Below are 68,953 nucleotides of genomic sequence, written 5' to 3'. Positions count from 1 at the left end.
GTATCAAATGGTGAAATGTAGATTTGTCTCGAAATATTTGGAAAAAATGGCAGTTTTTTGCTAATTTGAATCTTCCTAGAAAATGTCTTAAATATAAAGCTTTCTTCAGTATGCCTTCGAAACGAACACTTGTTTGTACAGAGATTGCTACAATATTTAGGACTGACCTTTTTTCTATACCAACAATGGTCTAGAAATATTTCTAGAATAATCGAGAAAATATGGGTTTTTGTACTTTTCAGGCAATATGGAAAAAAAAATCAATGTTATACCGTTAGTCTGGAATTTTTTGCTGTAGATAATCTTTTTTTGCAAATTTGCGAGTTCATTTGCATTCGCAAAAATAATTTTCTTAAAATTAACTTACAAATAAGAAAGTGTTATTAAAGCAGTTATTATTCGCAGAATTTTGGTACGTAAAAATCAATAAGCACCATTTTTAACCTGAATTCGCAAATAAAATCGACGTAAAAATTTCCAGATTTACAGAAGACGTTGTGTGACTGACAAATAATTCAAATCTATTTAGTAAAATGCACACTTTCTGTACATGGGGCTCTCTTTTCTATTTATAGTACATCTACTTATATGTAGCAACTTCTCAGCAGAAAAAAAAAATTACAAAGGATTAAAGGAGCTTCATTGATAACATATTTACGAAATATACTGCAGCTGTATTCAACATGATCAATATGTTATGAGTACAATAAAGTTTACTTAGTAATATAACCATGTGACTGATAAGTATAAACTATACACTTAACAAAACTTCTAAGTGTTCACCCTAATAAATGTAATTATATAAAAAATACATTAGAGAATGGATTGAAATTTTCAATATTTTGTAACCAATGTATCTCCTTAACAATCGATTAAAGAAAATCGAATATCACCGAAGAAAATCAATGTAGCGTGACGAAGTTTAAAAACAAGAAAACGGCTCGTCACAGCCGTGTTTTGTGAAATCGGGTAATTTTTTTTTATCATTGTCAATCTTCAACGAGTGTTTGAATGAAAAAACATAAAACATGGGCAGAATGTCCATTGAGGAAAGAACAAGAGCCGTTGGATTGCTGGTATCAGGTTCGTCCGTACGACAGGTTATACTAATTTTTATTCTGATGGGTTTTTTAGCTCGATTTCATCCGAAAATTTATTAACCAGTATCAAATGTCATTTTTTACCCATTTTTACTGCAGGTTGCGCGTCATTTTCATCATCAACTTACAGCAATTCGCAACCTTTGGGCCAAATTCAACCAAAGCGGAAGTGTTCAGGATCTTCGTTGAAGACCAAGATCTCGCGTCACAACAAGGTTCCAGGATCGTTACATGGTTGTCAACCACTTAAGAGACAGATTTAAGCCTGCAACTTTAACTGCAAGACAAACAAATGGTACCCATGGACGACCAATATCATCCCAGACAGTGCGAAACCGTATCAAAGAGGTACACTTACGTGCAAAACGTCCAAGAAGGGTATTAGTATTAACCCGACGGCATCAAATTGCACGTCTTGCATGGGCGAGAAGACACCCCAGACTTACAAGAGCTGACTGGGCAAATGTAGGCCTTTCAACTAGTTTTTCAAGTTGCACATATGGTAAAAAACACTGTATAGATAGATTTATAGGTACATAAAATTATCAAAAAAGATAATAACTTGTGCATACTTTTAATTACCTCATTAAAAAGTTTAATCATTTATACTTGACTTTTCCGATGTTGTGTTTTAGGACAGGTAACTCGGGTGTGAAAAATGACCAACTTAGTGCCGATTTGTGAGTAATCGTTTATAGGAATGACATATAGGCTGCTTCAGCATTGGTATTGTTATATACACAAAAGGGTTCCTTACATTGTTTTGCTCAAAATAAAGAGAATGCCTTCTCTCTACCTGAAATACATGTAACAGGGTCAAATGAATAGGGAACAGACTATATTCAATAGTTTAACTCTCTTAGACGATTATTATGAAGAAGAAAATTTAATGTCATGTTTTTTGTGTTCGCGCTTTTTCGCTTCCTATTTAAATAAATATATATTTACAAGTAAATGCAACAATTGATCATCTTATTTGTGTTACTAAGCACGAAGGGGAACGACCGAGTATAAATATTTAAATAGGGTAGAACTAAGAAGGAGGGTAGATTTCACTTTTTATTTTAATTAAAATTTTAATTATTTGCAGTAATCCGGTATCCGCAACTATAAAGTAAATAAGTTTAACATTGGTGCTAAATTTTAAAACCACTAGATTCTACTCTAAGCAAAGAAACACCTGAGAAATGCTAAAAACTGCCTTGCGTATAAACCGTTAGATACCCCGCGTCTGCTCTAATCAAGTTTCGGCAGTGAGTTATCGTTCATAACACCGACCCCTAGCGGCAGTTGAAAGGCCTAGCAAATGTTGTATTTGTGGATGAAACCAAAATAAAGCTACGAAAGGCTGATGGCAGGAATAGAGTGTACCGCCGGTCTAGTTTTGTCCCTCATGTTGCAAGAAACAGAGGCATGGTTTTGGCACAGGATAATGCCCCCTATCATAGCGCTAGAACAACGCAACAATTTCTGGCAATGAACAACATCCGTGTAATGCCATGGCCTGCAAAATCCCCGGATCTAAATCCGATAGAACATATTTGGGACTTGATCAAAAGAAATGTGAAAGCTCTCCCTCCTCCGCGCAACATCAACGAATTAGAAAGATCCGTACATCAGGTTTGGCAGCAGATACGTCAGCCAACTATTCAGAGATACATTGTATCAATGAGAAAGCGATGTCCTGCTGTGATCAGGGCGAGAGGTGGTCATACTCCATATTGATTGATTTCTGTGAATTTCCATTCAGAGGGTATACCATTTTCTTGACTCATTGCTGAGGAGTATGAAGACTAATTTACATGAAGTTTATGTATCACTACAATGAAATAAGTACCATTAACTATGAATTAAAGAAATTACTTAGTGTTTTTATTTGTTCATTAAAACTAAGAAAACCTTGGGTGAACACTTAGAAGTTTGGTTCAGTGTATATGTATTATCGATATCAGTAGTTACCGTTAACTAACAAGCATAAGAACAATGATGATATTCAGTTCTACTTATATTTGAAATATGCGAAATCAATGAGGACTACAAGTTCTATTTATAGAAATAAAGAACAAGGTACATTTTCAATACAAAACATTTAAAGCTCTATATTTTTCTAATATATGAAAGTAATATAGGAAATCAAAATTCACTCTTTCTGAATCATAGGAATTCATGCAGTAAAAATACTCAAATCGTTGTTTTATATGACCTCCTAAATGCTAATTGTCACGTCATTAACTTCCGTATTTTCCCACATTTTCTTAAAAGTTGCAGAGGACATCAATTTTCAGTGGAATGTTTTCTTTCAGAAGACATACTCTGCCACTCTCGCCCAGAGAGATTTTTAGATAACAGATATGTAATTTTTCATAGCAGTTTACATATCAATCGAAAAATTAAAGAGGGCGACGATGGCTAAAGGTAAATCATCACAGATATGAGTCATTTTGAGGTTTTTTGCATTAAACTTTTAAAAAGTGACCAAAAAATGACTTCATTTATCCTGAACGACCTCCTTTCTTGTCATATTATTTAATGATCTATCATATTCATCTACTCAACGATTGTTAAAGCCAATTTCACAACTTTTTAAGAACATTAAATTTTTAGGGCACAATAAAGCTCAAATAGTACCTTCTTATAAAAGAGATCAGAGGGCATCAGCTGTCATGAGAGTAACCCTGTAACAGATCGTTGAAATGGCATTTTAACAATGTCTTGTTTTCAGAGATTATATTCCCTAGTATTTCCTCTTGTTTAAAAAGCAAATCCCTCTGTTTGGTACATGTATTAAAAAAATCCTTAAATACTCTGTGACAATTTTGACAAAAAATGACAAAAGGTTTTTCAAATATGGGGACTTACAAAAAAAAATGCAGAGCACAGAAACTGCCATATAGAATACGTTCTTCGAGTCTTCGTCTAAAAAAATTAAATGTAAAAAAAAACTTGTAGATGAAAATACAGTTATATTGACAAAGACTAAAAATAGGACAACCAGGAATTATTTTACAGAACAATTGAAAAGATATTTTAAGTTTTCGTATAAATGGCCTAAAAATCTATATTTAGCCACATGATACTAAAAATAGGAACCCCCTCAACTTTTGCCCACACTAGCTAGTTGTGGCCAGCTACTGTCATAAACATCTCAAATTTTACAATATACTTCCTAATTATGCAGCTATGACATCTAAAAAGCACCAGAAAGGTGCAATGATGTATATTTTCCTGATTATTTCAGGAGTCTATTTTTAGACCATTGTTGCTTTAAAAAGAAACAAGAGTTCATCCTCAATGTTGTAGCAATTATTGTACAAACAACTGTTCATTCTGTTGGCATATTGTAGAAAGCATTATATTTATATAGACATTTTGTACGAATATTCAGAGTAGCATATAACTTTAGTTTTCCCTAATATTAAAAGTACTTCATATCTATAATACGCCACATGATGCTAAAAATAGAAATGGGAAACCCCCTTAACCATTGTCCCTACCTACTAAATGTTGTCATTAACATCCCAAATGTTACAATATACTTCCTAAGTTATCAACAATGACATCTATAAAGTGCTTAAAAAGGTAGAGTAATATACATCTTCTCCATTATTCAAATAATCTATTTTTAGTCCATTGTTAGTATGAAATGAAACAAGAGTTCATCCTCAATATTGTGCAAATTATTGTACAAAGACATGTTCATTCTGAAAACATATTGTAGAAAGCTTTATATTTGTTAGGACTTCTTATATGAAGTTTCCAATAAGAATGCCATTTTTCCTCATATTCAGAGACTTTTCTATGTTTAGCCACCTGATACTAAAAATAGGAAAAGGAGAATTCCCCTCAGCCATTATTCATACCAGCTAGTGGTATCAAGATCTTGTCATTAACATCTCAAATTCTACAAAATATTAACTAATTATGCAGCAACTACATTTATAAAGACCTGAAAGGGTGCAAAAAGCTAAATTTTCTCAAAATATTCAAGTATTCTATTCTTAAACATTGTTGTCATAAAAAACACATGAGTCTAGCCTCAATATTGTAGCAATTTTTGTGCAAACAAATGTTCATTCTGAAAGCATATTGTAGAAAGCTTTATATTTGTTAGGACTTTTTATATGAAGCTTCCAATTAGAACAAAAATGTTTTTTTTCCTAAAATTCAGAGACATATCTATATATAGCCACCTGATACTATAAATAGAAATGGGAATTCCCCAAATCAATTATCCATACCTGCTAGTGGTATCCAGATCCTCTTAATTACATTTAAAATTTTACAAAATATTTCCCATTTATGCAGCAACTATATCTTAAAATTGCCTGAAAAGGTGCAATAATTTACATTTTTTTTTAATATTTCAATTTTTAGATCATTGTTGCCATTAAATGAATCAAGAGTCCATCCTCAATTTTAAAGCAATTTTGAACAAAAACATGTACATTCTGAAAGCATATTATAGAAAGCTTTATATTTGTTAGGACTTTTTTATATGAAGCTTCCAATTAGAACAAAAATGCCATTTTACCTAATATTCAGTGGCTATATTTATACTGAAAGGAAAAAGAAACACAGGGTAGCATAATTATCGATAAAAATTTGACCACATGACCGAAAATTACGAAAATTGGTCAAAAGGGAAATTTCGTTACTGTGCATCAGAATCAGTATTCAGAATAACACAACCGTAAAATTTATGACGTCACGAAGGGAAAACGCTAAAACCCCCAAAACAGGTGTAATTTGATAACAACGAGTTTGTCAACAAATCTTGTTGCATTATTTGATGCATATGAAGTATGCACATCGTTTTTCAATATTAAGAGACATCATGAATTTATTGTAATCTTGGCACAGTTTACGGAAGTTCAATGGGGTCTACTTTTCGAATTGCCTAATTTATGAAAAAGGCAACAACGGTTTACTAAGCAGTCTCTTGTAAATTTTCCCCAATAAAACGTTTTAGCTGTAGTAAGAGTAGGTCTGGAGTGGTTTTCAATCAACCGTGACGATGACGGTAACGCAAAACAGAGTCATGTTTCGAGCGGGTTATTCGTCCTGCCATCTCTTAAATCGCCAACTTACTACAGGGGACGCTCACTCCTCCATGGCACCTGATCCCACCTGTGATGTTTCGGAGGTCCGTGTTTGCTCTGCTCTTGTTTTGTATATTTGTTTAATGGATTTTTTCCGTTATTTCCTGATTATGACAACGAGCACACGGCGGGTGTGACCGGTCAGCAGGGGATGCTCACTCCTCCATGGCACCTGATCCCACCTCTCATGTTTCGGAGGTCCGTGATTGCTCTGCTCTTATTTTGTATATTTGTTTAATGGATGTGAATACTGTTCGTTATTTCCATATCCTTACCACAAAAACAGCCATTTATAGAGTAAATGATTATAATTATTACATTCATACGAAATTTGAAAGAAAACAATTTTGCAATTTGGCGGTTTTTTGAGCCAGTTAACTTAAGGTTGTATTCTTTTCACTGGCGCATGCGCGCGCCGTTTGACTTATTTTTTGCGTGGTAACCTATGCCTAATATAGCCAGGATTTGAAAGATAAACACTCTGATGAAATCCCAGGCAAAGGAGAAATAAGACTCTGACAAATGCGCGAGATAGACATTGAAGATAATGAGAGTTTCGATTTTCACTTTTGGGGGGTATCGTCATTTGAGCTTGAATAACTTATGAATAATTAGGCAAAATCAAATGAGAATTTGGTTATATCTTTTTGAAAGATGATTTTCAAAGGTAGATAGGAAAATTAAAAAGTATTTTAAGAAAAACAAATTTAATTCACCTCAAAAGTTTACCCTGCGTTTCTTTTTCCTTTCAGTATATATAGCCACCTGGTACTAAAAATAGAAGTGGGAATTCCCCTCAACCAGCTAGTGGTGTCCATCTCCTGTCATTAGAATCTCTATTTTTACAACATACGTAATAATTATGCAGTAATGACAATTAAAACTTTGCTTAAATTTGATTTTTCACACTTTTCAAAAAAATATATCTATTTATAATTACTTGTTACTAAAAATAGGAGCAAAAGCCCAATTATGTTTTTCATGAAATGACACTACTTTTTCCTAAGTATAATAACTCACATAAGATTTGGGAAATTTCCGCGGACAATTTTTCTTATTTAGCCTAAAAAATCTCAAAAAATATCCCCATTTCTCAAATTTTTAGACACCTTGTCAGATTGCATGACCCTTTTCTTACAGGAAGAATATTTCTAGAATGAACGATTATATGCTCTTTGTACCGAAAAAGGTCATGTTATCATACGATCTAATGATTTTTGTTTGAGTGTATTAAATACCGATGAATATTCATTTACATTTCCTCAATTTTCATGTTTGTTTTTTTTTATTTTACCACTTTCACATGTACATAAAAAATAATTTTCATCATTTGGTTCACAATAACATCGGGTCTATACACAATATAGAGTTATGTTTATAAAACATGTAGAATGTGAAAGGTGTTTTGAAATAAAAAAGACAAAGAAAAGGGGGAGGGATCAGCAAGAAAAAAAATCTTTCTTCTGTTACAAATAATACAAAAAAAAAAAAATAAAAAAATACTCAAATAAATTATAGAATGTACATGTATATATAAGCTTGTATATGTAGCTCTGTTACTTACAATGTATCACAAATATTTTTCAATGCCTTTCACATTCTTCATATAATTTTCATGTTTTTATTTAGTCAAAATGGGTCAAAAATGGCCGAACTCAATGGATCCGTCTCCATGGCAACCAAGTGCACATATGGAACTTCCGACACCATATTTACTAGTTTTGTAGGTATGGTAAAAATTTCATCAAAATCCCAGACATGTCGTTTCCAAGCCCTACCCCTATAATAAATTCGTTGGTGCTTACAGAGAATGCTGGTTAAAAACTCATGGTTGTCCAGGGCTTTTAATTTTACTCTGAATAAATTACTTGTAAAAAAAGTATACCAATAAAATAACAAATTATAGCACATTATTTTTTTTTATCGTTATTGTTTTAGCAGGTCGTTCAGTTTGGAAAAGAGTTCTACACTGCATTACTCAAAATTGTAGGTATGCTTGCTGCTCAGCCCTTGACGTAAAAATCCATTTTTTCTTTGTTAGCTGATTTCCCTACCGCGCTTCATTTTTTATGATCTTCTTTTTTCTGATCAAAATTCTATCAAATTAAACTGAATTATTCTCGCTCTTATTATGGAACCATGAGAGTAAGAACATTGGTGTTGCATATTTCCAATATCTGATTTTGTGACTGCTCCAGGTACCCGTACTATTGACGTATTTATACACCACTGTAGAGAAAATTTTTAAAAAGTGATATATGATATGTCTCTCAATTGGCCCCTTAAAATGGATATCTTAATTTTACTTTATACTTCTCACTTAAATATTGACAGTAGTGAAGGAAAAACTTCAAGAGTACTGTACAACTATATATTCAAGAAGTGGTGTAAATCAGATGTGGATACTTAAAAATTCCAAAGAACTTATGGACAATTTGAAATCACAAGACTTTACAAAAATCAACAGCATAAAAACTTGCGACTTTTCACCTTTATACACAACAATTCCCCACGACAAATTAAAATCCAGGCTTTTTGATCTCATTGACAGCTGCTTCTTCAACAAAAATGGAACTCGTAAATTTACTTACCTCGTCATTGGTTATTTGAAAAATTATTTTGTTAAAACAGATTCTGATTGCACACATAAGTACTCTGAAGTTGACATCAAGAAGATGCTTGAGTTTCTGATTGACAATATCTATGTGGTTTTTGGAGACCAGGTATTCCAACAGTCTATTGGAATTCCCATGGGAACAAATTGCGCTCCGTTATAAGCAGACTTAGTATTTTATTCATATGAAGCAGAATTTATGCAAAATCTTTTACGTGAAAAGAAGAAAACACTTGCTGTGGCCTTCAACTCGACATTTAGGTATATCGACGACGGATTGTCAATTAATAATGATAGTTTCCATTCTTACGTCGACACGATATATCCTGGTGAGCTTGAGATAAAAGATACTACAGAGGCCAACACTTCTACTTCATATTAGGATATTTTACTTGAAAAAGACACTAAGGGTATCTAACAACCAAGCTATATGATAAACGTGATGACTTTAACTTCTCTATCGTCAACTTCCCTTACTTTTGCAGCAATATACCTTCATCACCTGCATACGGAGTATTTATATCTCAATTGATTCGATACGCAAGAGCATGCTCTACATATGAACAATTTCTTAAACAAGGTAAATTATTGACAAGCAAGTTGATGAAACAAGAATATCAACAGTCTCGTTTAAAGTCATCATTTCGTAAATTCTATGGTCGATACAATGACCTTGTCAGCAAATACAATTTATCATTGAATGAAATGCTGACTGACGTTTTTCATACCAATTGTTAGTCCATTATTTATACACTGAATTGACCACGGATTTTTTCCGTTATTTCCTGATTATGACAACGAGCACACGGCGGGTGGGACCGGTCGGCAGGGGATGCTCACTCCTCAATGGCACCTAATCCCACCTCTCATATTTTGGAGGTCCGTATTTGCTCTGCTCTTATTTTGTATATTTGTTTAATGGACGTTGAGATTGAATACTGTTCGTTATTTCCATATCCTATCCACAAGTTTGTTCAAATACGGCTTGTTCAGTTAGTAATTACCCCGGCAATGACATGTAAGATAATTGTTATGATATTTATCGAAGTTTCAAAACGTTACGGCTATGGTGTTTTCCTAGCATTTCAACATTCATAGATGTACCTATAAATTTACACTTGGTACAAGTCCAATAAATAATTTTCAAAGTCAATTTTGGACCTGCATAATTTACTACAAGAACAAAAATGACAGGAATTGAGAATGATTATAGCGGTATATAATTACTAACTGTACTTTCCATGAGGTCAAAAGGGAAAATTATTTGTTCAATAGTATGAGGCGTTTGAGCTCTTATTCATCTGATAACGTATACTACAATGGTTTGAGGAATGACGTTTAATTCACTTTTGAGATGAGAATGTCCATTTCAACTCTATTTCTGACATTTATTTAATATTGGATGTCCTTGTATTATTCGACTGTCGGTCCATTCTACTGATAGTTGAAAAGTCGACTATTTGTTGATATCCCTAATCAATTGCAAAATAATTACTTTAAATGAGTCGGCTGAAATTCTTGTTTCATCAACTTGTTTGTCAAAACATTACCCTGTTCTATGAGTTGTTTCTTATTAAAATATGCTCTTACGTATCGAATAAACTGAGGGACATAAGCCCCTTACGCTTGTGTCAATGGTATATTACTACATGAGTAAAAGTGTTGACGATTAAAAAGTTGAAAAAAATGGCGTTTATCTTAAAACAACTTGTTTATTATGTTACCATTAACATTTTTTAAATAAAATATCCAAAAATGAAGCAGATGTGTTAGCTTCCGCAATATATGTCATTTCAGGCTCACAGGGACATATTGAATCAACATACTATTGGAAGTTAATACTTTTAATCGATAGCACGTATTCGATATATATAAATGTCGAGTCGAAGACCATAACAAGTGCATTTTTCTTCTCAAGTGTACTAGCCATGTATATTTAAAAGAAAATGCTGCACATGAAGACAAAAAGGTCGATATAAAAAGAGAAAAAAATATTGCTGGCTTTCAACATTTTTCCACATCATCTTCTCTTACATTGGCACGATTGTTTGGTGTTTACTAGCTTATGTCGTAAGTGTAAAACCAATAACCCTGACAGCTAAGAAGAAATAAATGTTTCCTTATAATAACCCGTTCATATAGAAGACATCTTCCTACACAAGAATTGACAGTAAAATGGTATGATCTTGGATTGGCAGAACCTACGAGTTGTACATAAACCGAAAACTATCTTGTCTATATCTTCAAGGTCTAACATGACCTGCCAATGACCGCTAGCCAAGTGTAAAAACCTAGCAGGTTGTTTCTAAAATTCATCCATTCTTAATAAAGGATATTGGGTCTTAATTGGACACATCAATAAATTTGCAGCTTTAAACAATATGTTAAATAATGAATCGACTGCTTCCACAGTTTTTGGTTACCAAAATGATTTTTACACTACAAGCAATGGATAAGGGTTTATTATAATTGAGCGTTGTTAAAACTGTAATTGAATCAGCTGAATATCTAATTCAAATGATGAATTATTGGTCTTTCCTTTGCAGTGCACATATTTAGATAAGTTTAAACGCTGCTTCCAGTTGTTCAGGGGCATGGTTCTAGACGCATGAATCCTAAAATAGTTGCATTTTCTAGTGAATTTTTTTAACATGTACGTATATTTATATATTGACTGAAAATAATGTAAGAAATGTATATTTTTATAAATAATAAGCAGGTGGTTAATGAAGTGACCTGGATAATCACCTCTTTGGTTTTCAGTTCTTTACGTATCAAAATTGTACATTGATACCGTATTTAAATTTAAATCATGTACATGTAACATTGTACTTACTGAAAATACCACGAACAACATTTCTGTTAAAAAAAAATCACTCGACATATTATCAATTGGTAAATAAAAAAATAACTATAGAATGATGCTTTAAGAAAAAATAAACCCTTTTTCACGCCTTTTCCCCTTTACAAAGATAAATCCTACCACATTAGAGTTCCAAATGACAATGAAGAATAAACGATCTGTGAACATTTATGCAAGCTGAACGCTGAAAAAGCAAACGGTGAACGCTCCATGAACGGTGGACGCCAGCGCATGGTGAACTCTAAACGCAAAAATTTAAACGAACGCTTAACGAATAGTGCGCGAATTGAATAATGGAAAATACAAATGTTTCAGGGATTGTTTTGTTTACTATCGTTTTCTAGGGATATCATAAATTAACATAATTCCACATTTGTGTCTTAAAAAAAGATATTTTATCCTTTTCGTAGGTTTTTGTTACATTATGATTTCCTAAGTGTTATTTTACATCAGTTATTATGATTTGTTTTTATTACAAGACAATGTTCAGAACCAATTTACAATGACTTTACTCAGCACTGTTAAGGCTTACTATGAGAAAAGGCGTCAGATAACGGACTAGTTTAAAGTCCTTCAAAATACGGGAAACCTAAAAAAAAAAAGCAGAGCAATCTCAATTTGTTTTCACCGAATGTTTACTTTATAAAGAAAATATTGGTGAAAGAGCAAAGTCCACGAATCATCAAAAAATGCCTCTGGCAAAATATTAATGCAATTTTTATGATTGTATGTATAGACTTTAAGCTTTTCATAACCATTTTTCTTTTTTCAATATCTATTATACTTTTTTAAAACGAGGTATTGCAAAATGGCAATGTTTTACTAGAAAAATGCAATAGGAACGTCATTTTTGTAATGTAACGTCACGTCAATTAGCGATAGAATGACCTTGCTATTACAATGCACAGATATATAGGAATATAGGACTTTTAAAATGCAATAATTAGAACCAATTTTATGTTTATTTTATCAACTTCATAATTAATAAAGATGATAATTCTGAATAAGGATATGGAAATAACGAACAGTATTCAATCTCAACGTCCATTAAACAAATATACAAAACAAGAGCAGAGCAAACACGGACCTCCGAAACATCAGAGGTGGGATCAGGTGCCATGGAGGAGTGAGCATCCCCTGCCGACCGGTCACACCCGCCGTGTGCTCATTGTCATAATCAGGAAATAACGGAAAAAATCCGTAGTCAATTCAGTGTATAAATAATGGACTAACAATTGGTATGAAAAACGTCAGTCAGCATTTCATTCAATGATAAATTGTATTTGCTGACAAGGCCATTGTATCGACCATAGAATTTACGAAATGATGACTTTAAACGAGACTGTTGATATGAATAGAATTAGAAAAAATATTTTGTTTAACTAACGCGCTTCATGAAATATGCTGGCGTGAAGCGTCGTAGTTCATAACCTCATGAATCTTCAAAATTTTAATTCCTTTCTTAAATATTATTGATTTATTGAAATGCGTTTGTTGTTCCGTTACCCTGCCTATGCTTATTACTTAAACAACAAAATGCTTTCTTTGTTTGTTGATACTGGAATGAACGGAAGCAGCTGTTGCAGAAAAAATACATAACCCGTTTACGCGGGTTATGTAATTTTTTTCTGCAATAGCTGCGACCGTTCATTCCAGTATCAACACACAAAGAAAGCATTTTATTGTTTATATTTATATTTGTTTAAATAATCAATTAAAGTAGGATTAAAAAGATTAATTATTATATCAATGATGCGAACGTCCTTAAATGTTTCATTAATGGAACAGCCACTGATTAAGAAATCTGTACAGGCGACATGCCTACTGTAGTTTATACAGTGATGAACGTTAACGCAATATGGCTTCTTAAGAAATAAAGGAGAAAATATTCAGTGGATGTAAATATATGTAAGTAACCAAACTAAGCAACTGCTAAATTTATAGTTATGTTGGTCAAAATTGTATATGCTATAGCATCTGGCTTAAAACCATTGATTAAATTCAATCACTGGAAAGTTGTTGCATAATGCACTGGTAACAAATATGGCCCATAGGCCTCTTGATTGTTCTTCAATGCCCGAATAAAAACAAAACGTACTTAGATTTGGTAAATGTTAAAATTGTTACATTAATTATATTTTACGTGAAGTATAAGTAATATTTCATATTTTTAATGAATAACATTCGACATAGCAGTAAAAAATTTACTTCCTTCAAAAAAGAACAAAGATCTAGATTTTTCTGGTCGCATGTTTATTGCAATGGCAACCGTAGAAATGGGAACGAAGTAACACAGATGCATTTAAAACATATGGTATTTTGACAGTTTTGACAATAAACAGTTAACTTTTGAATAAATCCGATGTTTTACGCGTTTTACCACCTATGATTATGAATTTATTTTTTTCCCACTGAATAACAAGTTGTCCGCTATCAGATGGGTAATTACATGATTTCCAGTTGTACCTCGTTTTAAATTTGTGTTTGCCAACACAATAAAATAGCTCACTTATGACTAAAACATGGAGAAAATGTTTTTAATGCACTGAAAAGTCGCACAAAAAAAACCACGGTACCTAAAGTGTAAAAATGTCGTCAATAGGAAATCGGCAGAAATACATGTAGGATGAAATGAAATGGTGTGTGCCATCGAATGATATCCATATATCGTCTTCGTAAGGAATATTACATGCTAAAAAAAATTTATAGTTTGTTTGTTGTTTGTTGTTTTTTTTTTTCATGAGAAGGTCAACGACGCTTTCCGCGCGAGAGTGGGCGGGTCCTAATCAACCAATTTAAACGCTTGTTTTACAAAATGAAATCCGTGATTCAAATTGTTTAATTTGTCAGATCCAACAGTAGCATCATACAACGCAACGCTATTTCGGCCGGAGTGTATACTTTGAAGCGAGATTTGCGATAAAAATCTATAGAACTAAATACCAGTCAGGCACGTAGCATCGTTTTTGAAAGGGGAGGGGGCTACAGAAAATTTAAATTTACCAAAACTCGAAAATCCTATTTCGAGGGGGGGGGGTGGGGGGGGGGGTAGTGGCCAACTTTTTTCAAGGCAAAGTTCCTTTCACTTACAATTTTCTCCTATATTTTCTTCCTATGTATATACTGTGGTAAAAAGTGGGGGGGGGGGGGGGCAACCATGTTTTTTAATAGAAATTTTCTATAGTACAGGTAATGTTGGGGAAAAAAAGTGGGGCGGCATGCCCCCCTTTGTATACTACGTGCCTGCAGTACATTACTTGAAAAGGAGTATATGTACACAATAGTTGAAAGGACCTTTTTCTATACATTTTTATAACTTGGCGAGCACTCGCCAATATTAGGCCTCAGATTTTAAAAAAAATTCACAGCCAAGCGAGAAATATCCGCGAGATTCGAGCACACCTCAATCTCACAGATATTTTTTCTCATCTTCACGAACCAGCCAATCGCTTGGTCATGTTTAATCCAGTAAAATAATTTCTGTATGGAGAACGGTATTTGTAGTGTGTTGTTAATACAGTGTTTTCGATTGACTTACATGTAATAATTTTATTTTTTTTTATTATGCATTTTTAGCTTATCGTTTATCACTTTCCATTTCATTTTCACATTATGATTTCCATGCGTATGTAACTCTTATAAATAGGTGTCGAAATTAAAAGTGAAATAAAAGTACAGACATTAACATTTTACTACTTGTAATATTACAGGGAAAGATGGATTTTATCAGAAAAAGACAGCATTTATAAGAGGAAAGTGTAAAATGGTCTCATTTTTTCTTGAAATAGAAAACACATTTATGGTCGTAGTAAACAATTTCAGAAAAGAAAAGGGGAGGGGGGTATACAAAGGACGAACATAAAAAAAGTTCTATCTTTTAAAAATATTTTTTTAAAGAAAATTTTAAGTATATTTTAGACAAGTCCTGTAGTTCACAAAAATGCTCATATCATTGTATGTAATGAACGTATAATTTATGTCAAAGCATGACCCACCCCCGGGACCTCTTCTTATCGAATAGTTAGAATACTTATCTTCGTAGAAGCGCATCCAGCGATTTTCAGATATTAAATGCAGAGGAAGACATTGTCCACCTACTCCACCTTACCCCCACCCTAAGTCATAACAATGCAGGGGCAATTTTGAATGTTGATTTACATGAAAAAAATTAAATTCAGCTCTTGTTTCTGAAAACAAAATTGAAACCACTTCTTTATAATACTTTTGAAGAAAGCTAAAAATTATTTTTCACGTTATGCAAGCGCATAAAAATTATATACGCGGGTTTTATGTAGTGGAATGAAATCAATGTTTCTTATGTTTTGAAATAAAAAAAAATGATTAATATATATTGCTGCTACATGTGATACTTATACAAATATATGTATTGTATGCATCGACGTGCGGATTTGTTAAAGCAAACATGTGCATTTTATGTAAACACACACACGAGTTAGAGACGTTGAATCCAGTTTACAGAGTTATCAAATTTTTTAATAATAGATAATTTCCCGTTTCAATTTAATGAATTTAACAAAGCAATAGAAAACTAGATGTATATCCTTTAAAAAAAGGGAATTTTTCCCATTTCTCCCTGCCACTGATTCCCAATGACTGCACCTATTATGACGTCACAAATGACGTACACCGAGTAACGTCATGTACAACTGTGAAATCATAAGTTTGTTTTCCTTTGATTTCAGAAATGTAATTTTTAAATTCTTTGCCACATTTATTGCCTTCAATGAACAATTGACTCCTTTTTTCTATCACCATGTGTGTTATCTATTTATTTGATGTCCTATGACCTACCAATGAATCACTGACTCTCACTCTAATCCAAAAAAATTACCGATTCTTGATAACACAGTTTAGATTTAACTCTAATTTCCTATATTCGTCACAGTTATAAACAAAGATAATAATTGACAAGAAAGTTTATATTTGCGATAGTCACACATATAGTAAGTTGAAAGTTGTACTTGTCTGTAAATCAATCTAATTTTGGAAAAAGAACTGTCGATAAATCGGCACTTTTAACGTATCCATATGTTTTTAGACTGAAGCCATCATATTTATTGATTCCAGTAGTCAGACGTGTCTATAGGTGCCTCAGTTGACATTTTCTTACTTGTGTGATATGAGTGTCCATCCACTTACATAATCAATAATATTTACCTTTCTAATTGATCCTTTAAAGACAAAGACAAATATGGTGGTTCATGATCATAGCATTTTTACACGCGTTGACATTTTATTTTATTTTTTTTTTTCACCATGAGCACACTCGTTACCGAAAAATATTTTCATTGGAAATTATTTGTCGAACAATAATTATTTTTATTCTGTTTCAATATTTTGCGGTAACGACTGTGCTCTGTGTGAAATTCATGATTTTTTGTGTAAAATTTGAGCAATTTTCCGGAAAATCTCGAACCATGCTGCGTTTTAGAATTTAGTTTGACATTGTAATATCCGGTTTTGACGAAATTGTTGCATATGTGAAATCTATCGATGTTCTAGGTTGATAATAACCCAAAACATTTTTTCTAATGCCCTTTTCAAAATTAACATATTTGCTAGGCCAAATACGGCATTTTGCGGATTGAATTCTTTCCATTTCAGCTCTCGTTTCATAAGTATTTGGCTATTTAAAAGCGTTCAAAATAGGGACAGTAGTCATGGTTGTTTGAATGTCCCTTTTGTTGAAGGGGACAGTGTCATACTAAGTACGCTGTCAAAATTCTTTAAAAAACAAAACTGATATATTCCTTGTGATATATTTGCAGTGTATCAAAGTGCTAATTGAAAAAAAGGATGTGCGAGAAATTGGTGTTCCTACCATGCTTTGCAAACATAGAATTGTTAATACTAAGGTAGAACATTTGGTCAGTTGGAGAGGATATATACATTATCAAGAATTGGCAGTGGACAATGAAGAAAAAAGGTTTTATCAAGAAAAGAACAAGGATGAGTTCACATATCCTTCTTTTGCTTGTTTATATTTTTCAGTAGAAGAGAAAATTTATCTTGAAAGAAGTTTGGCCTAGAAGATGAGAATCTCAGAGGGGAAAAATTAAGAACAAATTGAAATAAGATACAGTAGCATTAGAATTGAAAAAAATTATAAAAGAATCAAATTTGTCATCCTCTTTGTACTTTTTTCACAAATCAGCACAAAAAGTTGTAGGCATGATACATTAAATTTGGGATTGACTAACAGATAATCTTTGTAAAAAATCTGACAGATGAAAAGTAAATGTTTAATAAATGAATTTTTAAAAACTTACAGTATCTGTAAATTTGGCATTCCATTAAAGGTGTTGTCTGAAATGGTGGTTATCTTGTTGGAATATAGGTATCTGAAATTATATTTTGTCAAAAATTCATTCAAGTATCTATTCTACAAACAATCGCTTTACTCTTATTTTGATCTAACTCAATCTAACGATATTTTTTAAATATCATAATTGGTTATAAGGTTATAGTATACAATTATGGATTCTTTTGGTGTTGAATATGGATTGTTATTGACCTTGTCAGCAAATACAATTTATCATTGAATGAAATGCTGACTGACGTTTTTCATACCAATTGTTAGTCCATTATTTATACACTGAATTGACTACGGATTTTTCCGTTATTTCCTGATTATGACAATGAGCACACGGCGGGTGTGACCGGTCAGCAGGGGATGCTCCCTCCTCCATGGCACCTGATCCCACCTCTGATGTTTCGGAGGTCCGTGTTTGCTCTGCTCTTATTTTGTATATTTGTTTAATGGACGTTGAGATTGAATACTGTTCGTTATTTCCATATCCTTATTCATCAGAAAAATATTCATATTGACCGAAGCCGAGGTCAATATGGTTATTTTTCTGGTGAATAACAAACCATATTTAACACCAAAAGAGTCCATAATTGTTATATTATATAGTCGGGATTTGGATAGTTAAGACATTGAAGGCTGTATGACGACACCATTTTCATTTGCGATCTTCTGTTCTTAAAAATGAAAAAAAATCTCCAGATTACATTTGTAACTTCCGTGTTTTCCTTTCCGAGTTCTGCTATGTGTAATACTTCCAAATATTATAAAATAATCCTGCAATATGTTTGAATAATTATTTTCCTGCATAAATACGTAGCTCGCTGCGGCTGTTGCAACCATTGTTTACAATGTCGTTCGACGTTTTGATTGTGACGTCACAATGTAACTGCACGTGCATTGACACTCCGGTGAATACGGCCTAAAATCCGGTGAATATGTAGTATTATGAACTGTTTGCGTTTGTATACATTATATAGGGACTATAAATAGGCTATATAATAAATAATATTATGTAATTATTATTTCATCATACTTAAAAAAAATATTGAACGATTTTCGTCGAAATATATATTTTTATGATATTCAAAATTTCAACTATAAATTATGGATCATAAAGCAAAAAGTATACGTCAAATAAATACGGGCAAGCAAGCACTTTCATACCAATTTTGTGTACAAAAGTAAGTGCAAAACCTCCTAATATAAAAATTATTAAGAATTTTTTTTATTTCTCGTTATTCTTATCAAGTGACGAAGTGTTGTAAAAATTTTTAACTTTAACACCATCAACTAGTCCCCAAGCATGGTTTTAAACATATTAATGATTGTTATAAATCAAACATTATGAACATTCTTGGCTGCAAACTATCACCAATGAAACGAATCTCTATTTTTCAAATAGAAGAAAGGGGGTTCAAATTCTTAATTTACATTCCTGGTCTCTTGTTGCAGTTAGATCATGCCGTACTATTGTATTTAATTGATAATTAGGTTATAGGTGTTCATGCCAAAGTTGTGATTAAATTGTATTATTACTAAATAAATTTTATGCATACTTTTACGTATTGTATTCTGTAGGCGAGCATAACCAATCAGATACAACAAGTTTTGCAGGCATATGAGAGCCATGTGCGTGTTTTTAATTTTGTACAGGCAAATTTGTGTTTAACTTGACAATACCTATGACTGAATATACGTATGCCAATACGTATGAGTGACTAATAATGGACAAATAAATTACAATGTACTTATTTTTTGGCATGGTTTTAAAAACCCTTTCACTATATGAAGTAAGAATTCCTCATTCCAAAATTTTCTTCCTTTATGGAATCACATTGATTTCAATACGTAACTTCAGATTGATCCAATCGATATTTATTATTTTAAATATTATTATTAGTATTACTTTATTAATTTATAAAGCACAAAATCACATTGTTTCTATGCGCTGTACAATTGCGAAATTTAATAACAATATATCAATGAAACCTTTAAATTTGATATGGGAAGTAAGGAAGGATATGGAAATAACGAACAGTATTCAATCTCAACGTCCATTAAACAAATATACAAAATAAGTGCAGAGCAAACACGGACCTCCGAAACATCAGAGGTGGGATCAGGTGCCATGGAGGAGTGAGCATCCCTATTATTGATAAAACAATTATTGATAAAACAAAGAAGGACCTTATATAAAACACGGTAGTGAGATGAAATTGGTTATCGTAAAGAAGTGAAAATAAAAACTTATATGTACACAGGATAGTACTTCTGAAGTTGAGTTTACCGGAGATTACACATGGAGTTGTTAATGTTGTGCTAGAATTTTACATTAATAGGTTATATTCCAGCTTGAACAAGAGTGTTTTAGGTTCTTGCGGAATGATCCATATGCTTCAAGCTCCTGTATTTCTAAAGACAGGTTGTTCCACAGTTGTGTGCCTAATGTGCTTATGGCTCTTGCACCATATTTGATTGATGATTTCTTTACAATTAGTTTTGTCAGATGATGATCTTAAAGTCCTTTGTGGCTGATAAGTAGGGCATAACTTTCTCATATATGATGATGCGGAGGAGGAGTGCAGACACCTGTGCATGGTAGTCAGCACTTTAAACAAAACACGTTGTTTTACAGACAACCAGTGCAGTTGTTGAAGTACTGGCGTTATATGTTGTCTGAGGCATGTTTTTGTGAGACAATGCGCAGCATTGTTCTGAGTCACTTGTATTCGTTACATGGTCCGATTGGTTAAGCCAAGCAGAAGGATATTGTTATAGTCGAGATGGGATACGACTGTTGCATTGATGACCTTTGAACACGCTTCCTGGGTGAGATGTTTTTTCACCTTGGAGATTCTCCTAATGTTGAAATAGATCTTTTTTTTTACCATGGAGTTGACTTGTGTTTCCATTGATAAGGTGGCATTCAGGGCAGCACCGAGGTTTTTAACAGTTGATTGATATGTCACTATTGCGTCACCAATCTTCAGCTGAATGTCCTTAAAACGGTACTGGTTATGAGCACTGGCGATCATCATTATCTCGGTTTTTGCATCCTGCAATTTGAGTTTGTTTACAGTCATCCAGGTTCGGACACTCGCTATGCACTCCTCCATAATTTGACTTGTTCCGTACATTTAGGTATATCGTTGACGGATTGTCAATTAATAATGATAGTTTCCATTCTTACGTCGACACGATATATCCTGGTGAGCTTGAGATAAAAGATACTACAGAGTCCAACACTTCTACTTCATTTTAGGATATTTTACTTGAAAAAGACACTAAGGGTATCTAACAACCAAGCTATATGATAAACGTGATGACTTTAACTTCTCTATCGTCAACTTCCCTTACTTATGCAGCAATATACCTTCATCACCTGCATACGGAATATTTATATCTCAATTGATTCGATACGCAAGAGCATGCTCTACATATGAACAATTTCTTAAACGAGGTAAATTATTGACAAGCAAGTTGATGAAACAAGAATATCAACAGTCTCGTTTAAAGTCATCATTTCGTAAATTCTATGGTCGATACAATGACCTTGTCAGCAAATACAATTTATCATTGAATGAAATGCTGACTGACGTTTTTCATACCAATTGTTAATCCATTATTTATACACTGAATTGACCACGGATTTTTTCCGTTATTTCCTGATTATGACAACGAGCACACGGCGGGTGTGACCGGTCGGCAGGGGATGCTCACTCCTCCATGGCACCTGATCCCACCTCTGATGTTTTGGAGGTCCGTATTTGCTCTGCTCTTATTTTGTATATTTGTTTAATGGACGTTGAGATTGAATACTGTTCGTTATTTCCATATCCTATCCACAAGTTTGTTCAAATACGGCTTGTTCAGTTAGTAATTACCCCGGCAATGACATGTAAGATAATTGTTATGATATTTATCGAAGTTTCAAAACGTTACGGCTATGGTGTTTTCCTAGCATTTCAACATTCATAGATGTACCTATAAATTTACACTTGGTACAAGTCCAATAAATAATTTTCAAAGTCAATTTTGGACCTGCATAATTTACTACAAGAACAAAAATGACAGGAACTGAGAATGATTATAGCGGTATATAATTACTAACTGTACTTTCCATGAGGTCAAAAGGGAAAATTATTTGTTTAATAGTATGAGGCGTTTGAGCTCTTATTCATCTGATAACGTATACTACAATGGTTTGAGGAATGACGTTTAATTTACTTTTGAGATGAGAATGTCCATTTCAACTCTATTTCTGACATTTATTTAATATTGGATGTCCTTGTATTATTCGACTGTCGGTCCATTCTACTGATAGTTGAAAAGTCGACTATTTGTTGATATCCCTAATCAATTGCAAAATAATTACTTTAAATGAGTCGGCTGAAATTCTTGTTTCATCAACTTGTTTGTCAAAACATTACCCTGTTCTATGAGTTGTTTCTTATTAAAATATGCTCTTACGTATCGAATTAACTGAGGGACATAAGCCCCTTACGCATGTGTCAATGGTATATTACTACATGAGTAAAAGTGTTGACGATTAAAAAGTTGAAAAAAATGGCGTTTATCTTAAAACAACTTGTTTATTATGTTACCATTAACATTTTTTAAATAAAATATCCAAAAATGAAGCAGATGTGTTAGCTTCCGCAATATATGTCATTTCAGGCTCACAGGGACATATTGAATCAACATACTATTGGAAGTTAATACTTTTAATCGATAGCACGTATTCGATATATATAAATGTCGAGTCGAAGACCATAACAAGTGCATTTTTCTTCTCAAGTGTACTAGCCATGTATATTTAAAAGAAAATGCTGCACATGAAGACAAAAAGGTCGATATAAAAAGAGAAAAAAATATTGCTGGCTTTCAACATTTTTCCACATCATCTTCTCTTACATTGGTACGATTGTTTGGTGTTTACTAGCTTATGTCGTAAGTGTAAAACCAATAACCCTGACAGCTAAGAAGAAATAAATGTTTCCTTATAATAACCCGTTCATATAGAAGACATCTTCCTAAACAAGAATTGACAGTAAAATGGTATGATCTTGGATTGGCAGAACCTACGAGTTGTACATAAACCGAAAACTATCTTGTCTATATCTTCAAGGTCTAACATGACCTGCCAATGACCGCTAGCCAAGTGTAAAAACCTAGCAGGTTGTTTCTAAAATTCATCCATTCTTAATAAAGGATATTGGGTCTTAATTGGACACATCAATAAATTTGCAGCTTTAAACAATATGTTAAATAATGAATCGAATGCTTCCACGGTTTTTGGTTACCAAAATGATTTTTACACTACAAGCAATGGATAAGGGTTTATTATAATTGAGCGTTGTTAAAACTGTAATTGAATCAGCTGAATATCTAATTCAAATGATGAATTATTGGTCTTTCCTTTGCAGTGATCTGACGCACATATTTAGATAAGTTTAAACGCTGCTTCCAGTTGTTCAGGGGTATGGTTCTAGATGCATGAATCCTAAAATAGTTGCATTTTCTAGTGAATTTATTTTAACATGTACGTATATTTATATATTGACTGAAAATAATGTAAGAAATGTATATTTTTATAAAAAATAAGCAGGTGGTTAATGAAGTGACCTGGATAATCACCTCTTTGGTTTTCAGTTCTTTACGTATCAAAATTGTACATTGATACCGTATTTAAATTTAAATCATGTACATGTAACATTGTACTTACTGAAAATACCACGAACAACATTTCTGTTAAAAAAAATCACTCGACATATTATCAATTGGTAAATAAAAAAATAACTATAGAATGATGCTTTAAGAAAAAATAAACCCTTTTTCACGCCTTTTCCCCTTTACAAAGATAAATCCTACCACATTAGAGTTCCAAATGACAATGAAGAATAAACGATCTGTGAACATTTATGCAAGCTGAACGCTGAAAAAGCAAACGGTGAACGCTCCATGAACGGTGGACGCCAGCGCATGGTGAACTCTAAACGCAAAAATTTAAACGAACGCTTAACGAATAGTGCGCGAATTGAATAATGGAAAATACAAATGTTTCAGGGATTGTTTTGTTTACTATCGTTTTCTAGGGATATCATAAATTAACATAATTCCACATTTGTGTCTTAAAAAAAGATATTTTATCTTTTTCGTAGGTTTTTGTTACATTATGATTTCCTAAGTGTTATTTTACATCAGTTATTATGATTTGTTTTTATTACAAGACAATGTTCAGAACCAATTTACAATGACTTTACTCAGCACTGTTAAGGCTTACTATAAGAAAAGGCGTCAGATAACGGACTAGTTTAAAGTCCTTCAAAATACGGGAAACCTAAAAAAAAAAAGCAGAGCAATCTCAATTTGTTTTCACCGAATGTTTACTTTATAAAAAAATATTGGTGAAATTTCCATTTCAGCTCTCGTTTCATAAGTACTTGGCTATTTAAAAGCGTTCAAAATAGGGACAGTAGTCATGGTTGTTTGAATGTCCCTTTTGTTGAAGGGGACAGTGTCATACTAAGTACGCTGTCAAAATTCTTTAAAAAACAAAACTGATATATTCCTTGTGATATATTTGCAGTGTATCACAGTGCTAATTGAAAAAAAGGATGTGCGAGAAATTGGTGTTCCTACCATGCTTTGCAAACATAGAATTCTTAATACTAAGGTAGAACATTTGGTCAGTTGGAGAGGATATATACATTATCAAGAATTGGCAGTGGACAATGAAGAAAAAAGGTTTTATCAAGAAAAGAACAAGGATGAGTTCACATATCCTTCTTTTGCTTGTTTATATTTTTCAGCAGAAGAGACAATTTATCTTGAAAGAAGTTTGGCCTAGAAGATGAGAATCTCAGAGGGGAAAAATTAAGAACAAATTGAAATAAGATACAGTAGCATTAGAATTGAAAAAAATTATAAAAGAATCAAATTTGTCATCCTCTTTGTACTTTTTTCACAAATCAGCACAAAAAGTTGTAGGCATGATACATTAAATTTGGGATTGACTAACAGATAATCTTTGTAAAAAATCTGACAGATGAAAAGTAAATGTTTAATAAATGAATTTTTAAAAACTTACAGTAACTGTAAATTTGGCATTCCATTAAAGGTGTTGTCTGAAATGGTGGTTATCTTGTTGGAATATAGGTATCTGAAATTATATTTTGTCAAAAATTCATTCAAGTATCTATTCTACAAACAATCGCTTTACTCTTATTTTGATCTAACTCAATCTAACGATATTTTTTAAATATCATAATTGGTTATAAGGTTATAGTATACAATTATGGATTCTTTTGGTGTTGAATATGGATTGTTATTGACCTTGTCAGCAAATACAATTTATCATTGAATGAAATGCTGACTGACGTTTTTCATACCAATTGTTAGTCCATTATTTATACACTGAATTGACTACGGATTTTTCCGTTATTTCCTGATTATGACAATGAGCACACGGCGGGTGTGACCGGTCAGCAGGGGATGCTCCCTCCTCCATGGCACCTGATCCCACCTCTGATGTTTCGGAGGTCCGTGTTTGCTCTGCTCTTATTTTGTATATTTGTTTAATGGACGTTGAGATTGAATACTGTTCGTTATTTCCATATCCTTATTCATCAGAAAAATATTCATATTGACCGAAGCCGAGGTCAATATGGTTATTTTTCTGGTGAATAACAAACCATATTTAACACCAAAAGAGTCCATAATTGTCATATTATATAATCGGGATTTGGATAGTTAAGACATTGAAGGCTGTATGACGACACCATTTTCATTTGCGATCTTCTGTTCTTAAAAATGAAAAAAAATTTCCAGATTACATTTGTAACTTCCGTGTTTTCCTTTCCGAGTTCTGCTATGTGTAATACTTCCAAATATTATAAAATAATCCTGCAATATGTTTGAATAATTATTTTCCTGCATAAATACGTAGCTCGCTGCGGCTGTTGCAACCATTGTTTACAATGTCGTTCGACGTTTTGATTGTGACGTCACAATGTAACTGCACGTGCATTGACACTCCGGTGAATACGGCCTAAAATCCGGTGAATATGTAGTATTATGAACTGTTTGCGTTTGTATACATTATATAGGGACTATAAATAGGCTATATAATAAATAATATTATGTAATTATTATTTCATCATACTTAAAAAAAATATTGAACGATTTTCGTCGAAATATATATTTTTATGATATTCAAAATTTCAACTATAAATTATGGATCATAAAGCAAAAAGTATACGTCAAATAAATACGGGCAAGCAAGCACTTCCATACCAATTTTGTGTACAAAAGTAAGTGCAAAACCTCCTAATATAAAAATTATTAAGAATTTTTTTTATTTCTCGTTATTCTTATCAAGTGACGAAGTGTTGTAAAAATTTTTAACTTTAACACCATCAACTAGTCCCCAAGCATGGTTTTAAACATATTAATGATTGTTATAAATCAAACATTATGAACATTCTTGGCTGCAAACTATCACCAATGAAACGAATCTCTATTATTCAAATAGAAGAAAGGGGGTTCAAATTCTTAATTTACATTCCTGGTCTCTTGTTGCAGTTAGATCATGCCGTACTATTGTATTTAATTGATAATTAGGTTATAGGTGTTCATGCCAAAGTTGTGATTAAATTGTATTATTACTAAATAAATTTTATGCATACTTTTACGTATTGTATTCTGATTGTCGAAAATAACCAATCAGATACAACAAGTTTTGCAGGCATATGAGAGCCATGTGCGTGTTTTTAATTTTGTACAGGCAAATTTGTGTTTAACTTGACAATACCTATGACTGAATATACGTATGCCAATACGTATGAGTGACTAATAATGGACAAATAAATTACAATGTACTTATTTTTTGGCATGGTTTTAAAAACCCTTTCACTGTATGAAGTAAGAATTCCTCATTCCAAAATTTTCTTCCTTTATGGAATCACATTGATTTCAATACGTAACTTCAGATTGATCCAATCGATATTTATTATTTTAAATATTATTAGTAGTATTACTTTATTAATTTATAAAGCACAAAATCACATTGTTTCTATGCGCTGTACAATTGCGAAATTTAATAACAATATATCAATAAAACCTTTAAATTTGATATGGGAAGTAAGGAAGGATATGGAAATAACGAACAGTATTCAATCTCAACGTCCATTAAACAAATATACAAAATAAGTGCAGAGCAAACACGGACCTCCGAAACATCAGAGGTGGGATCAGGTGCCATGGAGGAGTGAGCATCCCTATTATTGATAAAACAATTATTGATAAAACAAAGAAGTACTTATATAAAACACGGTAGTAAGATGAAATTGGTTATCGTAAAGGAGGGAAAATAAAAACTTATATGTACACAGGATAGTACTTCTGAAGTTGAGTTTACCGGAGATTACACATGGAGTTGTTAATGTTGTGCTAGAATTTTACATTAATAGGTTATATTCCAGCTTGAACAAGAGTGTTTTAGGTTCTTGCGGAATGATCCATATGCTTCAAGCTCCTGTATTTCTAAAGACAGGTTGTTCCACAGTTGTGTGCCTAATGTGCTTATGGCTCTTGCACCATATTTGATTGATGATTTCTTTACAATTAGTTTTGTCAGACGATGATCTTAACGTAGGTCGCGGGTTTACAGGGCTTTTAAAAGTGTTCGAAAACATACCATGAAAATTACCTGTATGATTTCTCTACCTTTGATTTCCATTCTCTGAAAATTTTATAAAATTCGTCTGCACTGTTTTCGTGTAATTGAATTCCAAAGATGTCATTGTTGTAGTTACATTTTCAAGGGTATTCTATTGAATTATATAGGGAAAACGTCGTTTTTGTCTTGTTTTCAGGCAAGGTTTTGATTTAAAAAATATTAATAACTTTTAAATCATGCAGACGAATTTGTTTATCCTTTGGTATTTAAAAGTAGAATTTATTTGATATAAATCTATGTAAAATAATTAATATGTCTTCGGGTTCATTTTTTCGTAAATAAATTGTAGATATTTGCTCTTATATTGACATATGTAGCATTTTTAAGAACAACGTCATAAAATATCGCGACGTATCGCTTGACGTCGTGAATATCGACCCGGTATACAGAGCACAAAAAAAATTATACGGATTTTAAGAAAAAGGAAATTCATGTATATCTGCTTTCAAATGACCAGTATCATATTAATAATTCAATAAAATAACTATTAGACATTTTTCACTTTCAGCTTATTATGTCTACCGTGTAATTTTAGTGAAAATTCACGTAAACGGCGTAAACCAACAATCAGTCCTTTAGTTTCTTTTTTTTTATTTTCTTTATGTTTATTCCTACCGTTTCTTTTTATTCATGCGCGAATTCTCGCCGGAATTCGGAAAATAACAGTGACCTTGTATCCCCCCCTTTGGAAAAGGCAGACTCTCCATCTCTGTTGAAATCGCAGATCTGTGATCTAAGTTTGTTTGAAAAGTCGTAGGTATGAAGATAATTTAGAAGTCAAGGACTACTAATATCCCCAACCCTCAACCCCGAAATATGTTGTTACGTACGCTTTGTATACATCCTTTTTCGTTATAAAATTCAGCAAGGGTATCAAATCAACAATAACTTCTTCTGAATCAATTTCCGCCAAATACCAATAACTTCTGAATCAATTTCCGCCAAATACCCCCCCCCCCCCCCCGAATATGAGTATTAATGCATTCAGTGTTTATATTGAAAATGTTTTTGTTTACAAAGAGGCAGCAAATAGGCCTAGCTAAAATAATATACGTATAAGGATAGAAAAAATGCGTACGTAAATGGAATTTAGAGGGGTAAATTGGACGATAATTTAAACATTAATTTTATTTGGCACAATAAACAGGCAGATATTATTTTGTTCTTAGACTTTCATTGTATACATATAACATTAATTCTACTGAATGAACATTGAAAGCAACGCAGCGAATAAAATTTCTACATGTAACTAGCAACAACGCGTGCAGTTACTTACACAGGCAATTGGAGTATTGACCCCCCCCCCCTTTCTGTTTTTCTGGGGGTTTCCCTATTTTGGATTTTAATACGTTTAATACGTATTGCATGTTATTAATAATGTTACCCTTTTATCTCTTTATGCTGTTTTTAAATACCATGTTTTTCGTTCTCAACTGATACATAAAAAGAGACGGCTTGCAATTTGTTTAAAGCCATATATGGCGTAACTGATCAAAAAAATATATTTTTGAAAAATACAAAATTAAGTAAAGAAAAATAGTTAATACATTTAAATTAAAACTTTTCACACAATTCTGAGCACGAAAACACCTTGTTTCATCTAAAAATTCGATTTTATCTTCTCAGTAATGCGTTATTTAAATATCTTGTATTTTCTTCCGTATCGGAGAAAATTCCGAGAATCCAAAATAAATTGTGATATCTTTATAACGCAATTGACTTACATTTTGTAATTTACAGAAAAGTTATATCTTTATTTAAAGTATTGATACAAATAATAAGTTGTTATAATTTTTCTCTAATGATTTTCAGTGTACATACGCCATATATGGCTTTAAAATTCTCGACGTCTGCCTCACAATCTTCACTTGCATAATCACTATCTAAAGCGTAGAGAATCATGGAATATGCAGACATTGATAAATTTGAAAAACACTCTTTTTTCCTTTTCAGATTTCCATTTTTACGAAAGTATTATTCTTTATTTGCCTCCGATTACTAAATATTTCGATTAAATCAACGTGCACATATAGGGTGGAGTTAAAATTAAAAAAAAAATGGAAAAAGTTTACTCATACCTAGCTTTAGGAATTAAAAAATGGAAAGGAGGGAGGTGGTCATATCCTACGTGCCTGGGTTATTCACAAGAGGTCAATGCCGCTCAAAAAATGTATTTATAATATATATAATTTAGTATATGTTTCATTAAGATTACCTCGGAGGTGCCTTAGCAGTTTTTAATTTGTGATCAACCTTTATATACATTAGATTTGTCTGAGATTAGCACATACCATTTCATAATTGTGTTCGACTTTCAAAGTTTTGACGCTGTTTACGGAGATAAATGAAAACAAAGACATGCATGCCATATATGGTTGTGTAGATAAATTATCGTAGAAGACAATGCTAATAAACAGTTTGTTTAGTGCATTTCCACTGAAAGTGTACAATAAAATGAGTGCGTTTCTGAGGAGGGGGTATCGAGTGTAATTCGGAGTTAGATAACCTGTTTTAAAATTATACTCATTTAATACATGTACAGGTATTTAATATTTATAAATCATACATGATACAAGGGTTAAAATTTATTTCCGATACAAGTACATGTGCTCTCAGAATAGACCCGAGAAGATGCGATTGATGATACGTAATGAAACGCTTCTAACACTTTCAGTGATGGTCACTCGAATCAAAATAAGCCTTCATTATTTTAATAACTTCAGCATGTTCTATGAATATGTTTCACTAAACTATCAATTTCAACAAAAGTTACAGCTATAGATAATGTACTGAAATTTTCCCTGTCTCACCGTGACGTCATAATCAGATGTGCACAAGAAAGTCGCCCAAATCATATAAATTGCGTACCCAGTTTTAATGACGTCAGCAACCCCGCGACCTACGTTAAAGTCCTTTGTGGCTGATAAGTAGGGCATAACTTTCTCATATATGATGATGCGGAGGAGGAGTGCAGACACCTGTGCATGGTAGTCAGCACTTTAAACAAAACACGTTGTTTTACAGACAACCAGTGCAGTTGTTGAAGTAATGGCGTTATATGTTGTCTGAGGCATGTTTTTGTGAGACAATACGCAGCATTGTTCTGAGTCACTTGTAATCGTTACATGGTCCGATTGGTTAAGCCAAGCAGAAGGGTATTGTTATAGTCGAGATGGGATACGACTGTTGCATTGATGACCTTTGCACACGCTTCCTGGGTGAGATGTTTTTTCACCTTGGAGATTCTCCTGATGTTGAAATAGATCTTTTTTTTTTACCATGAAGTTGACTTGTGTTTCCATTGATAAGGTGGCATTCAGGGCAGCACCGAGGTTTTTAACAGTTGATTGATATGTCACTATTGCGTCACCAATCTTCAGCTGAATGTTCTTAAAACGGTACTGGTTATGAGCACTGGCGATCATCATTATCTCGGTTTTTGCATCATGCAATTTGAGTTTGTTTACAGTCATCCAGGTTCGGACACTCGCTATGCACTCCTCCATAATTTGACTTGTTCCGTACATTTAGGTATATCGTTGACGGATTGTCAATTAATAATGATAGTTTCCATTCTTACGTCGACACGATATATCCTGGTGAGCTTGAGATAAAAGATACTACAGAGTCCAACACTTCTACTTCATTTTAGGATATTTTACTTGAAAAAGACACTAAGGGTATCTAACAACCAAGCTATATGATAAACGTGATGACTTTAACTTCTCTATCGTCAACTTCCCTTACTTATGCAGCAATATACCTTCATCACCTGCATACGGAATATTTATATCTCAATTGATTCGATACACAAGAGCGTGCTCTACATATGAACAATTTCTTAAACGAGGTAAATTATTGACAAGCAAGTTGATGAAACAAGAATATCAACAGTCTCGTTTAAAGTCATCATTTCGTAAATTCTATGGTCGATACAATGACCTTGTCAGCAAATACAATTTATCATTGAATGAAATGCTGACTGACGTTTTTCATACCAATTGTTAGTCCATTATTTATACACTGAATTGACCTCGGATTTTTTCCGTTATTTCCTGATTATGACAACGAGCACACGGCGGGTGTGACCGGTCGGCAGGGAATGCTCACTCCTCCATGGCACCTGATCCCACCTCTCATGTTTTGGAGGTCCGTATTTGCTCTGCTCTTATTTTGTATATTTGTTTAATGGACGTTGAGATTGAATGCTGTTCGTTATTTCCATATCCTATCCACAAGTTTGTTCAAATACGGCTTGTTCAGTTAGTAATTACCCCGGCAATGACATGTAAGATAATTGTTATGATATTTATCGAAGTTTCAAAACGTTACGGCTATGGTGTTTTCCTAGCATTTCAACATTCATAGATGTACCTATAAATTTACATTTGGTACAAGTCCAATAAATAATTTTCAAAGTCAATTTTGGACCTGCATAATTTACTACAAGAACAAAAATGACAGGAATTGAGAATGATTATAGCGGTATATAATTACTAACTGTACTTTCCATGAGGTCAAAAGGGAAAATTATTTGTTTAATAGTATGAGGCGTTTGAGCTCTTATTCATCTGATAACGTATACTACAATGGTTTGAGGAATGACGTTTTATTCACTTTTGAGATGAGAATGTCCATTTCAACTCTAATTCTGACATTTACTTAATATTGGATGTCCTTGTATTATTCGACTGTCGGTCCATTCTACTGATAGTTGAATAGTCAACTATTTATTGATATCCCTAATCAATTGCAAAATAATTACTTTAAATGAGTCGGCTGAAATTCTTGTTTCATCAACTTGTTTGTAAAAACATTACCCTGTTCTATGAGTTGTTTCTTATTAAAATATGCTCTTACGTATCGAATAAACTTAGGGACATAAGCCCCTTACGCATGTGTCAATGGTATATTACTACATGAGTAAAAGTGTTGACGATTAAAAAGTTGAAAAAAATAGCGTTTATCTTAAAACAAATTGTTTATTATGTTACCATTAACATTTTTTAAATAAAATATCCAAAAATGAAGCAGATGTGTTAGCTTCCGCATTATATGTCATTTCAGGCTCACTGGGACATATTGAATCAACATACTATTGGAAGTTAATACTTTTAATCGATAGCACGTATTCGATATATATAAATGTCGAGTCGAAGACCATAACAAGTGCATTTTTCTTCTCAAGTGTACTAGCCATGTATATTTAAAAGAAAATGCTGCACGTGAAGACAAAAAGGTCGATATAAAAAGAGAAAAAAATATTGCTGGCTTTCAACATTTTTCCACATCATCTTCTCTTACATTGGCACGATTGTTTGGTGTTTACTAGCTTATGTCGTAAGTGTAAAACCAATAACCCTGACAGCTAAGAAGAAATAAATGTTTCCTTATAATAACCCGTTCATATAGAAGACATCTTCCTACACAAGAATTGACAGTAAAATGGTATGATCTTGGATTGGCAGAACCTTCGAGTTGTACATAAACCGAAAACTATCTTGTCTATATCTTCAAGGTCTAACATGACCTGCCAATGACCGCTAGCCAAGTATAAAAACCTAGCAGGTTGTTTCTAAAATTCATCCATTCTTAATAAAGGATATTGGGTCTTAATTGGACACATCAATAAATTTGCAGCTTTAAATAATGAATCGAATGCTTCCACAGTTTTTGGTTACCAAAATGATTTTTACACTACAAGCAATGGATAAGGGTTATATTATAATTGAGCGTTGTTAAAACTGTAATTGAATCAGCTGAATATCTAATTCAAATGATGAATTATTGGCCTTTCCTTTGCAGTGATCTGACGCACATATTTAGATAAGTTTAAACGCTGCTTCCAGTTGTTCAGGGGTATGGTTCTAGATGCATGAATCCTAAAATAGTTGCATTTTCTAGTGAATTTTTTTAACATGTACGTATATTTATATATTGACTGAAAATAATGTAGTCTGGTCCTGATTTTGAAAAAGAAGGCTGGAAATAACTTCTAACGGCAAATAATTATTATTTGGTCCAGCATAGTTTTTTAACCTAATTTGAGTATGCTGAATCCGAAAAAATATGCTGGCCTTCATGAAAATGGCGTTAAAGAGGTCAAAATGGCGATTCAAAATGGCGGACATCCCATTTTTCTAATTTTTTCTAAATGTCGTTAAAAATGGAGATGTAATGAGTGAATGGCTTACTGAGTGTAATAAAACTATAAAAATTATAATAGGATACTAACATTATTAGTTAAACTCAGAAAATTGAGTCGTTTCGACACTTAATTAGAATTTTCTCTGATTTATTTGTCTATTGTTTCTTTATTGTCCTTTGTTCAGGATTTTACGTTTGCAAATATCCATACACTGCAGCTTTGTATTTTTTTCCTCTACATATCACTATTCTACAATAGAATGATGGTGCAGCTGTAAGTTTAAAGTCAAAATGGCTATTCAAAATGGCGGACATTCCTTTCTTTTCAAATAATTTCTTATTAATGTCATTTACATAGGAGAAAGGATTATTTTATTGAGCAATGTACAACTAAGTAAAATTCCAATAGAACACTAGTTTGATTACTTTAAATCGGAAAATTTAGTCGTTTAAATTTAAAATGCGTTATTTAGCTCAAAATGGCAATTCGAATGACATCTTATACACTCGATTTCGTAAAATACCCAAACTGCTTAATTCTGATTTGTTTTGCAGAAAATAAATAACAGTTTTTTTTAATTCATGAAATAATGTTCAAATATGTGATGGAAGTTAATGGATTTATATTTTTGTTAATGACTTAGGTTTTTATAAAACGGATTTTTGTTTAATCACTTCTATTATTATGATAAATTTTTGAGGACAATTTCAAAAACATTTCACCTATTATCCATCATATTTGTATCATGCTTCTTCAAATAAAAAAAGTTAATATTATCATACAATAATTGCTGTTTTGAGGACAATATGAAAATTAAGCTACCCCAAGAGCAGAATTCACCGAGCATTAAGGCGAGTGAACATATTGTAGTTCGAGGGTTGCTTAATCATATCAGTTGTTGGAAATTTTTGATCTAATTTTAGTCCAGTGTAGAAAAAAATATTTATGTTCATGTGGAAGATCTAGTGCAAACATAACTTAGTATGATTTTTAAAATGATGAACCACGAGCAATTACATTGTAAGTAATTGTTACATCATATAAATCTGAATATATTATAAAATCCAAACATAAACATATTTATTAAGAATTATCAGTATAATATACGTAAACCATATTTTTATTATTGTCCAGCTCTGATTCTGTGTCTCTACATTTGCATTTTGTTATTATCAGTCAAAAATTCAACTGCAATCTCAAATATTTCATGGTGTGAACGGTCCTCCTTCACCATGCAATTTTGTATTGAACAGTGTATATAAATTTAAAAAAAAATTAATTTACAAAATATGAAAGAAAAAAATGTTTGTGTTCAATCCTTCCTCGATTCTTGATACAACTTTACACTATCCTAACGAAGAAGTGTGGATCAAGTTGCCTTGTAAAGTTCTTGGAGTGTTTAAGAAAATTTTGTTGTCAAGAGAAGTGTTGACTAGATCGAAGTCAAGGATGGCTTATGTTTATTGTACGAAAACTTGTAAGTGATAGGAATCACGATGAATCTGCAGGCTCTGTTAAATTGCATAATTTTTCAACTTTTCTCACTCAAAAATGCACACGATGTAATTCCAGATGATGAAGTTTCAGAATTTTCTTGCTAATAGAATGACCTTTCTACCCAAAAAGAAAACAAATCTATACGCGCTCACGAAATAAAGATCTACAAGTCTTGAATATCAGATATTTTTTTCATAACCCCCTCCCTTCCCGATTGAAAAGCGGGAGGGTATAGAGTACCGTAGTCGGTATGTCCGTCCGTCTTTTAAGCTTTGGGATACTCATCTCTTATCCACAACTCGTCTCATACCACTGAATGAAATTTGATAAACTTTCACAGAACCTTTATTATATATTGCCATTGTGCACCTCCTCTTTTACTTTTGATCAAACACATATTTTGGGTTTCACATAGAAAAACATGGACACAGTGTATTCATAGGTATTCATATGGGTGACGGGGGTATCATTTAGTGAGCTAATTGCTCACAGTAACTCTTCCTCATTTTGCATAAGGTTTTGGAAAACAAAATATATTTCTAACATTTGAACATAAATATATTTTTCCTTGAGTGTTGATTGATTGTATATTGTTTAACGCTGGGTCGGCTATTTTTCAGCCATATTTCGGCGGACTATCAGTTTAAATAATCGTTTTTTGGAGGATTTTGGTTTGTCTGGTGGCCCCCTGTGAGCTTACTCTTTTTCGAACTTCAGAGAAAAGATCTTTTACTTAAAGTCTTTACTTGACTGTTGAAAATACCAAAATTCCGAAGACAGAGTAAAACATATAAAATAAAGCTGGAATGGAAGATGTTAGGGGATAATACTAAGTTCTTATAAGTGCGAAAAAGCTAGAACAAAGTATTCAATGAAATCATAAATGAATTTCCTCAGTTATATTTAATGGTCTGCTGAGGGATGTTGAGGTAGAAAAGCGAGTTGATAAAGACTGGATTCAGGAGTGATTTTAGGTGGACGGGGGCTCAAAGGCTTTGGAACACGGTCAAATACGAGGGGAAAAATTTGGAAACTCTTAAGTCGAGTTTGTTTGAACTATTTCCAGAAAAAACACGAATTATTCTAATATTTTTTGTTTCTTCATTATTAATGGAATAATCAATATACTTTACTTATATATATAAAAAAAAACAAACTGTAATTTATTTTCAAAATTAAGCAATTTGAGTATTTTCGAGAATTTAAGATTCGAGTGAATATAATGTCATTTTGAGTTTTCAGCTAATTGACACATTTAAATTTAAACGACTAAATTTTCCATTTTAAAGTGTTCATAATAGTGTTCTATTGGAATTTTACATTAGTTAATTGTATTTGCTCGATAAGATATTCACAAATCATTTCTCCTATGTAAAAGACATTAAGAAATAATTTGAAAAAAAGGAATATCCGTCATTTTGAATCGCCATTTTAACTTTAAACTTACAGCTGCACCATCATTCAATTGTAGAACTGTGAGATGTAGAGGAAAAATAAAAATCTGCAGTGTATTTGCAAATGTAAAATCCTGAACAAAAAAGAATAAAGAAACAATTATAGACAAATAAATCAGAGAAAATTTGAATTATCTGTAAAAATGGCTAAATTTTCTGAGTTAAACTAATAATGTTAGCATTTTATAGTATGTTTTTATAGTTTTATTACTCATAGTCAGATAATCACTCATAACTTCTCCATTTATAGAAAATAAGAAAAATTGGATGTCCGCCATTTTGAATCGCCATTTTGACCCCTTTAACGCCATTTTCATGAAGGCCAGCATATTTTTTCGGATTCAGCATGCTCGAATTAGGGTGTAAAACTATGCTGGACCAAATAATAATTATTTGCCGTTAGAAGTATTTTTTTCTATAAATCGGACCAGACTAATGTAAGAAATGTATATTTTTATAAATAATAAGCAGGTGGTTAATGAAGTGACCTGGATAATCACCTCTTTGGTTTTCAGTTCTTTACATATCAAAATTGTACATTGATACCGTGTTTAAATTTAAATCATGTACATGTAACATTGTACTTACTGAAAATACCACGAACAACATTTCTGTTAAAAAAATCACTCGACATATTATCAACTGGTAAATAAAAAAATAACTATAGAATGATGCTTTAAGAAAAAATAAACCCTTTTTCACGCCTTTTCCCCTTTACAAAGATAAATCCTACCACATTAGAGTTCCAAATGACAATGAAGAATAAACGATCTGTGAACATTTATGCAAGCTGAACGCTGAAAAAGCAAACGGTGAACGCTCCATGAACGGTGGACGCCAGCGCATGGTGAACTCTAAACACAAAAATTTAAACGAACGCTTAACGAATAGTGCGCGAATTGAATAATGGAAAATACTAATGTTTCAGGGATTGTTTTGTTTATTATCGTTCTCTAGGGATATCATAAATTAACATAATTCCACATTTGTGTCTTAAAAACAAAGATATTTTATCCTTTTCGTAGGTTTTTGTTACATTATGATTTCCTAAGTGTTATTTAACATCAGTTATTATGATTTGTTTTTATTACAAGACAATGTTCAGAACCAATTTACAATGACTTTACTCAGCACTGTTAAGGCTTACTATAAGAAAATGCGTCAGATAACGGACTAGTTTAAAGTCCTTCAAAATACGGGAAACCTAAAAAAAAAAAGCAGAGCAATCTCAATTTGTTTTCATTGAATGTTAAGTTTATAAACTTAAAAAATTTTGGTGAAATTTCCATTTCAGCTCTCGTTTCATAAGTATTTGGCTATTTAAAAGCGTTCAAAATAGGGACAGTAGTCATGGTTGTTTGAATGTCCCTTTTGTTGAAGGGGACAGTGTCATACTAAGTACGCTGTCAAAATTCTTTAAAAAACAAAACTGATATATTCCTTGTGATATATTTGCAGTGTATCAGAGTGCTAATTGAAAAAAAGGATGTGCGAGAAATTGGTGTTCCTACCATGCTTTGCAAACATAGAATTGTTAATACTAAGGTAGAACATTTGGTCAGTGGCAGAGGATATATACATTATCAAGAATTGGCAGTGGACAATGAAGAAAAAAGGTTTTATCAAGAAAAGAACAAGGATGAGTTCACATATCCTTCTTTTGCTTGTTTATATTTTTCAGTAGAAGAGAAAATTTATCTTGAAAGAAGTTTGGCCTAGATGAGAATCTCAGAGGGGAAAAATTAAGAACAAATTGAAATAAGATACAGTAGCATTAGAATTGAAGAAAATCATAAAAGAATCAAATTTGTCATCCTCTTTGTACTTTTTTCACAAATCAGCACAAAATGTTGTAGGCATGATACATTAAATATGGGATTGAATAACAGATAATCTTTGTAAAAAATCTGACAGATGAAAAGTAAATGTTTAATAAATGAATTTTTAAAAACTTACAGTGTCTGTAAATTTGGCATTCCATTAAAGGTGTTGTCTGAAATGGTGGTTATCTTGTTGGAATATAGGTATCTGAAATTATATTTTGTCAAAAATTCATTCAAGTATCTATTCTCCAAACAATCGCTTTACTGTAGAAGCACAAATTTTCGTGGGGATAAAATTTCGTTGATTTGTCATCAAAAATAGTTTCGTGGGCATTTAATTTCGTTGTTTTGAGAGTAATTCCATTCAATATATAGTCATAAAAAATTTCGTGTGGGATTTAATTTCGTTGATAATTGTTAACAACGAAATAAACGAAATTTAATCCCCCAACGAATATTTGTGCTTTTACAGTATGTTGATCTAACTCAATCTAACGATATTTTTTAAATATAATAATCGAACTCTTCGAGGTAGGTTATATTATACAATTATGGACTCATTTGGTGTTGAATATGGTTTGTTATTCATAGGCCTTGGTCAATATTGATATTTTCCTGGTTAATAACAAACCAACACCAAAAGAGTCCATAATTGTTTTATTACATAGTCGGGATTTGGATAGATAAGACATTGAAGGCTGTATGACGACACCATTTTCATTTGCGATCTTCTATTCGAATGCATGGTAAAATGTATATTGATCTTGTATTTCATTTACTTGCTAGAAATATGTAATAACGATCTTCTGTCAGCTGTATCATTATCTTGCCTACCATTATTGTTTTTGTTTATGTTTTATGTCTTTATGTTTTGTGTTTGTTTTTGTTTGCCGTTTCATATTAATATTGGTTTTCTTTCCATTTTTCCATAACAAATACAATATATAAAATGAGAACGAACCAGGTTTGTTTTTTTTTTAACAAATAAGACCGTTACTCTGTGACATTCATATCAGGGGAATTTGTTTTCCTTTCTTTAGACCTACTATAGAAATAGGTAATATTTTGCGGTTGCGTTACAGGGTCAGAAAATTGCTTAAAGAGATTAATATAATTCATTCGAGAATAACCCCTATGTTTTATATTTATACCCGCACTTTCTAAAGAAAGTTCGGGTACATTGTTGTTACTCATGTCTGTCCGTCTGTCCGTCCGTCCGTCCGTCTGTCACACTTTTCTTCCCTGAACTCCTCTTACATTTTACACAGTAGCCTAATCATCTTTTGGGAGATGGTTGGTGGTGTCATGTAGATGTGCAGTAAGGTTTCGGAATTTTGATTTTGCCCCGGGGGTCAAATGGGGTTGGAAAAATGACGTTTTTCATGCAAAAAGCCCCGTCTTCCCTGAACTCCTCTTACAATTTACACAGTAGCCTAATCATCTTTTGGGAGATGGTTGGTGGTGTCATGTAGATGTGCAGGAAGGTTTGCCCCGGGGGGTCAAATGGGGGTCGAAAAATGACATTTTTTATGCAAAAAACCCGCTCTTCCCTGAACTCCTCTTACATTTTACACAGCAGCCTAATCATCTTTTGGGAGATGGTTGGTGGTGTCATGTAGATGTACAGCAGGGTTTTTGAATTTTGATTTCGCTTAAGGGGGTCAAATGGGGGTCGAAAAATGACATCTTTTATGCAAAAAGCCCCGTCTTCCCTGAAGTCCTCTAACATTTTACACAGTAGCCTAATCATCTTTGGGGAGATGGTTGGTGGTGTCATGTAGATGTGCAGTAAAGTTTCGGAATTTAGATTTTGCTTCGGGGGGTCAAATGGGGGTCGAAAAATGACGTTTTTTATGCAAAAAGCCCCGTCTTCCCTGAACTCCTCTTACATTTTACACAGTATTCTAATTATCTTTGGGGAGATGATTGGTGGTGTCATGTAGATGTGCAGTAAGGTTTCAGAATTTTGATTTTGCCTCGGGGGGTTAAATGGGGTTGGAAAAAGGACGTTTTTTATGCAAAAAGCCCCGTCTTCCCTGAACTGCTCTTACATTTTACACAATAGCCTAATTATCTTTTGGGAGATTGTTGGTGGTGTCATGTAGATGTGCAGTAGGGTTTTGGAATTTTGATTTTGCCGCGGGGGGTCAAATGGGGGTCGAAAAATGACGTTTTTTATGCAAAAAGCCCTATCTTCCCTGAACTCCTCTTTCATTTTACACAGCAGCCTAATCATCTTTTGGGAGATTGTTGGTAGTGTCATGTAGATGTGCAGTAAGGTTTTGGAATGTTGATTTTGTCCCGGGGGGGACTAATGGAGGTCGAAAAATGATGTTTTAAAAATGTCTTAAATCACTTCTTTAAAACTAAGCGAAATACAAATTAAAAAGGATGGAGGTCAAGGTCACAGGAATATGCAAGGTGAAGTCTTTGATGCAGTTGAGTAGCTTCACTAATACATATCAGCATATCATGCTTGATAAAAATATCTTGAATGATTTAATGAAACTGAGCTTAACACTTTTTCTTTAAAAAGAGAGGTCAAAGGAAAGGTTGGGGCCAAAATGTTGTTGCAGTTGTAAAGCTTACATCAATATGAATTTACTATTAGCATATGAAGTTTGATAAAACTATAATTAATGGTTTATTTAAAACTTAGATAAACACATATTTTAAAAAGTGAGGTCAAGGTCAAAGGAAAATTCAAGGTCAAAATAAGTTGATGTATTAATAGCTCTCAGCGGTATGTACATGTATGAGCATATGGAGTTTGATAAACATATCGTGAATGGTTTATTCAAAACTGATCTAGACATTAATTTTAGAAAAATGAGCAGAGTTCAAGGTCACAGGAATGGTTAAGGTTAAAAAGAGTGAAACATTGTAAAGCTTACATCAGTGTGTATCATCATGTGAAGTTTCATTACACAACTTGAACAGTTTCTTTAAAATAAAGCTAAACACTAATTTTAAGAAAAGTTAAGTGAGGGTCAAAGGAAAGGTCAAAGTCAAAAAATATTGCTGCAGTTGGATATTTACATTAGTATGCATCAACATATGGACTTTGATAAAAATATCTAGAAAGTTTCTTTGAGCCCGATGGAAAGACAGATGGAAGGGTGGAGGACGGACATGACAAAACTATACATGTATTCCTAATCATGGTGTGGCATAAAAAACTTGAATCTACATTATATGAGGATGTTTCCATCTATCAAGATTATACAAGCAAATTCAAAGAATTGTGGTCCTCTGCTTTCTGTGTTTTAGTGAATGGGATGCCATAATTTATGGCAGATTGTGTGTCAAATATGCACCTCTATCATATATTTATTTTTGAAAATTAGGTCAAAGGGGAAAATCATAGCATGCTCTGTAACATTTTGATGCAGGTAATGTACATGTCAAATATGAAAGTCCTATCTCTTTTGAATCAAAAGTTATATATACGTCAATATAATATTTTTGAAAAGTAGGTTAAACTTCTAGGTCAAGGTCACAGAGTCAAAAGTTATGATATATTTAGAAAATCTTTTCGCATGTTATAAACATGTATAATTTGAATGCCCTTTCTTTTCTCTTTCAAAATCATCAATTTAAAAAGTTATTTTTTGGAAAGCAGGTAAAACTTTAAGGTCAAGATCTAACTTGGGTTAAAAAATCATAGTATATTTAGAAAGTTTTGTGGTAATGTACATGTGAATATGAAAGCACTATCTCTTATTATTCAAAAGTTATGACCAAGGTTAAATTCATTGTGACAGATACACATACTACCTGTCAATAAGATGGACAGACTGACAGACAAATGAGATTTGATGTCCCCTCCCTTTCCCCAAAATGGGGGACAATAATGCCCTTGCTGTTCTTGAGAAGAAGATTTATGATGAAAAAAATCCCCTGCACATTTCTTAACGCAAATCAATATTGTGTTTTTATGTCATTTTGTTTGTTGTTAAACATCCCTCTCAGGAATTTTTCACTCAAATGGAGACACCACCACTTGAAAAATGATGAGGACAAATTAGATTTGAGGTCAACATTCATTTTAGGAGTTTACTACAATGCAGTAGGTTTGAAGCAAAATGTTTAAGTTATTTTGTAAAAGAAGTTAAAATTGTTTCACTCCATTGTTTAAGCTTTATTTCAATGTAACAATACGGACGTCATTTTTTTCTACTGCGTAAATCGTAGTTATATTTTGGACATTTTATTCAAACTTATCAAATTTAAAAAAAATTACATTAACAACCTAGTATCATGCAAATGTAACCAAGGCTAATGGTAAGTATGAAACCCAGAAAAGTTAATTCTAAATATTTCTATTTTCTTGATTTTCATTGGCGTAACAGGAGAGACAAAAACTCGTGGGATACACCTTTTAGTCTTCATATTTACAAGATGAGCTTATTTAAGACAATTTTAGTGTTTTTATGGCATTTATTATGAATAGTTTAAGGCATACAAGGAAAAAAATGAAAAGAAAATGATCAACATATGCCATAAATCACTTGTTAATTCAATGGAAAGGAGTGTAGGACATCACAAAATGTGCTAATTTGAGCTATTATCAATGTATTTTTTCTTTAAATATATCACACAGCTATAAAATTAATATTCTGCCAACTACAGAATAATGTATTCTGAATAGTGATGTGAAAATTTATATTATTTTTACTTCATATACTTTTTTATCGGCTTGTGACCAAAATTTTGGCGATTTTTGATAATGACTCATACACCAATCTATTTGTCTCATAACATTCTCCCTTTTTCATCTTTCCATTTAATTTTGAAGTGCTACGGATATATGATTTAAATCACTTTCATTTACAGTTACATGCCAAGAAAACCTACGCATTCTTTCCGGAGAGCGAACTCAATAAAAGCTGAATTAACGTAAATCTGTGATTCTTCCCCCGGGAGATGGCGCGAGGCAATTAACGTCAGCAGTTTTGAGGGAGGGATCTTTAGTTTTACTGGTTTTAAAACATAGGTTCAAAATTAATTATTTAGAAGCATTTGCACCCCTTTTTTTTTTGGGGGGGGGGGTTCATCTAAATCAAATACTGTTAAAAAAGTAAATTAAAGAAAAAAAAGTTAAAGAATTAATAATTATCGAAAACTAATTCTTCAGTTGAAATAAGCTGTCTTCCATTTTTTTTTTTACGTATTTCCATATATAAATATTTTTTTCCTTAGTATAAATTAACCTCGGGTACGATGAACTTGGTAGTTGTGTAGTACCACGCGTCGAATGATTGGGAAAAGGGTACCAATTTTCCCAGGCATCCTTTCCTTGTTAAACAAGAGGGAAGAGGAGTAATAAATGGGTAGGGTACATGTATCACACCAGTAATCGACCAATAAAAATGAACTTAGTAAAATGTAGGTCCATACATATAAAATTGATTTTCCTTTCTTTTGAGACGTTTTTCTATTTTATTCCAAGCCACTTTTGCAGCTTTGGTACCCGTGCGTAGTAAATTTTATGTCAATTTTAAACAAATAAAGTTTTTGACAGGAACTATTTTTCCGGGCATAGGAGGTTACTTCCTGCGGTGCAATCGGGATGTATAAACACATTTAAAACACATGGATTTGAGAGAAGCTGTGATTGCAGATTGAAAAAAATCAGAAAATGTCGTGTAAGTACCGTTTTGTGTGTGTGAGGATGTGTCAGCTAGTGTGACAGGTAATGTTTAATACCTCCTTCTAAATATTTTTTTTTCAAGTAAACAAATATATATACCTGATTTTGTTTTTAAAGATTATTAATCTATATGGAATTTTATAGTGAAAACAATTACCGATGTGATACCTAAACGTAACCTGATTGGCCATGTTTAATATTTTCATTTTACTGTAAAAATTTCACTGATAGAAATAAATGATGAAATGTATCAAGTTTATTTTTCTGTAACTAAGAAAGCTGAAAACCTAGGATCTACTCCGTAAAATCTGCTGCCGTAAATTGTCTTTCCAGCGTTTGGGGAATATGGGTGATTTGCATCAATTACACTTTGATTAACTTTATCGCTGCGTAAACCGGGCGAGATTTCTTGGCATGTGTTTTGGTTTTCACTACCTTATATCGTAAGTGGTATAACGATATCCATGACAGCTTATAAAAAAAATGTTTTCTAATATAATAATCCATTTATATAGAATACATCTTCCTACACAGGAATTGACAGTTACGGCATGATCTTGAATTCTCAGATAATATGTGTTGTACATGTAAGGAAAACTATCTTGTCTTTATCTTCAAGGTCTAACATAATCTGCCAATGACCGCTAGCCAAGTCTAAAAACCTAGCAGGTTGTTTCTAAGAAGTCATCTATTCTTAAAAAAGGATATGGAGTCTTAATTGGACATATTTATTAATTTGCAGCTGTCAATGATGAATCTTATGCTTCCACACTTTTTGGTTCCCAAAATGATTGTTATATTCCAAGCAATGGGTAACGGTACTATTATAACTGAGCATTGTTTATCAGTTGAATATCTATTTTATATGAAACATTATCGGTCTTTACTTTGTAAGCTTTGATCTGATGCTCACATTAAGATTCATTTAAACCCTGTTTCCAATTGTTCAGAGGTCTGGTTCTAGATGCATGAATCCTAAAATGGTTTCATTTTCTCGTGAATTGTTTTAAAATGTACGTATATTTCAATATTGACTGAAAAAAATGTAAGAAATGAATACTTTAATTTGTAAATAATAAGCAGGAGGTTAATAAAGTGACCTGGATAATCATCTCTCTGGTTTTCGGTTTTTGACATATCAAAATTGTACATCGACGTATCCGTACATGTGTGATACCGTATTTAAATTTAAATCATGTACTTGTAGCATTGTACTTACTGATTATACCATGAACAACATTTTTGTGAAAAAAATAATTTGACAAATATACACAGGTAAGTTAAAATGAAAATAAATGAACGATGATACTTAAGAAAAAAATAAACCCTTTTTTCACGCCTTTTCCTATTTACAAAGATAAATCCTTCCACATTAGAGTTCCAAATGACAATGAAGACTGAACGATCTGTGAACATGTATGCAAGCTGAACGCTAATAAAGCGAACGGTGAACGCTCCATGAACGGTGGACGCCAGCGCATGGTGAACTCTAAACGCAAAACTTTGAACAAACGCTTAACGAATAGTGCACGAATAAAATAATGGAAAATACAAATGTTTCAGGGATTGTTTTGTTTACTATCGTTTTCTAGGGATATCATGAATTAACATTATTCCACATTTGTGTCTTTAACACAAAGAAGTTTTATCCTTTTCGTAGGTTTTTGTTACATTATGATTTCCTAACTGTTATTTTACATCAATTATTATGATTTTTTTTTATTACAAGACAATGTTCAGAACCAATTTACAATTACTCTACTCAGCACTGTTAAGGCTTACTATGAGAAAAGGCGCCAGATAACGGACTAGTTTAAAGTCCTTCAAAATACGGGAAACCTAAAAAAAAAAAAGCAGAGCAATCTCAATTTGTTTGCACCGAATGTTTACTTTATAAAGAAAATATTGATGAAATTTCCATTTCAGCTCTCGTTTCATAAGTATTAGGCTATTTAAAAGCGTTCATAATAGGGACAGTAGTCATGGTTGTTTAAATGTCCCTTTGGTTGAAGAGGACAATGTCATACTAAGTACGCTGTCAAAATCCTTTAGAAAACAAAACTGATATATTCATTGTGATATATTTGCAGTGTATCAGAGTGTTAACTGAAAAAAATGATATAGGTGTTACTACGATGATTTGCAAACATATAGTTGTAAATACAAAAGTAGGACACGTGGTCATTTGTGGAAATTAATTATTAAGAACTGGCAATAGACCATGAAACTAAAATTCTTTATCAAGAAAGAAACTAAAATGAGTTCACAAATCCTTCTTTTGTTTGTTTACATTTTTCAGTTGTAGAGAAAATTCATCTTGAAAGCAGTGGGCTTGGAAGAAGATGAGAATCTCAGAGGGTCAAAAAGTAAGAAACATTTTAAATTAAGATAAGATGACACAATACCATCAGAAGCATTAGAATTGAAGAAATTTATAAAAGAATTGGGTACATCCTACTAAATATTTTAAGAATTGGTAGGGAAAGAAAGTAGTGCAGAGAAAATTACAAGTTCCTTAATTTGCAGACTTGCATAAAAAAAAAATTGGGTAAATGCACTGAACTGAGCCTCACATTTATTGATAAGAAGTATCTTTCCTACCAAAAAAGCTTGGCAAATGTAATTCATCAAGAAGGTATACCGAATTATTCTGTATATAATAACGCCTGTGAGAAATCTGAAATTCCCGTATTTTCACTTTCGTTTTTAGAGGTTCCCGCAGACAGACGCATTTTGCCGGAAAACGAATCTGACATGCCACCTCGAGATTTTAACCAAACAAAGACAAATTGATGTGCTTTGTTTTAAGGGGTCACTCACCATAACAAAAAATTATTATAGTTAACTATAGTTTTCTATATAGTTTAAAATAGTGTTAACTTTGACACTTTGAAACTTTTGATTTACTATAGTGATAACTTTGACACTTTGAAAAAACTTTGACGAAAACGGACACTTTAAAAAACTTTGGGGAAAATTTGACACTTTGAAAAACTTTATCGAAAACTTTCATACTTTGAAAAACTTTGGCGAAAACTTTGACACTTTGAAAAACTTTGGCGAAAACTTTGACACTTTGAAAAACTTTGACATTCTGAAAAACTTTATCGAAAACTTTGATACTTTGAAAAAACTTTATCAAAAGCTTTGATACTTTGAAAAACTTTATCGAAAACTTTTACACTTTGAAAAACTTCATCAAAAACTTTAACACTTTGAAAAACTTTAACAAAAACTTGGATACTTTATCACTTTGAAATAAATTATCAAAAACTTGACACTTTAATAAACTTTATGGAAAACTTTGACACTTTAAAATACTTTTCGGAAAACTTTGACACTGAAAAACTTTTTCGAAAACTTAGATACTTTGAAAAACATTATCGAAAACTTTGACACTTTGAAAAACTTTATCAAAAACTTTGATACTTTGAAAAAATTTATCGAAAACTTTGACACTTTGAAAAAATTTGACAAAAACTTTGACACTTTGACAAACTTTATCGAAAACTTTGTCACTTTGAAAAACTTTGACAAAAACTTTGACACTTTGAAAAACTGTGACAAAAACTTTAACACTTTGAAAAACTTTGGCGAAAACTTTTACACTTTGACTTGCTATAATTAACTATAGCATTTTTTGCTAGGGAACTTCTGACCGAAAATTAGAGACATCGATATGAGAAGGATAGTTAACATTGTCGACTATGGGAAATCAATTAGTGGACTGTACCAAATGAAATTTTTCACCCTCTTTATACTTTTTTCACGAATCCCCACAAAAAAAGGTAGGCCTGATACATTAAATTGGGGATTGGCTAACAGATGACTTTTTAAAAAAAATCTGACAGACGAAAAATAAATGTTTAAAAACTTACAGTTCTTGTAAATTTGGCATTAAATTAAAGGCATTTTCTGAAATGGTGCTTGTTGGAATATAAGTATCAGAAATTATATTTTGTCAAAAATTCATTCGATTATCTATCCTACAAACAATCGCTTTATTTCCATCTAACTGAATTTAACGATTTTATATATATATATATATATATATATATATATATATATATATATATATATATATATATATATATATATATATATATATATATATATATATATATATATATATATATATATATATATATATATATATATATATATATATATATAAATTGAACTCTTAAAGGTAGGTTATATATAAAACTCTGTTATTATTATTGCATTAATAACTTTAAAAATATTAAGTTTTTCGTCGAAATATATTTTTATGATATTGAAAATTTCAACAATTAACTTTGAGATTTTAACCATTCATGGTAGCTCAGTCCGTAGAGCGCTTGCTCCGTGATCGGGAGGTCGTGAGTTCGCATCTCGGCCGCGACTGACCTAGTCGTTAAAGTTGGTAGCAATTGTTCCTTCGCCATGCGCTCAGGCACTTTCAGTGAAAGTTGCGGGTCTTCGGATGAGACCTTCAAAACCGAGGCCCCGTGTAAGCGGCAGGCGTTGCACGATAAAGATCCCTCACTGCTCAATGGCCCTGAGTGCCGAGTAAAGGTAAAAATTTGAAGCCCTTCACCGGCATACGGTGACGTCTTCATATGAGTGAAAAATTCTCGAGAAGGACGTTAAACAATATACAATCAATCAATCAAACAAAAAGTATAAAACAAGAAAAGAAATCTAGACTGTGTTCAAAACATTCTTGACTGTGTTTAAAGAAATCTTGACTGTGTTCAAAGAATTCTTTTCTTTGCTTATGCAGTGTTACATGTACAGCTTTATTCGATGTCTTAAAGATAGACTAAAGTCCTTTTCTTATCCCTTATTTTGATGGATCTTATAAAGATTCAATACTTCTCAATAAAAAAAGGAGTTATACTTATCCTTCTTAAAAAAAATTGTAAAGATTCTAAGCTATTTTAAAGACAATGTCACAGGAAGGTCACTTTAATGAAAAGACGAATGTTCTTAATAAGATCGATTTTTCCTCAGTTCTATATCATTCTTTTTAAATTTAAAAAAACATAGAGCAAAGTTTTCATCGCAGAAAAAAATCTATTCCGAAATGCCATCATAATTGAAGAATTTTTTTTATAAAATATCTAACTGTGTTACCCTTTGAAAATTGTTTGTTTGTTGAATTACATACATGTAAACTCTGTAAAAAGAAAACAGTACGTTGAACTAGAGCAAAGCTCGTTGCAAAGCAACGGTAGGTATTCCGTCCTGTTTTGACCGGCACTGACGTCAACAAAAGAAGGCAATGAGCTAAGTCGTCTCCAGTCACATTATAATTTCAATTTTGCATTAAAGCCTTAAAAATAAGCAGGTTATGGTTAGCTATTTTGGCTACTTCCGGTTTGACCAGAAATGATACCGACGGACGGGAAATTAGATTTCATGCTTCCAGTGACATATGTTACCCAAAAACTTGTCAAAAACGGCACAAATATGGATCTTCTGACGACTGGTTTGACCGGAAGTGACATCGCCGGACGCATTTTGACGACTTAAATAGATTGAGCTTGACATTTTGAAAAACTTTGCTTCTTGGACGTAAAACAAATTCTCAATACTTTTTTGAGATATCTGGAAAAAATTTGGCCCCTCTAGATCCCTTCATTTAGGGGTCAGCCCTTTTTTGAGATATCATTTGAAAGATTTTGTAATTCTGCACAAATTTTATTCTATATGTTTTAACAAATATTTTTAGTTTAGAAGATAAAAAGCAAAATATTTGAAATTTTCGCTTTTTTAGGTGTTCTAATTTTTTACCCCTATATAGCACCATTTTGAATAGAGAAATCGAAAAACAACAACCGCTATGCACAACTTCAATACATCTATTGCTTAACTGCTCCAGCTTATGTCAATTCCGAGCCTTTGTCTGGAAAGGAAAGCCTATCTATTTTCGCTTAAAGGGAAATAACTCAAAAGCAGAAGTGTATTGTTGGAATGCTAGACAAAATTCTGATAAAGTGTTGTAACGTCTATAAACTCTGAAAATTTGGGCAAGATCCATTGAGAAATGAGTGAAAAATGAGGCCTCAAATTTTGCGTCTAGGAAAAGGATAAAAAAGAATAATAAGAATAATCTTAATCATCAGAATCAGTAGAAGGTCTTCTGTTTGAAAGGAAAGACCTTAATAAAGGTAGAAGTATCCCTAGATATACGTAAGTTGGTGTGTATTTTAGTCGTCAACCCATGAGCTGTTTGATAAAACTTCTAATTACATAAATGACCAAATTCCACATGATCTCATGCCCCCTTTTACTTGATTGAATTCGTCCTAAAAACCGCAAAACGTATCAATAGAAAGAAATATCTGATAACTCTTATTTTTATAAAATGGGTATTGAATTTAAGTGATATCATAGGCAAACTCAGAGAAAGTTTGATAAAAAGTCGAAATTAATGAAATTACGAATTTCCATGAGTTTTGTTCAATTTTTACTCAGGAGTTTTGTTCAATTTTTACTCAGTTGTAAAGCGCGTTTTTATTCCAAAAAAAACAAAGAAAAACGTCTCCAGTCCCTAAACATATACTTTTTTTTCGTTTTAACCATTTGCTCATCTTTTCCTCACCGCTCGTTCACAGTTCGTCCACCCTTCAATGTTTTGCGTTCACCGTTAACCGTGCGCTCGCGTTCACGTACATGTATGAAGAAGGATGCTAAAATTTTAAATTCAAATAAAGAAACTATACAATTCCTCAAGCAACTTCTGTTAAAGATGACAAATCGCTAATGGATGGATAATAGTCCAATTCCATAAATCTGCAAACTGCAGCATATATATAAAAAATATAACATCTAACACGTATTTTTAAATAATGAACGAAAACATGTTAGAACTATTTCTAATATATCAATATCGCTGTATTAAAATTTTAAAATTCGAGTACATCCATTGAATACGTAAACAAACGTTTATAAATAATTTAAATTTTTTCATAATTTTACACGGACTCGCCTTAGCACTGAAATATATTTAAGGTTGGTACAACTGTGGAAATAGATACATTTTATAAGTTGTAGTTTTCTTTTCTTAAATCCACATTATTTTCGCAGCTAGGTAAAGGCAACCCATAGGAAATATGCCCTAAAATATGCCGAGAAAATCAATATAATGTTGATATATCTTTTTGTTAGCATGGATTTTAATTTAATGGGAATTGTACTAATGCATATGAATGTATGGGGTCTCAATCGAGTTCGGCCAAAGAGACTTCACATATATCAGCTGTTTGTCACTTGACATGGTTAAAATTAGAAAATATATATATACCGATAGAAAGAATGTAAAAGTTCAACGATAAACGGATAATTTTTCAGTATGAAATTGGTTGTGTTTTCCTTAATACAAATTTCTTAACCCGAAAAGTGCTGGGAGCAACTTCTCAATGACCGGGAATTATATCAAATATTCAGCCGTCTTTTAATAAGATTTGTGCATTTACACTATAGGCATTGAAGAAATGTAAAATTACGGATAAAATCAACAGCGCACAACTTGCTCCCAGCACTTTTCAGAAAAGTAGGGACAGTAACTATCTCTGTATATAATATCATAATTTATAATTATATCGTTGAACCTTTGAGATTTTCGAGAGGTTGTGCCTGTGATTGCAGTACGTTTCTGTATAAAAGTGCTTTATAGGAGACCGAATCGTTATCAATTAAATAAGACTGATAAATATTGAGTAATGCATTCCAAAATATTTTAGTCAGGTCACGCTTATTAAGCTTTAATTTTCAATATTTTCAAGTTGCAATAATAGCGTGATCTGCGTCTCAAGTACATAGAAACTGCGTGTCAAACTAGTTTATGACGTCTTCTCTGTCAGTGCAGCGAGATCAAGTTAGTCATGCTTTTACATTCAAACAGTGATATAATGACAAGATAAGTTACACATTATTTTGTGTTTACAATAATTTCAATAATTATGAGAAATCACAGTATGTAATAGTGTATGAAAAAGAAAATTATTATTTATTTATTCACCGAGATTCGTTTGTACAATTTCACCGTGAAGTCTTAATCAATTCCCCGAAACTCTGCATAGACTGATCTGCCTTAGGTAGCCCTTAATCTAGCTGCGTTATGAGTTAATAGAATATGTACAGTTATTCTCTGTGTAGATCATAAACCTTTATATCGCTTAGAAAAACAAAGGTATTCAGAAATTACAGAGCTCACCTCAACGAATGCTGTCTTTAAGTAAGGCTAAGACACACAATTACACTGTGTAGAAACGGACTAGGGTAAAGTGCGTTACCCTAGTCCAAGATGGCGACAAGCTCCTACGCTTCAAATTTCCATGAATAAATATCGATGAATACTTATGAAAAACCTTACTTTATTTTGCACCAATTTGTTTTGCAGCATCAGTTTTTCTTGCTCAGAAGGATACTTCATTTAACTCTGCGTAATTAACCAGAAAACACATCACGAAGTTTTGGCGTAGACTAGGGTAAAGTCGAAGAACTGTTTCTTTACGATTAGGGTAAAGTTTTTTCGAGACTAGGGTAAAGTTATTTATTATACAAACTAAATGTACACAGAACAACTGCTTTATACAATTAATAAAGTTGAGAAAGGCTTTCTGGAAAATATTCAAATACTGTTACTTTTTAAGGTAGTATTTTTTACCCTGCATAAAAATCATGGCAGCAAAATTAATCGTCTAATGTACGTATCTCTATTTAAAAAAGGTTATACAACAGTAAATGTTTGTAAAAAAAAACATTTTTAGACAATGTATTATGATGGGCATGGCTGTATCGTTATCCACAAAAATGGTTTGGAGTTTGTTATATTTTTTTATTTGTTTTGTTTTGTTTGACGACGTATTGTCAATTAACAATGGTAATTTCCATTCTAATACCGATACGATACATACTGGTGAGCTTGAGATGAAAGATACCACAGAGTCTAAGATATCTGTTTCATATTTAGATATTTTACTTGAAAAAGCCGTTATAATGGTAATCTAACATCCAAGCTCTATGATAAACCTGATGACTTCAACTTTTTTATCGTCAATTTTCCTTACTTATGCAGCGATATACCTTCATCACCTGCAAAGGGAGTTTATATACTAGTATCTCAGTTGATACGCAAGATCATGCTCACATATGAACAATTTCTAAAACGAGGAAAATTATTGACAAACGAGTTGATAAAACAAGAATTTCAGCAGTCTCGTTTGAAGTCATCATTTCGTAAGTTCTATGGTCGATACAATGAGCTTGTCAGCAAATACAATTTATCATTGAGTCAAATGCTGACTGGCGTTTTTCGTACTTATTGTTAGTCCATTTTTTATACATTGAATTGACGACGGATTTTTCCGTCATATCCCGATCATAACAAGGAGCACACGGCGTGTGTGACCGGTTGGCAGGGAATGCTCACTCCTCCATGGCACCTGATCCCACCTCCAATTTTTTGGAGCTTCGTGTTTGCTCTGCTCCTATTTTGTAATTGTTTTATGGACTTTTGATCTTGAATACTGTTCGTTCTCTCCATATGTTCCATTCACAAATGTGATGTCATTCAGGAGTCGATGTCAATACCTCGGCTCCCCTCTAAAACGAACTTTTTATTCGAATAGTTCTTAATTTATTAAAGATTTAATACTACTGCTTTTATTTGTGCTGTTTTAAATACTTTTATGCAACTTTAAAGGTGCTTAGACACAAATTTGATGTAATTGTTTTCTAAAATATTCGGGATAATATTATGACTGATATGCGATAACAAACCATCGGAGTTTCGCGCAGACCATCGAACTCTGGCGTCGTCATCGGACGTTGGAGTTTTACCTTTGTTACAATAGCATTTCATACGGCAATATAATTTTAAAAACTTACTCTATAAATCTGGAAATTATTGAAACTTAAAATTCCGGGATGTGTTTAAAGCCATATATGGCGTATTTACAATAAAAATTATTATACTAAAATTATAAGAACTTATTATTTGTATCATTACTTTATATAAAGATAGAACTTTTCCGTAAATTACAAAATCTAAGTCAATTGAGTTATAAAGATATCACAATTTAATTTGGATTCTCGGAATTTTCTCCGACTCGGAAGAAAATACAAAAGATTTAAATAAAACATTACAGAGAAGATGAAATCGTATTATTAGATGAAGCGAGGTGTTCTCCGCGTTCAGAATTGTATGAAAAGCTTTAATTTATATGTATTAACTATATTTCTTTACTTAATTTTGTATTTTTCAAAAATATTTTTTTTTGATCAGTTACGCCATATATGGCTTTAATTGATACGTCCTTGCAAAGCAAATTTTATCCATAATACGTGTACTTATGAGAAGTGAAACTTTTTTCAAAGTATAATCCCGAAAAATTAGAGTAGAAATGTGGGAAAGCAAAACCAACTCACCAATATTATCAGTCCGTATATACTCAGTGATGTGTACAGAGTTGAACACGATAAAACGTCAACATTAGCAAAATCTTCGTGCACTTTTTACAAAAACAGAAACGTTTCACAGGTGTTCAACTTGTCAGAGAAACACCTTTAAAGAAATAACTTACATAAAGAAAATTATAAGAATCAGAACCCCGAATATAGATTTATTTTCTCTCTTGAAGAAAAGCTTTTACCTTAGAAGATACAGCAGTGATAATTTTTTGCATTGTTTCTCGATCATAGATCTAGTGTAAGAATACTACAAAACCCCCATTTCTGGCCATTATGCACACGTCAATACAATAAATAAATAAATAAAATCTCGCTCCCCCCTTTTCTTTATAATTTTTAACTAATTAAGTAATTGATCTGTAGATGTTTGAAAATATTTCCACCGCAACTAAATGAAAAGAGTGTTGTTTTTCCTACTCATTTAGTAGTATTATGTCCATAGATAGGATCATAAACTAACTGCAAGAAGTAGCAATTCGCCATTGGAATTTGCTCTCGGTTCGTTTTAAAATCAGAATTTTCCCGTTTATTAGTGTTTCGTGCAATGATTTTATGAAAAGGCCCAGAGTGTGTGTTGAGTCTGCTCAATGAAAAAGGTAGGATAACTAACAGTGATCTATCACTGAAAACTATACAAACAATATAAATCTGTGGACAGGGTATAAAACGCGGACCCCTGGAAATTACAGAAGTAGGATCAGTTGCCTAGAAGGAGTAAACATCCCTTAAAATAGGATGTTTTAGGCCCTGAAACAAGGAAAATGATATTTTATACGTACTTTACCCTAGTCACCAAAAAAGCTCAGAATATCTTTACCCTAATCAAAAATTTACTTTACCCTAATCATGCTCAAATTTTGTATTCGCAATCTGGCTTTAATCAGCGCATGTCATGCCGCCCTTTTGCAATAGTTGTGTTCTTCTATTCAAAATAATTCAATTTTAACAACAAAATTTATAATACAAGTCTGTATAACGCTGAAACTAAGTGCAAAATGATCGAAGCGTATTTACTTGTCGCCATCTTGGACTAGGGTAACGCACTTTACCCTAGTCCGTTTCTACACAGTGAATTACAAAACATTCGAAAAAATGTCCATCCTAAATTTACACAATTTTGATCTGATAGGGCGTTCAGTTACTATGGAATAAACCTATCCAAAAACTTCAAACTAGTCATCCATCAAGAAAATGTAATTCAAATCCAGTTTGAGAGTTTTCATCCCCTCATCCCTTGATTCACCATTTGTGCAAGTGTGGTTGATATAGGCCTAATAGTTTCTTGATGATAGACCTGCACCCATTACTTTTACCTGCAGGGTCCATTATCTGGAAAATGCATGCCCAATTGAGCATCTGTAGCACGTATATTAGTGTACATCCTTTCACATCCATTCAAGTTTGCTTAGCATAGAGCTCGTAGTTAATTTGAAATGAAACATGCAGAGAAAACTAACCTTCTGACTCATTCAGAAAATGTAGGTCAGCTTCAGCATCCGAAGCAAACCTGGTTCCTTGTATATGCATTCCTAGTTATATCATAAATGCAAGTTTGGTCCTTATAAGGCTCATACTTACTTGGAAATGAAACCAGCAGCATTAACTTTAATCTCTTCACTCATCCGAAGGTCAGATTCAGCAGTCAAAGCACGTCTGGTAGTGTGCATTATTAGATGTATCATCCATGCAAATTTACTCAACATAGGGCCCATAGTTACCAAAATTCTTTAAATTAAATGTTTTACAATTTTACTTTATTTTTAAATATATTCATATATAAATAATTTTCATTACTACCAACGTTCATTCCGTAATTCCTTATACTTCTCGAGATATTCTGAAACCAATTCCAAAAATGTCCTTGATTTTTTTACTCGTTCCAATTGCAAAGACCTGAGGTGTAGATTAATTTCATCTTTTATACTACACGCGTTCGATAGCAATTACACATGTTTTATAGCATTAAAAGCCTTTTTTTAAATGTTGATCTCAAACATCATACGTAAGTGCAGAAAAATTGTTCAATTATTTATCTATTTATTTATTCATCTTTTTATTGTTTATTTATATTTAAGGTCGGACGATACGTTCCTCAAAAATATATAATTTTTTCTAAGAATTTGTCATTGATGTATAGACTCTTAAACAAGCTTCCTCGCAAAAAATTAGGGTACCTTACCAGGCATTTGATCAAGATACCATTGGGTCATATTTCTTATATATCCCTTATGGTTAATCTTCTAAATGGACTATAACTCAAATTTTTGTGTACTTATAAAAGTGTTTTTAAAAAACATTTTGAAAACAATGTAGAAATCAGAAGAGAATGTCTAATATGAATAATTTTTTGATATAATACCAAAAGATACAAAACATATATTTTTAGGAACGTGTCGTCTGTCCTTAAGCACCTGACATTAGAATTGACAATACGTCGTCCGTTTATCTTAATGTCGAGTTGATTTGAAGGAAAGGACGTGTTGTCTTCTTTTTACGAACAATATTTTGCAAAAATTTAAATTCATATGAATATGAAATTAGGTCGCTAATAATGGAAGGGAATTGGTACACGTGGTAGCCAGCGCACCTCGAGCGATGAACATCGAACACTTAGCGCACCCAAAGCGGACCCAGAATCAAAGGTTTGCTTTTGCGGTTCGCTTTGGTATTAGTTTGTGTCCGGTCTCCACTGAAATTAGATTGATTGATTGATTGTATGTTATTTAACCACTGAAATTAGGACAAATATAAGCAAATAGGTAGTTGGTATGAGTCCAAAATTAAAAACAAACCGACTCAGCTGCGTCAGTTCATTTTAATATCTTTATTTATTTATTATCTTTGCACAGAATAAACTATAACACATAGGGTTCATCCTAAAAAAAAAATATATATGTTTCCTTAAGCTATATTCTGACCATTGGACAAAGCCGGAAAACGTGTCCTATTTGTTTTATTTGAAATCACAAGATTTTACAAAAAACCAACAGTTTGAAAACTTAGGACTTTTCAACCATTCCCCACGATAAATTAAAAATCCAGGTTTTTGATATAATTAACAGCTGCTTCTTCAATAGAAATGGAACTCGCAGGGGTAATAAGGAAGCATACCGAATATTCCACCTTGACTAAATCAGTGCTGAATTATGACGTCATAGTAGGCGAGATGGAGTCAATTCTAGAGCACAAGTTGTGGTAATATTTGTATTAAGAGATGTAATTTAACTCTAGAAAATGTATAAAAACGTGTAAACATTAACGAAAGTAGAATGCTTTTCTTTTGTTATTAATGTATCTGTCATTTTGATTAAAATCTACCACCGATGACGTCATATGTGTACATCAAGTAATTCGGGAATGGATTGTGCCGTGTAAAGAGAATTTGGCTAAGACGGCATGTAGAAAGATACTTAAAATGGAGTTTAAAAGGAAATATCGTGATTATGTTCCCCAAACGAAGTTTGGGAACATATTGTTTTTACTTTTTCTGAATTTTTTCTTTGTTCTCCGGTACTTTTTTGTCCGCGAGTGTTCTCGTAAACTACTCATCCGATCTAGGTGAAACCTTTTTAGGATCACTTGGTATGTTATGTAGATGTGCGGAACGAAGATCATTTTGCGTGCACGTGCGCGCGTGTGCGCACACGTGTAACACGTGAAATGACCAATATAATAGATATAGCCGTAACTTTTTAAATTTTGGATGAAATGCTTTGAAACTCATAAAATAAGGATAAATTTGTAGTATAGACATGATGACATAGCCAAAATAGCAAGATCTCACGCGCATGCACGTGCGCTTCGCTCCGATTGGCTGAAACTAGAAGTCTAAATGTCTTTTTTGTTTTCTGACAAAATCCTTTGAAATTTTGAAGATAGTCATACATTATGAAGATCTACAGCATGATATATAAGAATAATTATGAACGCACGCACATGCACGTGTGCTGCAATCTGATTGGCTAAAACTTTAAATGTCTACAACTTTCTTGGTTGTCAATAATACAGGGTGAAATTTCGAATATGAATTGATATAATGAATGTCTACATTATACTACTAACAGAAGTATAATGAATGTCTACATTATACTACTAACAAAAGTAAATGCAAGGACGTGCATGCACATGCGCCCGCACACAATGTATTTAACGACAGTATACTTGAGTTTTTGATGTTCATGCAGAATTAAGAACTTCTAAATGTCAAGACATGTAACATACTGAAGTATTAAGATCTTTTGACCCTTGACCTTGAAACTGACGTCAAGGTCACTGGTTACCTGAACAAAATGTTGATATTCACTATTTACCAAAATCACCTTGACCTATGAACTTGAAATCGACCTTAACCTTTGTCCTTGACCCAAGGGTAAAAGAAACATGAAGTACATGTACATGTATCTAGAAACACCTTTCAGAGTTTATTTCGGTTGACAGGATAGAAGTTAAAGAGGTGGTGGTTTTTATTGACCTTGACCTTTCATCCAAATGTCACAATCAATCTCAAGTTCTTGGAGTAAGATACAAGATTCAACTCCAACGTTAAATAGGTTAAGAATAAAAATACCTCCCCCTTCCCCCGCAACAACCAAACGAATCAAATTAATGGCAACGTAGAGAATCGCTGTTAAACTCAAATAACACCTCGGACCCACATGAAATTTCGGGAATACTGCAGAAAATAGCTCGAGGAAAGTGCATTAACATATTTGATTTGAGTTTCCAAAGTATATAGAAATTATTAATTTATACGGAAAAAATTACGAATCCTGTCGTGTTTAAAATTAGAGTGCAGATGTACAAAGTTGGTATATAAGCCTTTTTAGCCTATTTATTCAGATGTCGTTAATAGCATTCAATTTTACTGATTTGAAATAATATTTTAATACAAAGCAATTTTTTGTTTATTTTACCTTTGAAATTTATTTGAATTTTTTTTAGAATTACGCAATCCCCAGAAATAGCGATTTTCGGTATATCCAAAGTCTATATACATGTACGCTCCTTCCTAAAATAATCAGGTATTTGCATTCATAATAAAAATATTAAGAAGAAGGTGTTAAACAATTAATATTGGTCACATTAGCTGACACGAATGTCTTTTTTAAACATCTCTTGTAAACCCAAGAAAGTAGCCCCCTATGCATTGGAAAAAATGAATTGTTCCGGTCAAAAACCTTTATATATTTATTTACAAAGTATATAAAATTTACTAGGCACAGGTACCAGAGTTGTCAAAATGGCCTGAGAGGAAAAATAAATTCTGAACAGAAAGTTCCAAGTATGGAACTACTATTGAATAAGTTCATTTTGGTTGACATGATACCCTTAGTTGACTTTAACCCCGCCTTGTCCTCGGAAAAAAACAACTTTGAGCCCGAGTTTAAAATAAGTAGAGAAATAAAATTTGAATCGATATACATGTATTAAAAAAGGACATCTGCTTGAAAAATGGTAACTTTATATATGTATTTTTTCTTTGATTCCCTGGATAGAAAGATATGTTAATCGCTTAAACAACATGCCATAATCATCTTGCGTATGCATGTACATGTACGTGCATGCGCATGCAAAACGTTAAACGATTTATCGTTGATAGTTGATATCATTGTAACTTTTATATTCTTAAATGAAATCCTTGGAAACTAAGCATATTTATAAAAGGTCTGAGAGGAATAACTCTTTCGAAGACAGTCATCTAAAGACGTATCCCGGCGGCCTTTCCTCTGTTATTTGTGACAAAAATAAAGCTACAGAACAACAATAAGCTGGATATTTCAAAACATAAGATTTGTATATATAGAAAGTTGGAAAGTACGGCAGGAAACCCGAGTTAAGCGTGGTTTCACGAAAAATCTCGGTTCATAGGTAAAAATTCAAAACACAGGGTAAGGTTTCGAGCGAATGTGTGGAATAATAATTTTACTGACATTAGAGTGGGATTCTAGCAGCACTTTTTAGGCAAAATAGATGTTTTTCAACTATATCATTTACTCAAAGAAGTTGTTAAACTCCGGGATATTGTTGTTTTGTTACCTTTTATTAAGGAAAATTTCGCTATTAATAGAATTCAGGTGATGCAGTGGCGGTAGTGCAAGTCTTTGAATTAGGCACTCTTTAATCAGTTAATCATAGTTTACGTTTATCAGCGGTTTTGGTAATTTATCAAACTTAATTTTGTTTTAAAAATCTAAATTCCCCGAGACATGACATATATGCTTACTTAACATACTCGCGTACTTACCTGGTCATTGGTCATTCGCAAAATTATTTTGTGAAAACAGATTCTGATTGCGCACACAAGTACTTTGAAATTGACATTAAAAAGACGCTTGAGTCTCTGATTGCCAATATCTATTTGGTTTTTGGAGACAAGGTATTCCAACAATCTATTGGAATTCCCATGGGTACAAATTGCGCTCCGTTATTAGCAGACCTATCTTTGTATTCATCATTCAAAGAACAATTTATGCAAAATTGTATAAGTGAAAAGAAGAAAAAACTTGCTGTGGCCTTCAATTCGACTTTCAGGTATATGGAAGAGGTATTGTCAATTCACAATCGCAATTCCAATTCCTACGTCGATACGATATATCAAGGAGAGCTTGAGATACATATATACCACAGCGTCTGACACATCTGTTTCATACTTGGATATTTTACTTGAAAAAGACGTTAATGGTAACATAACACCAAAGCTATATGATAAACGTGACGACTTTTATTTTTCTATCGTCAACTTCCCTTACTTATGCAGCAATATACCTTCATCACATGCATACGGAGCGTATATATCCCAGTTTTTTCGATACGCAAGACCATGCTCTACGTATAAAGAATTTCCAAAACGAGGTAAACGTTTACAGACATCATTTCGTGAGTTCTATGATCGATACAAATGCTGAGTGACGTTTTTTATACTTATTGGTAATGCATTATGTATACACTGAATTGACGACAGATTTTTCCCTTATTTCCCGATCATGATAAGGAGCACACGGTGGGTGTGATCAGTCAGCATTGGATGCTAAATCTAACATGGCACCTGATCCCACCTCTGATGTTTCGGATGTCCGTGTTTGCTCTACTCCTTTTTTGTATTGTTTTATGGACTTTGATATCGAATACTATACAATTATGGACTCTTTTGGTGTTGAATATGGTTTGTTATTCACCAGAAAAATATTCATATTGACCGAGGCGGAGCCGAGGTCAATATGAATATTTTTCTGGTGAATAACAAACCATATTCAACACCAAAAGAGTCCATAATTGTTTTATTATATAGTCCGAATTTGAATAAATAAGACATTGAAGATTGAATAACGAAACCACTTTCATTTACTAACTTCCGTCGTTTTAAAAAAAAAATGCCAAGATTATAGTTTGTCACCTCCGTGTTTTCCTTTCCGAGTTTCGCCTTGTAAGACGTCCAAATGTTTAGAAATAATCCTGAAATAAGTTTGTATCATATTTTTTTCTGCTCAGATACGCAGCTCGCTGTGGCCGTTGCAACCATTGTTTACAACGTTGTTTGGGGTATTGATTATGACGTCACAATGAAGCTGCACGCGCAATGACCCTCCGGTGAATACGGCCACAATTGTTTACAATGTTGTTTAAGGTTTTGATTGTGACGTTACAATGCGATGCACGCGCAGTGACCCTCCGGTGAATACGACCTAAAATCCAGTGAATATGTAATGTTATGAACTGTTTGCGTTTGTATAGACTATATAGGGACTATAAATAGACTATATAATAATATTCTTTATCTCTATATTCTCCTTATATGAATAAAGGATATGGAGATGACGAAGAGCAAATACATTCCAAGTTAAATATGTTCAATTAAAACACTTATTCTAAACCCTAAAAGTTTACACTTGTTTCAAAAGTACGTGTACTAAATCCAACATTGCGTTCAGAAAAGAAGAACAATTTGAGCAGTAATGTGAGGAAAATACTTTAATCTTTTTTTGAGTTTGAACATGGTGATAAAAGACTTACAATAACACTTCACCGGTCACTCCTCATATATAAAAAAAACCCCAAAACACATCTTTTTTTAAAATGTTGTAAGCACATTCCCTCATACATTGCATTTGCGAATTTGTTAATAAAATAACATTTTCTTTTAATCTGACAAATGAAAAAAAATGCTCAGAAACTTACAGTGTCTGTAAATTTGGCAATCCATTAAAGGCGTTGTCTGCAATGGTGGTTATCTGATTTCTACTTAGGGATCTGAAATGATATTTGTTCACTAATACATTAAAATGTCTATTCTACAAATATAAGTTTATTCACATCTAACTGTCTTTACCAACATTGTAAAAGTTGAACTCTTTCCATTAGATTACAGAATTTCATAGATTATTATTGAATCATACTTAAGTAATATTGAACCTATTTCGTCTAAAGGTATTTTTACACATGTACGACATTGATGATCTCAAAAATTTACTATAAATCATTAAATAAACAGTTAAAAATAATAGAAGAAATCATGTTTTAGTTAAAAAAAGTTGTATATTTATTGATTTTAAGTATGTATCTCTGTTATTCTAACCCCCCCCCCCCCCCCTGTTCGGATGCATTTTGACCTAAAATGTTCAATATTTCTAAACATAAAATATACCTTTTTTCATCCTTCGTATAGATTTTTTTGATTCTAAATGATAACATACACAATTAACATGAAAGTCAACTTGATGTAAATTAAGATGTTCTTAATAATTTCAATTTTTTCATCAGTTGTAAAAAACCTTTTAATAAAGAAAAACAAAGAAAAATCGTCTTTTTCCAAAGGGAAAAAAGAGTATACATGACGCAATACTACACTGTATCAGAATTGAAGAAATTTGATAAAATATCTAACTTTATGATCCATTTTCAAACTGCATGACCGTTCACGGTAGCTCAGTCGATAGAGCGCTCGCTCCGTGATCGGGAGGTCGTGAATTCGTATCTCGGCCGCGACTGACCTAGTCGTTAAAATGGGTAGCAACTGTTCCTTAACCATGCGCTCGGCACTTTGAAGTGAAAGTTGAGGGTCCTTCTGATGAGACCTTAAAAACCGAGGCCCCGTATCGGCGGCAGGCGTTGACACGATAAAGATCCCTCACTGCCCAATGACCCTGAGTGCCGAGTAAAAGTCGAAATTTGAAGCCCTTCACTGGCATACTTTTACGTCTCCGTATGAGTAAAAAATTCTACAGAGGGACGTTAAACAATATACAAACAATTAATCAATCAAACTGTATGTTTTATTGTTTAAATGTAGAGGTAAATTATTTCGTTTAAGTAAAGGAGAAATACCCAAAATTGTCCAACTAAAAATAGTTCTTTCTCACACAGAATATACAGTTTGAGGCCTTTCTCCTACTTAAACCATCATTCTCTTTTTTCTGATTTTTTTTATTTTCACAAGTGCAAAACTGGTATCAAACATACAAGAAATTCAATGTTTACAGAGTGGAAAGTTACAGGTAAGCTAGGAGTGCACAGTAATTCGTTAAATAGCCATTGTGTTTCTAGATGCGAATAACAAAAGGTTTTTGCCTAAAGACAGGTCAGTAAGAGGTGGATTTTGGAGGATGTTAGTATTTTTTTCATATCGTAATGCAACTCCTTAAGATCGGTTAATATTTTGCGTTGTAAAGGCAAACATGTTTTCCTCCGCTGCAGAGAACATATGAAAGAATTGAAATCAAATTGAAACCAAAAGATGCACAAATCTAATGATATTTTTACCGGGAAACAGACAATAGTTAGGGTGAAGAAAGTAATCTCCAAACTTTGATCCCCTTAATTAAGGTTCATACTTTTACGGTTCCCATTTTAATTTTACACATCAATAAAAATTTTGAAAATCACTTCTTTATCATGTTTATTAGAATAAAATCTTTCTTGATGATTGATAATAAAATAGCAGGTATATAGGCATATATGTTCATAGGATCTATATATATCATTAAGTACAAACAAAGGCACATATTTTTAATTGCCTTTATGCTTAATTTTTTAAACAAACTAACTAGAGATGTATATTTATTGATTTTAAGTATGTATCTCTTTTATAAATTTTACTTTTTTAAAACTTAGCAAAGAATGATTGAAAACTAGAAATTCCGAAATAGGGGGTATACGTGATCAAAAGGCTTTTTGTAATTTTTTTCTGGTCAACAATAATAAAATATATGTTTTCGTTAACCTTCGATATAATTTTCTATAAGTTTAAAGAAAAAATGGCACGTAAACAATTTAGATTTAGAGATTTCAAAAAAGAAAGATATTTTGAGATTTTTTTCTGATACACGTGGACTGATACAACATCAATTTTTCAATGTTTTCCGGAGGGAATGTTCAATTATTCTCCTGGAAAATTAATCATTTTTGATTTTCACAAGTTTTAACATAAATTTGATGTGATTTGCTGCATAGTGACATAAAATATGATACCAGACTTATTTATGTTCATTTCTGGCTGTTAAATTTTAAAAGGTAGGTACTCTGAGACATGTTTTATGAAAATTAACCTGTAAAGATGTTTTTTTATTGGTGTTTTACTTAGTCTATGAGTTATTTTATGTATTTAAGGATGTACAACACACACCCCGAAAAAATTCCTGTCGTTTAATTTTAGTTATTTTTGTACATTTAGTCAAGACTATATCTGCTGCATGTATGCACATTTTGGACAAAATCGTTCGAGTGGTATTTGGACAGGAAATTCCAAAAGTTACCCCTCTTTAGTTGTTTACAAGGAGAGAAAATGAACTACTTAAACCTCGATTTTCAAAAAAGCCAGGTTAGATATAAATGTGAAATTTCATTGACTTATTCCTAAACCATTTAACACAAAAACACAGTCATCTTTTTGATATAAATACCATCAAAACAATTTTAAAGACCTTAAACTGAAAAACTATGAATAATCTAAGCCTTGAAAATTGTGTATTTTTCAAATTCAATTTTTTTTGTGAAAAAACCCGTCGTTTAATTTTGGTAAAAACTTTCTTTACTAGGTAACTGGTAGTAAAAATAATCTTCATAATTTTTTTGTATAATTTTTGTACGACCAGTTTTGATTTAATAGCGGAAAATTACCCCCTCCCCCTTTCTCAATATATCACATTCCCGCGCGTCTTTCAGACGGGGGTCGATCACTTTGCTATGAATCTAGAAATGCACATTCTTAAAAAATCAAATTGTAATATTGCTTTTGCTTCAAAAATATATTAACTTACAAATTTAAAAGTTCTCATATGTAAAGCGTTTTAAATGTAGATTTTTATGCAATTTTTGAATACCCCTACCAACCCCGCTCCTTCCTTTTTTTGCGTCGCAGACCATTAACGTTTGACGAAACGTCATTTACAGTGCAAATATACTAGTATTTCGTCATTTGAATCCCGGAGGTAAGCATTAGTTTTTAAATTCATGAATGCAGAACAAATATTGACTACTGATTTTATATGTATCAGGGAAAATTACCGTAGGATTTTAGTGTTTAGTCAATATATATAAAAATTATGCGTTATGCATTCCATATAACATGAAACCTGGATAGGAATTAAAGTTATGTTGAACTTGAATATTTTGATTTAAATTTTATTTCTTTAATTTTATTTATTAAAAATGGTGTATGTTCAACTCTCCTGTGATATAAATGGAATAATTGTGGTTTCTTTCATGTCATTATTTCAAACGAGACAGTATATGGCCGTGGGGATACATCGACATTTGCAAAGATGTACACCCCTCATGATATTGTACGCATTCTTTCAATGTCGTTTCTTCTAAAGTTAAAATAAAAATTCCGTATTCGTCAACATTAAATTCAAAATATCAAACATTAAACTCTTCATCTATTAAATTTAGATCAAATCGCACATTGGTATTTTTTAAAAATCTTATGCATATTATATGCTACGTTTTGTTTTGATTCGAGGAAATGCGAACCGACATTGCTGACAGTGACAGAAAGTCAAACGATTTGCTGCAATAGGATATTCATAAATGCAGATAATTTCAGTACTAGTGAACAATTCTTTTCAATTATATACTGTATAGCAGGTTAAAATCGCGGTCGGAAAAGATCGCGGTTTGTTCAATTTTCAGCAAATCGCGGTCGTTTGAATTCGCGGAAAGGGAAAAAACCATACATTTTTAACAGTACTTGCAACCATTTTTCTTACGGTGTATATTGTGTGAACTGTTCTTTTTAGTCTCTATCTTACGAAAGTCTGTTCATGTATATTGGGCATATCAGACATGAAAAGCAAGTCTATATATTGTGTCAATTTTGAGCCCGATGATAATAACGAAACACCGGACTGATCCCGATTTGAAGTCAAAATCATGTTACGCATTCAGAATATTTTTTTTTTAATTTCCGAGTCCAAATAAAAAATCAAAATAGTAGTCAAATTGTTGAACTTTTACTCATATAATTGAAATTAATTAATTGTCTTTACCCTGATTACTTCGCAAGTGCCCTGATTAAAGGTAATGACGGTGAAATTATACAAGCTTGTTTAATTAAATAAGTACATTGCACGTCTACTAAATGGCAAAACTACCGTAATCGTGAGCGATAGAAATTAATTTAACAAATTTTTAAGCTTTACAAAACACCAACAACCACCTGTTTGTATACACTCTCATAATTATAATGACAGTCTACATCTAATCACAGATGATAATAAATTTTCAGTTTATCCTCATGAATCTTTTCAAGAATTATTTACCGTATGTTGAATTAGCGGAAATTCGTTTTCCGCGAATATAGCGAATATTTACTCCGCGAGTTAATTTCCTGCTGTACAGTACTTACATTGTGTATATGAGGTCTATAGTATTCAATTCTGGGATGTATTATGTCTTGCTGTAAATATATCTGATGCTGTGGAAAATCGTGAATAAAGGGAGGAAAATAAACTTCTATATTTTCAGAGTTGTTCCTCTTTTATCAGTAAGGGTCTGAGGACAACATCGATTTTAAATTGTAAAAGGTTTTGAGTTTGTTTATTGTTGTTTTATTTAATTAAAGAAAAAAAATATTCATATCGTAAATGCACAAATTGTAATGAAGACTATAAATCGGAATGTTATGAAGCCAATTGTACATAATGAGAATTTCGGCAAAGTAAAATAAAATTTTCAGAAAAAAAAATGCTGCCCTTTGATCAAGAATACAAATTAAATTAAATTAAGGGATGGTATTTTATATCTCGCTTTTTAAGGAGTTTAATCGGTTTAATTAAAAAAATACTTATTAATTGAGTATGGTTCGCATAATCACAGCCATGCTCCATATCCCATTTTTTTATGATTGATATACATCGGGATCGTTTTACTCATCGCTTTGACGCTTTATTTTTTTATGTTAAATTTGACGTCACGTCAAACGTTTAAATGAAATCGCATGAGTTATCTCCCCCAGAGTGTTGTACATCTTTAAATAAAAACATTATTAGTTTGACAAAATTTATAAAAGTATGGCCTTACCTTAAATCTTCTTTGACGAAAAAACATGTAGAGATATTTCAAACTGTTTTTTTTTTAATTTGAATTCTGTTTTTGAGGATATATATATAAATTGCAGCCGTGTAATGGTGAAATGCAAATTGTTTTCTGAGTGTTGAATAGCTATGAGCCAAACTTCGACCTGAAAATGTATTTAAAATCAATCTAAAATGTTTCAATTTGAAATATTTTCTATCGAAACATTCACTACAGCAGTGTATTTTGATGGTGTAAACTGTTTTTTGTGTAATGGGTTTAATATCTAGCTACTTCAAGCTTAAAATAGATTCTTCCCGAGGAAATGATGTTTCCAAACATTTAATGTAATGGTTGTTAAATTTTGTCATTTTAATACAAGTTTTGTGAAAAAAAATGTTCACCGGGTACATCATTAAACAAATGAGTATTATTTATGGATTTAAATTTGTTAAATCGGACAGATCCGATACAGACACTATGTTATGGATTAACTTCAATCTCCAAGTTTGTTATTTACAAGCACATTAAACCGTATTTAATGTATTTGTTTTTTGTTTCCCTCTTTTGCACATGCCGAGGTCTACCTATAACTCTCTGTTTGCTTTGATTGTCAATTCTTTTTTTTAAAATTGTCCATTATTAAAATTATGGACAGTTTT

At 32.4% G+C, this 68,953-nt stretch overlaps 1 long non-coding RNA gene across 1 annotated transcript; it reads right to left on the bottom strand.

The window, feature by feature from the left end:
* Positions 1-25,103: 25,103 nt before the first annotated feature.
* On the bottom strand, positions 25,104-63,025 carry LOC134244854 (uncharacterized). The gene is made up of 3 exons (XR_009987299.1): positions 62,958-63,025; positions 38,802-38,873; positions 25,104-25,169 (listed from the first exon to the last, which is right to left on the bottom strand). It is a non-coding gene; the product is annotated as an uncharacterized LOC134244854 (long non-coding RNA).
* Positions 63,026-68,953: the final 5,928 nt, after the last annotated feature.

Source organism: Saccostrea cucullata, unplaced genomic scaffold (assembly GCF_032062105.1).
Source record: "Saccostrea cucullata isolate Sc308-1 unplaced genomic scaffold, CSIRO_AGI_Scuc_v1 ctg4282, whole genome shotgun sequence".
NCBI lineage: Eukaryota > Metazoa > Mollusca > Bivalvia > Ostreida > Ostreidae > Saccostrea > Saccostrea cuccullata.
This window is presented reverse-complemented; position numbering and strand designations above follow the sequence as displayed.